The sequence below is a fragment of the Lepisma saccharinum genome, chromosome 1 (genome assembly GCF_977018435.1).
Source record: "Lepisma saccharinum chromosome 1, izLepSacc3.1, whole genome shotgun sequence".
NCBI classification, from domain to species: domain Eukaryota; kingdom Metazoa; phylum Arthropoda; class Insecta; order Zygentoma; family Lepismatidae; genus Lepisma; species Lepisma saccharinum.
Window position 1 is genome coordinate 155,441,935 of NC_139229.1, and position 72,089 is coordinate 155,514,023.

At 39.5% G+C, this 72,089-nt stretch overlaps 1 protein-coding gene across 4 annotated transcripts; it reads left to right on the forward strand.

Moving 5' to 3' along the window:
• Positions 1–7,304: 7,304 nt before the first annotated feature.
• On the forward strand, positions 7,305–48,087 carry LOC146002919 (putative monocarboxylate transporter 5). Of its 4 annotated transcripts, none has more exons than XM_083141068.1 (7): positions 7,305–7,325; positions 33,012–33,121; positions 36,031–36,157; positions 37,075–37,218; positions 40,830–41,720; positions 43,604–43,795; positions 45,056–48,087. In XM_083141068.1, the coding sequence occupies exons 2-7, from the start codon at positions 33,047–33,049 to the stop codon at positions 45,193–45,195; spliced, it is 1,569 nt and encodes a 522-aa protein (XP_082997194.1). In that variant the 5' UTR covers positions 7,305–7,325; positions 33,012–33,046; the 3' UTR covers positions 45,196–48,087. The 4 variants fall into 4 exon arrangements, with proteins under 4 accessions (XP_082997194.1, XP_082997183.1, XP_082997161.1 ...); XM_083141057.1 differs by lacking the exon at positions 7,305–7,325 and adding an exon at positions 28,891–29,208; XM_083141035.1 differs by lacking the exon at positions 7,305–7,325 and adding an exon at positions 28,892–29,212 and having other exon boundaries at positions 45,056–48,086.
• The last annotated feature ends 24,002 nt before the right edge of the window (positions 48,088–72,089 follow it).

The window sequence follows — 72,089 nt, forward strand, 5'->3', positions numbered from 1 at the left end:
GTGGAGTTACTTTTTTGGAAATCAGCAACTGAAATCGCAACTCAGTAACGATATTAACAGTTTCATTTCTACACTTTCTAATTATGGTTTTCTAAGAGAAATACTAATAAAATATTCAGACGATATTTAGTACGACTTATTTTAGATGGTCATCGTTAAAACAGAGAACATACAGTTAGAAATTCATACATGCAACGCATTCTACAAGTTAAATCTTGCCTTAAATAAAGTTACTGTAAAAATAACTTACTCATTAAAGTAACAGTAACTGAGTTACTTTTCAGAACGAGTAACTGTAACCGAGTTCTCCATTTTTTTGAAAGTAATTTCCCAATGGCTGATTTTGAAGTAAAAATTTATTTCGAAATTGTATTTTCACCTTTTTCTGACGGACGCTCTCGGTTGGAGACGAGTCGAGCCGTTTTCCGTGGTGGGTGGTTAGCGTAACGTGCTATGAACTTAGGTGTCTTGGATTGGATTCCTTCATATGACACGGATGTGTCTTTGTCCCACCATTCATTTCATCAGGTGTCCAAAAGCTGCAAAAAAAAACCCGAGAAAAAAACCCAACGCTAAATAACAGAAATCAAATCAAATCAATTAGTTCATCATTCATCAACATCGTGGCGATTAATCCAAGAAGTAGATGGGTTGAGTTTAGTTTAAGTCCACTTTATGCACAGAATGGCTAATCTGGACTGGACCTACAGGTTTATGTGGAATCCACACCACTGTGCAATGTGCCTCCACGGTATCGAAAATCCAAAAAGTAGAAAGGTGACGTTTTATTACTGAAGTAAGGACCAGAACGAGGTGAATTGTATAAAATCGAGGCGAGACCGAGACTTGGGAAATTAAACGGGACACCCACTGGGAGCGGGAGCATTGTTCGAAAAAATGCAGGGTGTCCTATAAGTCTGGACCCATAGGAGAAAAACAAAGAATTACGGAGTGTCCGCCATTGTATCGCATACACAGTAGAAGACGAAATCTCCCCTCCTGCAGAAATTTGCTGATACGCCTGCACAGTGCGTTCTTTATGAAGGAGAAAGCTCTGAATTTTGACCATTTGCACCACGGCTTTTAGTTGGCCCACGAAACCAAATTGAGCGGAGTGAGATCTGGGTTACTCGGAGACCATTTCATCTGTCGTGTACAGTTCAATTTGCAGGTAACTGTGTGTTAAGGTAATGTTGTGCTGTGAGCACGTAATTGCGGAGGGACCCCTTCCTGTTGAAAATTTCTAAGGGTGCAGACTTACGGGACACCCTGTACATGGAACGAAGTGCAAGTTCGCCCACTGAGGCCGAAGCGGGTCTGAATTATTCAGGAAGCGAAAAGTTCTCTTCGCACCAGCTCCAACTGGGGCGGGGTTGCGATAGGGAAAGGCGGAAGTGTTTAACCTCTGCACTCTCGTAACTTTCCGTGTGTATTCGGAAGGTCCCGCCATTAAGACTGTGTATTGGTGAAGAGTTTCAGGCAGGATGTGTGTCTCTCATGTCTACTCAATGAAAATCAGGAAATGGGTGCATTTTTATGCTTAACATGTATTATAGTGTAAGTATCAAATCAGTTGGCTTAGCGAAACCGAATTACGGCACAACTTTACCTTGATAATCCGCATTTTATACACATGCAAAACTGCTTGTGAGAGATTGGGCAAGATGAAAGCGTTAGGTACGAAGAGAGAACAAAATAATAAAAAAGAAGAAGCAAGGGACAGTAGTGATTTTAATTGGGTCTCCCTTATTGCACAACACTTGGGCAATCTTGCGTTCTGACGTCAAAGAATGAATACGTTGTTAGGTTAGACCTGTTAGGTTTGGTTCTATTAGCATAAATACACTGATTTTTTTTTATTTATACTAAGCGAACTAAACTTTGCTTCCCTAACGTAACAACTTAGGCATTTAACTAGTCTAAAATTAAAAGCATTCTCCCGTGACGCCAGAACGCAAGATTGCTCAATTGTTGTGCGATAAGGGAGACCCATTTTAATCGGAGTCCATTTCATTTGCCGGTGAGTCTGAAAGTAATTTATCTTCTTTCCAGATGGAGCAGAATTCACGTGACGTCTGAACGGAAAAATATGGTTGAAGAAACAACACCTTTGCCAATTTTATGCACGTTGCGAGAGGCAGTGTTGTTTTTGCAGCTCTTTCTCGTACTTCTTTCGCCCTTTCCCTTTCTGCTAAGAGGGGGGAGGGAAGGGAAAAGGGGGATGGAAACGAGCAGCAGGTTGTGCTTCTCCGAATTGCTGCAGTCTGGGACCTTTATTCGGGTCGTCAATACGTTTATTTTCAAAGTTCCACCACCTGCGTACGAATTAGACTTTTGTCTCGGTTACGGGAAATGAATGAATGCACAATGTTATTCACTAACACCACAGCATTACTGCATTTTATAGATACGTTTAAATGTTAATATTACGCAAATGTTACCATTGTGAATGAACTATTCATTTTATCACAGCTCCATTTTCCAACCATTCAAGATTGAATAACATAGAGAGTCGAAAAGAGTAACATCAGCGCCACGTGTGAGGGAAATTTGATTCAAAAGCCAACTGCTTTTTAACGTCAACAGCTGCTCACATCTTTGTTTGTAAAAGCAATTGTGCGTTATTGTTTTCATTTGTTTCGTAGTGAAATGTGCATTTCGTACTGCCAGTTGTATGTTCAGAATACGGTTATAATCAAGACCTTTATTTTTATTTATTTACCTGTTTATTATATAAATAAATTATTAAAGCTGGCAGAGTTTTCAACGTGATTTTTTAGCATATAGAGATGGCATGTGATGATGATTGGGACAAATCTGGACCTACGTAGGATGGAGAAAGCGTATTTAGACTTCTTAAGCGGTTTGCAAACAGCTTCCGTAGCGAACGTGTATGGTTTAAGTCCTCATTGGAACGCCAGTTCGGTATCTTTGCCACAGCTCGAGGGGAAGCCGACCAGCAGCGGCGGCGCCAGAATTAATCATCTAGGGGTGCTGAGGGGGATGCGGAGAGAAATTTAGGGGGTGCGATGCTGAAAATAAATAAAACACGAAACACGCATGCAACCTTTCAAAACTGGGGGCAAGGACAATTTACTTTCCCTTGGTAGATAAGGTTTAGCATAGTGAGGGGGCAAAAATAGCAAAAAGAGCAAAAACGGGGGTGACCACCCCTAATCGCCGCCACTGATTAATATAAATTACTGACTGAAATGAAATTATATGTGTGAAGAATATAACTTTATATTGACATCCATTTTCCAGGGAGGCTGTGTCCCCCTTGCCCTCCCCCTGCACGTCCATGATGATATGTATTAAGTCATACGTATATTCCAAGAAAGTGGTCATACAGTGCAAACATTCAGATACACGTTGTAGTCTTGTTGAACTATGTAGTGATAAAATTATCCTTGCCTTTAAAAACAAGGTTTGAACCTTTTCAATTTAACCAATGGAGGTACAAAATACGTAGTACATTAATATGTACTATGTTCGTCTGCCACTTCAGGACAAAACGCGAAGTGCACAGCAACTTCGTCCTCGTTAAAATCCCTTCTGCCGCGCTATCCCCAACAATTTGCCGAGCACGCCCTGGTGATACCTTTGAAAGCAGCTGAAGTTTTGCTTCAGTGCGAGGAAGAACAAGCAGGCGGAAAATAAACCGTTTATCAACAATGAAAAGAAAAAAAAACACCTCACATTAAGCTTTAGGCAATTATCGAAAACCTAACAGACCACTTGAAGAAACAAAAGAAGAAATATTCAAAACAACAATGCTGACGAAATTAAAAACGGCCACTGATCTTTATAGAGGCTGTCGCCAGTCCAGGAAAGTATGTATATCGGAGGCATCTCTTTCAGTGCTTGCCTGTGGCAATAATAACGGTCTTACTTCAGTACCTACCATTCGACGCTCAATATGACGACATGACATAATATGACACTCTAAGGGTTAATGTTTTCAGTGGAACGTAGGGGGTGCTGAAAGGGACGCGTATCTGGTTTCGAGCCAGCACCAGTTTTTCTGAGAAGCGCTGTTGTCACTTTTACCTGCAGTATTTAGACATCCAGCACAAACTGCAATGACGCTACTCTCCCAAGATCTCCACATTGTATAAAAAAAATTATAGCACAACACAGTAACACAACCTAGCAAAGATAACGGCAAAGTCACGTTATGAAATCACTAAAGAAACTGAGTTGGCAACATCTCATTTGCTCCACGTCGACTTGACAAGCACTGTCAGTTCCTAAAACGGACGCTATTCGTGGAAAAGGTTTGAGAGGGAGGATTTACTGGACTTCACATGGACTTGACATATGGTTGTCAGAGGAAAACTGATATTTCAAAACTTTCTTTGAAGTAAAGTGGTGTTCCAATGAGGACTGGAACTTTACCTTTTTGCGGACAATTTTCAATTCATATCTTTGGTATGCTTTGGCATCCAAACGTATAGAGAAATTTCGTGAGGCACAGAATCATGTTCAGTATATACCCAAGATATGTTATACATATGTATGTTAATACGTACCATGGAAGAAATATATTCTCCAACATGTTACAACACAGTTATATGGTAGGTTTCATACAGAAAAGAAAATTAATGGTTTCAGCACCTTTTGACACATTGCTGAAAAAAATAGCGTTTTCTACGATTCACGAAAGAACAGTTAATTACTCTTCCTCTTGCCATATTTTGCCGACCTTCGTGGCGGAGTGGTTAGAACATCGCGCTACAAGAGAAGTGGTCCCGGGTTCGAATCCCGGCCTGGGCATGGGTGTTCTTTGTGAGTGTCCCAGCATCAGTGTCATCATATCATCACTCATCCTTATCTTCGTGATTAGCCAAAAGTAGCAGTAGAAGAAAAATAAGCCCAATCAATCATTGATTGATTTATTGATTTGGTGTTTTAAGTCCACTTTATGCACAGTAAGGCTAATCGGGACAGGATATAAAGTTTAAAGTGAGGTCAGAACCACTTTGTGCCTCCTTCGGGTATCGAACCCGGACCCCTTGATTACAGGCGACCCCTTCGCCATTGGGGAGCCCCCCAATCAATCAATCTTGCCGTATTTTTTAGATGCGATCTATCCATTGTATGAGTGGCACATAAAATGAGACAATATAATTTTTTTCTCCGTTTTTCCTAGGCTCAACTTTCATTCAAAAGTGTTTTTTTACCCTTGAATCCTCCCTTTAAAACTCCATGGTGTGGTTACGTTCTCAACCTTCAAAGTCAACCACTAAAATATTGGTCACCCTGTGTAATTTAAAACCTGATATGAAGACTTTGTATCGTTATGAAAAAAATATTCACACGGGTAAGTGTTTGAGCTTGTGGGGGGGACTGGGTCGTTTGAGGGGAGGGGGTGAGGTGGAAAGTATAGAATGAGAACTGCTTCACAGAGAGTCCCTCACCATGTATTTAAAATCACACTTGATGTGCAGGGAAGCGTAGATCATTAATAACTTCTGCTCTGCCGTACAAAACATCAATCACTGCGATTGTCTTTTGTTCCTTTGGGAGACGTTCCTTGTTCCGTTGTCATCACGTGGACAGCCAGGGGCGGGGCGTCGCGCGAACGAAAAAGGGGTGGGATGTGTGATATTTCCCAGTTTCATCTCTAAAATTACATTCCAGTTTTCCCGAGGATTTCAGATAATGTATTTTCCACAATCCATTTTTTTCTCAAATCTTGCTTGATTGTTCATTCCGTTAATAAGAAATTGGCCTATATACAGAAGGGATAGATTTTTTACAGTAAAAATTGGAGCTCCACTCACTGCACTAATGGCAAAAGGCTCCATACGTGCTATTCGTACGCACTGTTTCGAATTACCAGAGAGTCGAGAAAGGAAAAGAGAGTAAACAAAATATACTAACGGAGTGAAGCTTATGCGAAATGAAATGTAATATGTAAACTGTAAACGCTTTTAATTTTTTCTTTATTTAAAATTCAATAATTTTTATAGGCAAATATAGAAAACATTTTGTGTAGAATAATACAGGGTGACACAGAAAAACGGGAACTTTTGAAAAGCATAGCTGGCAACACTGCGTAGTTGTCAGCACTGCATAACTGTATCTTGAGCAACAGACAACCTTGCCATTTAGTAATCATGGATCAGTGGAACGGTCAACATCGTGCTTTCGCCATAAAGTTTGCAAGTTGCGCAGAGGGAGTTCACACGTTTTTCAGTGTAGGGCGTCATGGTAGTGTTCCCTCGAAACACACGATAAAAAACGTGGATAAAAAACTTTGAAGAGAAGGAATCAGCTATGAAAAAGAAACCAACAGGACGACAGCGAAATGAAGAACAGAGCACAGTGACTGTCAATTCGGAGCGGTTGAGATGCTGAAAACTTTTGCTGCACCTGCATTTAACAGGTTCCCACAACTTCACGAAGCCTAGTTTCAACAGGATGGTGCGACAGCGAACACTGCAAGGCAGTCCATGACAACTGTGCGAGAATTGTTTGGTAATCGTGTTATCTCTCTATTTGGTGACATTCCCTGGCCACCAAGATCCCCGCGTTTGTCCGTATATGATTTCTTTTGTGGGGCCACCTTAAGAATCAGGTGTACACGTCTCGGCCAAGAACAAGGGTTGAATTGAAGCAACGAATTAAAGACGAAACACCTGACATGTTGCAGTGATCAATGAGGGACCTCAATGGCAGATTGCAAGAATGCAGAGCTAGCAAAGGGCTCCATCTCAAGGACGTAATTTTCAAAAAGTTATACTGTGGATTACTGTATCTTAAATGGCAAGTTGTAACAGTTCAATTTCTGTCAATATATGTTTTTTTATCTGATTTCTCTGGTGTCTCGTGGGTTTTCAAAAGTTCCCGTTTTTCTGTGTCACCCTGTATATTGGGTCTGTGCATAAGTTCGTAGCGTTTTGTTACGGATTGGCAACACTGCGTTGCCAAGAGTTCGATGTCCGTTATTCCATTGTTATTGCTTAGTTTGTAGTTTTGTGTTCGTGAAAACACAGTGTATTCTAATTCTGAGCAAATTTTGTATATTTTGGGGACGATACAAGATGGAGTGTCAAGTGGACAAAGTTGAACATTTCCGGCACATTCTGATCTTCGTGTTGAACCGAGTTTAACCGAGGATCAAGTGCAGCAGTAGGAAGTCTTTCCTAATGAAGCTGCTCTTGAAACGGCTACCTGATTTCTTCAACTCAAAAACAATTTGTGCTATGTACGGGGCTAATGACACTGAAAACACAGCAGTTCTACAGGCGAGCCATTGAACTCCTCTGCAAGGTTCGCAGATGGTCATTGACAATGGAGGCGACTACATTACTGACTGAGTGAGTGTTGTTGTGACTGTGTATTGTTAGTAGGGATGTGCCGAAGCCGATTACAGATGTATGAAAATCGGCCGAAATTGACATATCGGCATCGGTATCGGAATCGGCAAAAATCCGATATTTAAACCGGTACAGATTATACTAGAGTTTTTACCTTCTAATAAGTTTTATATTCTAGTTTTGTAAGATTTATTGAAAATTTGGTTATGATTCGTCATTATTGTAGAGTTTTTGTAATACAATTATTGCAAACTCTCATTCAGAGAATCAACCTAACTATAAATCGGAAATAAAACAGTACATTGCTGAACCAGAATCTGCTGTTGTATTGGAAATTCAAAAATGAATATTCAAACCTGAAGCAAGTGCTGTGAAAATACTTGAGGATACCTGCTGCATCAGTATTCAGTGATTGAGTGTTCAGTGTTGCTGAACAGATTTGCGATGAGATAAGAAGTAGGTTACTTCCTGAAGTGCTTCCAAATCTCGTATTTCTGAAGTTGAATCTGGCAGAACAGGAATTCATTTTGCATTTCAAAGAACTGCTTGTGTACTAATGTTAAATCTCTAGGTTCACATAACCTTTTGCAGATGAAAATGTACATTCGCATCTCTTGAGAATATATATGTATATACATATGATATGCAATAGAAATGTACATAGCAAATTTATTTTTGTCATGCAGAAAATAACATCCCATTTCTGTTTAATAATCTTATGTATCGGAATCGGTTAAATATCGGCATCGGTATCGGTTCCAAAAATTATCGGTGAGTACATCGGCATCGGTAAATGTTCAGCTTCGTCACATCCCTAATTGTTAGACTACAATAACAATGTTTCATCTTACCACCTGTGTACTTGTGTTAATTAATTATTGTATTCCTGTTAATGTATGTTCTAAAACGATACGAACTTATGCAACGACCCAATACAATTAAAAGAAAAATAGATTTAAACAAAAAGAACCGGATTTAAATTTTACAAAATCATCAAAAATGATTTTTTAAAATAAAAATCATGATTTTTATCTACCCTGATTACCAAACATCTCTTTTATTCATTATATTTCCCGAGATTTTCAAAACCTCATATCAACTGTTGATTCATACACGCAAGGCCCAATGGAGACATAATGTAGTTTGAGGGGTGTAAGGGGTGACCCTTTCTCAAGACACCCAAATGTCAACACCCTTCCACTTAGTACACACTGGACTGCATTTTGCAGACAAACGAGGCTCTGGCGTCTGGAATCTCAGCCAGTATAATCCTCTGCGAGATTCGTGTTGTGTCGTACCTATATGTTTGTGATCGTCCCTTCATCACCATTCATCATCATCCTTTTAATTAGCCAAAAGTGGCAGAAGAGCGAAGTAACATCAAACAGATGTAAGGAATTTTGACAGGCTCTTCTGCCTCTCCCCGCCCGGCCAGCTTTATCTTCCTTCATGTATGATAGATTTTCCCAGATATATATTTATTTATTTATTAAACAAATGATGCCACAGAACATTGTTCCATTTAGGTATACATACATTTTGTGCATTACATAAATTGTTTTACTAATTACTATACAGACGAATCCCTCACTCTTTTCTCCAATGAGCCAGAAAGGCTCTTTTGAATGATTGAAGTGACAGACTGCTCGGATAATTTGCTACCACTTCATTATAATTTTCCACATCGGAGATATTTTTGCATAGTTGGTTCTAGATTTTGGCACATGAAACAACAAGGGTTTCGGTCTGGTTCTCATTTGAGGTATACGATATTGTAATGCATGTACTAACCCCATAGAGTCTATTTTTTGTTATTTGCAGTTTTATATACCGTGCTCATCAAATTTAATTAAACCTTTTTTCAATTTTTTCGATATAAACTGCGATACAAACTCAACGTACGGAGTGAATTTAGTGTACACTTTGTCTTCTTTGTACTTTATGTACCTCAAGAATTTGGAATGAATCTATCTCTATTTCCCTCATATGTTTCTTGTCCAAAGGCTATCATATTACCGATGCATATTCTACGAGGGAGCGTACTATATAGGGCGACATACAAAGTTATTAATATTGATGTACTTTCCAGATCTTACCCACATCTTTTAATGAATCCTAATTTCTTATACGCTTGATTAACGATATGATGGATATGCTCTTTAAAACATAGTATAACGGTCAAATATTGAGTAACAGGTAATTGATCTTATTGCCCGTTATTAAGAATTAATTACAATTGGTAAAATTAAAATCCGTCGCGAATAAAGGTGTCTAGCGACTGCTTTAGCCAACGCTAGCTTGCTCAACCACAGTTTTTCGCCCGAATCCGGATTTACATGCATTCATATGGAGAATAGCAGGAAAAGAGCAACTTCTAAATCAACGGACCGAATTGGCTGAGATTTTAACCAGCGGAAGACCACATCATGAAAGTACAGATTCCAGAATTTCAGCCTAATCAGAACAGAACTACGGGAGTTATAAATTATTAAAAATCCATCGCTGGATACAATGGAAGACGATACCCTGTTGAGATAGCCCTCGCTGGACGTGCCCAACACAAGACAACTTGGACTAATCTCTGCACGAGGGGCTGCTAGCAGAGGTCAAGGACCGGCCAGAGCTTCGACCAGGATAGGAGGACAACGGTCAAAGCACCGAAAACAATAAATAGGCACATAAACACAGAGGCTAGAGCGTCACCACGTTCAAATCTTGCATAAAAGGGATTTTTGAGGATAGCGAGAACACAGTTTGCCTAGAATCGACACCGGAGTGTGAGCTACGCGCGACCTAGCTCCGAGTCGCGATCAGACCCGTGGTCTGGATTTGTCTTTTGACTCGAGTGAATGTTTAGAGCCATGGAGTAGAGCAGAGTAGACCCAGGGGGTCGTTTCCCCCTCGCCGTCAACGCATCCGTACACATACGTGTGGTTATGTGAGAATAACGCCAGACACGTCCATCTGTGTCAATCGTCCGAAACAACGTCCTAAGTTAGTAGAAGTTAATAATCATTGATAACAAAGTTAATACCGAAGTGCATAACAGTCAATACTAAAGTTAATAACATTTAATATCCATGTGTGTCCATGTGAAACCGCGAATGGCTCATTACGTATGTTCGTCTCATCGCCTAAGCCACGTATCTACGTACAAGTGACAGCGAAGGACTGACCTATTACTGCGCTAGTTGTCGTATGGAGTCGACAGTGTACGAGTACCGTCATGGACTTGTTAGCGAAGTGAACGAGTGAAGCCAGGATCCGATGATGCCATATGGAACTGCCGAGTGATCCACTTTCGCCAACCAGGATAACCGCGAAGTACAACGCCGGAGTGTGGACGCCTTCCAAAACTGTAGGACCACTTTCACCCTACCCAGATCAGAGGGAATGCAACAAAGGTAAGATCCAACCGTGTGCGTGTGTGAGAGAGATGACGCCAATCTACGCGAATGCACAGCACATCCACAATCGAGCTTCGACCTAATGAGAGGACATTAATGTCGAAAGAGAACAATGGGTTCAGCATCCCAAGATGTGTGACTTAACACGTGGAGATGGTTGAGAACTCGTAGACAGGAGTACTTCAGCTGGTAGAGATGAGATTGCCAGGTGCAGAAATCCACCGAAGACTTGCATCACAATATTGGGGAAGTGCTCACAACGACAGAGTGTGTTCGAATTATTGAAAAGTTCAACAAGTGTTAAGCACGAAGGAGCAGCAGAATGACCATTCACATCCAGTACTGACGACTACATTCAGCAAGTCCATGCCATGATTCTGATCCACTATCGATGAGGTGGCAAGTCATCTGCACATTGTCCTCTATATTGTGATGCAAGTCTTCGGTAGAGTTTGGTCCGTGATACACCTTCAGACCAAAAAAGAGAGATTACTGACCACTGTTCTTCTTTGGTATAAATGAAGGTTGGTGCGGCCATTTTTACCCTGTAAACACTACAAGAAAATAAAAAATAACTGTGAAGCTCAAAAATACGCTAAATCAATGACATTTTCACACTCTATTGACATGCCCGCACAGAAAGTAGAGTGGCCAACCTAAAGAAAATTACGGAAAGAGTGCATATAAACATTGACTTTCCCTCGTATGTAGCATGATATCACCAGGCTTCCATTCTTTGGCATTTTGGATTTGAGTTTGCCTAACATTGAGGAACATTCCTACAAAAAGCATTTTCTGTAGTATTTAATACCGGGTTGGAGCAAAGTTTTAGCTAATTCCATCCTACTCTAGGACAAGTATGCACGAATGTAATTTACAAACCTCAACATTCTGTTTCAATAAATATTAAAATTATCAGTGATGATATAGAAGTATCCTGGCATTACAGCTTTGCTCGGATATTTAGAATTGCTCTATTGATACATTAAATTTCTCATATGTTAAAGGTATTAAAAAGATGTAAATGTATTTAATAATGCACAAAAATATTAACATAAGAGTAAGTATTCGTCTTTTATATTAAATTCTTAGTTATTGCCATCTACCGAGAGAAATAGAACTATACCTCACTTTATGCAATACATGCGTTTAAAGGTGCAGAGTTGTTCAAGAAGCAATGTATTTCGCAGACAAGTGCGCGTGGTAGAATCAATTTCCAAATGACACTCTCTTCGACACTGCATCAGCTTATTTTCCCTGGCGCGAGGGGAGAGGGAAAAAATACGACGCCATTGAGCGAAACGAGAGTTGAGAAGGGAAGACTCGCTCCCAGGGATCGAGTGTGCGAGGTACCTTGCACGGCTATTAGCCAGCCTTACAGAAGAAATGCATCAGCCGCCCCGCAAGTATAAGACGGAGGAAGGGTTGTTTTATGGACTCTCAGGTCTGCTATGGCGCTGGTCTGCTCTGAAAGGGTGCTTATGGGGCGCAGAATAGTTCAGGGGAAAGGGGGCGGGGTTCTGTTGGTTTAGGGAACGAGTGGAAGTTGTGAGAACGATCGAACGCAAATATGAGCTGCGAGTGGCTATCAAATTCTAGTTACGGGAATAAAAGCCTGTTTTTATTCTTAATTATTTCTGCGGACAGATGGCGTACGTGTCGTTTCTGAATATGATTAAGGGGAGCTGTAGGCACAATGGTCTAGCTCTCATATGGGGTAGTTTGTTTATATTCTGTCTCCGTTATCTCTGGAGCAAGTGAACGGAAAGAAGTCTCTGTGCAAGTAATAACGCGACACGTGAAAACTTGATAGGGAATGGGATTGCGTGGAGGCGGGAAAACGACTGCTTGCTTCCCAGCAGCGTGTACTTCTTCGCTCTGCCCACTCGATTCCCCCCTTCTCTGCCGCTATGCGCGACCTTGATCCAGAGTTAGCCGGGACAGAGTATAGTATTATATCAGAAGCTTATTTTACACGATTCACGTTGAATTTTTGCATGCTCTTCGGTCATCCACTTTTTCATCATAAATTTAAAGGCACGTAAGTCACACCTTCTTGCTGCATTCAGTTGGCATCAAGCGCTATGAAAACTAAATATGAATAGCCATTATGAAAATAATACCCGTGATGTTGCTGGCATATTCTGTTACTTTAGACGAAAGATCATGGAATCCTATTCCAACTTTTTATCGCCGACCTCCGTGGCAGAGTGGTTATCACAGCGTTAGGGGTCCCGGGTTTTCATCCCGGCCTAGACATGAGTGTTCTTGTGAGTGCTTCTTCATCAATTTCATTACATCATCACTCATTCTCATCTTCGCGAGTAGCCTAAAGTGGCAAAGAGGCGAAGTAAAATAAACCAAATCAATCAATCTATCTTTATTCCAATTCTTAATCTCTTTTTACAGTCCATCTCCTTATATTCTTCTTCATGGCGCTTAACAGTGCAGATCAGCGATGATAAGTAACACATTGCTAACAAAATTAACAATCCGATAAGTAAACTGGTAAGCTTCAGGTGGCTTTTAGGGGTATTGTCGTTTTCCAAAGAGTGCTTTGTAAAAGAACTTTGACATTCGGAGTTGGATCCACAAATGAGCAATCACCGAATTGATTTACCGGGTTTTTCATAAATAATTGAGGAGTTACAAAAATTTATTGCAAGTAAAGTATTGAACTTACGTTAACGAAACCAGTCCAGAATGATCGAGGAACGCAAACAGTTTCTGCGTGTATGTTTTGTTAAGCTGAGAGTTCATTTCCCTGCCGCTAGGTGACACCTACATCACTCACAGTGTTTTGTGCAATATTTCTGTCTCCAAGATCACCGGACCTTACACTGTGTGACTTCTTTTTGTGGGGTTTCATCAAAGGCAGGATATTCGTTTCACTATTTGAGTTCCTCGTTCGTTCTGGACTGGTTTCATTAACGTACGTTCAATAGTTTACTTGCAATAAATTTTTGTAACCCCTCAAGTATTTATGAAACACCCGGTAGAATGTATTTGTGTCTGTCTCGATGAAATAGAGGTTATAGAGTGGCTGGATCGGTTTCCCAGTTGGAGCAAGTTGAATGCGAAGTTCTGTCTATTAGTTGAGCGGAACTGCTATTGGCGGAGAAGGAATCGCGTCATCTGAGCACGCAGTTGCAAGTTATAAATTACCCCTCTCATCAGACGAAATAGTTAGGCAAGACTTTGCATTCAATTTACCTCAATAAAAGACGATCGATTTCATCCCCTCTGCTTCTCTATACACACAGCCACATTGGTCTGTCTTTATTTTTATTTTTATACAGAGAGCCTACACGCGACACGCAACAGAGTCAAAGGAAGTTCGATCCGCGCGATTTCCGTTCCGTTCCTAATTCCATTGGCGAAGATTGGCTTTGCGACGCGACGCGATGCGATGCTGAATAATGCACAAGAGATCAGCAGACCCATATCTGTTATCTGGAAGTAGACACGGAGCGATATTGACAAGTAAGCAAGCAGCTTCTTCAAAACCAATTTCATCCGGAGAGGACTCTGGTGGCGGAGGGAGGAACTAGAGAGAGAAGGGTGAAATAGGGATAGTAATTGAATATTGCTGTGAGGCGGCCCCTATGGCTGGCGACCATGACATGTGATGGTCATAATCAAATTCATTTGCATGGAAATCGCTCGGACGGAAACAGCAAGAGGTAAATTGCATCCGATAGGTTGTGTTTTCTTCTGGAAAGAAGGAGAGGAAAAGAGAGGGATTTCGTGGAAGAGCCAGACTGGAAGAATGAACGGGACTCGGGTGTTCGTAGGCAGTGTTGCAAACTAACGAATAAAGTGGTCAAATAATTGGGTTAAAGATAGCCAGCGCAAATACATGTTGTTGTTTTTTAAATAAATAAAGTTGATTGCTGCTGACGGGAATTGGTATTATTAAAGAGAATGGAACCTGGGACACAAAACCATAGCCAACATCAACAAGGCAATTTCTGGTGGGAAAATTTTACGAAAGCAGTGAGCAAAAGCGTTATTACACATTCATAGGGGACAGTGGCGGCGATTAGAGGGGCGTGGGGAACAGGTGCCACCCCCACTTTTGTCGCCACACTATGACCACTTAATGATAAGCCTTGTCAACTAATAGAAAGTAAACTGTCCTTGCCGCCCCCCCCTCCCCCAGTTTTGGCACCCAATCGCCGCTACTGATAGGGGATATTTCCAGAGTCAAAGTTCATTGGTTTTCTAAGTTCTCACTGCATACTGCGAACTTAGAAAAAACAACAACTTTGATTCTGGACAAGATTGATTGACTGGTTTTACTTTATTTCGCTTTTCTGTCACTTTTAGGCTAATCGCAAGGATGAGGATGGGTGATGATATGATGGAATTGATGAAGGGACACTCACCAAGAACGCACACGCCAAGCCAGATTCTTGACAAGAACGTATTCAATTTTGTTTGTATCAGGAACGGGATAAATTTTAATCGGTGAAATTTATCGACGGTTAGCAACACTGCGGATAAGAGTTAGTCGTTCCTAAGTCCAGTACCTGAGACTTCTTGCCTTGGGAACTGCTTTACATAAAGAGCCTCCGCGGAGTCGTTGGCTATGATAATCATAAGAGTCGTAATTAAGACACGTGCGCCCTCAAAGGGAGGGAATCCGAGATCCTTAAGCTTCCTTACATCTTCCTCCAGCAAGATAACTCACGGTCGCATTACTCCTATCTTGTTTACGACCGCTCCTTTCCTTGTTGGGTAGACTTCCCGCGATACGTCCACTTTGCGTGCAAAAGACTAGCGACAAGGATGAGGCGTTTAGCATTTTAGTTTGTGAGTTACCCCTCGCTGCTTTCTCCCGGCTTTACACGATATCTTCATGGCGGCATCGTAAATTTCACTTGTCGGGGAGCAGATGGCGGGTTTATATCCCAATTGTTTAAAAGTCGCTATTAAAGCGGCGGTAATGCCTTACTTGATTAAATATGTTTATAAAATGATCTTTTCTTTTCGTTGCGTTCTCAGGAAGGACAAGAAAGTGAAATGCGAGACTTGATGCGTTATGCAACCTTACAAACATGCTAACTTTATGAGTAACACTTGGTTTTCAAGATTTCAGAAGGTGAGCGCGTTAAGTGGTTCGCGGGTTCGAGTCCCGGACTGGGCATGGATGTTAATCGTAAATACAATACAATCATCATTCATCCAGAAGGTCGTGATTAACCAAAAAGTGTCAGAAATGCGACGTAAATTAACAGAAATACAAATACTAGATTTCACAAGATGGCGGTAATCTCACATTTTGCAAATATGCCTATTAATATCAATAAAGGCCTGCTAAAAACGTCCTAAAAATATTCGAGTTATAGGAAAGTTTCAGTTTGATTAAATTCTCGTGCAAAATTATGCTCTTAACTTGCGATCTCATAGTTTAACGTTTAAGATGTTGCAGAAAGTGCAGTTTTCACATAAGTTACGATTTTTAAATCTTTCCACAATGTCGTAGCACGTGGAATGGTTTAGTTGAATGTTCCATGGTGGAATCATTTATGCTGGATCCCCACAGGCGTGCAGTATATTTCAGATCGAAAATAAGGGTTCCAAGGTGCAGCTGGGTATCTTCATTGGTGCACAACGAGCAGTAACACAAAACTGTGGTGTAGTGCATTAAAACGAGAAGTGCTCAGCGGCCATATTAGTGGGCGCCTCCAGAAACACTCAACATTGTAGCAGCGTTGAGTTGCACATGCATTATGTTTTTTTCTGGATGCAAAGTTGCGAATGCACTTTCGTTATTTTACGTAGCATTTCTGTCTCTCTTGGTAAACCTTACGAAACAGAGTTGGGAACTATCATGTTTACAGTTGATAATAATTGACATTCATTTTGTGATCCATGTTATTCACACTACACCTGAAACTTGGCAGGAATACTAAGAAAGTTAAGAATCTAATATATTGATATTAATTTTCAACTATTTCTACGAAAACTGTTATGTGATTTCCTGCTTTCTGAGCAAGTGGGGAGTCTGAATTTTTGAGCGTCCATATTTTTCTGCAGAAGTTCTTATAAGCTTCCCAGCGGTTTTTGATTTACGTTTCTTCTCACTTCTTTCAAACTATTGCAAAATTATGTTCTCTAGCCACAAGAAGCAAACAATCTTCTGCAGAATTGTTGTTATTGTACTCGAGAATTGGTTCCTAGATGCCGGAATCCGTGGCTGATTGGTGTCGACCTCCGTGGCGGAGTGGTTAGCAGAGCGCGCTACAACGCCAGGGGTTCCGGATTCGAGTCCCGGGTAAGGCATGGGTATTTGTGTTTGTCCAGATACTGAGAAACAGTAACAATCGAAAAGTGTAAAAGTGAGAAAAAGTGTGAATGGTGAAAAAAAAGAGTGGTTATCACAGCGCTCTACAATGCCAGGGGTCCTGTGTTTGAACCCTGGCCTGGGCATGGATGTTCTTTGTGAATGTCCCTTCATCAAGTTCATCATATCGTCACTCATCCTCATCGTCGCGATTAGCCAAAAGAGGCAGAAAGTTGCTAAATAACAAAAATCAAAATCATATCAAATCAAGTACCAGGTTATGTTTTCCCCCCCATTATCTGGTGTTCTATATTTTTTGATAAGGAAATATGTGGACCAAACTGATAGTTACAGCCCCATCTAGAAGCCCATGAGAACGACATTGCATGCGACAGAATAAACTTAATATCGGAATACTCCACCATAAAAACTTCAGAATTCATTGCTATGGCATTAATATTCTTTGATTTCTGGCTTTCCGTTTTATGTCTTTTAACGTTAACCTGTGTCTTGTATGCACAGAAGGTTGCACAGGGACAAGCTGACACCAATCAGCGCTTTCTACATTTGGCGGGATTGTAAATTTCTAAATAGTCCTTCCAACACTACTCACCTTCCCTACATTAATACAGCGACGATAGACCGTGAACGTAATTTTTACCTTTTTCTCTTTTAAACTCGCAGTCGCTTGCCGAAACTTCGAACAAAGAACATCCGATTTTATGGTTAAAAATTACTCTTTTATCGAGTCTGTAATGCGTGCGAAACAAGCCGCGAGTCTGTGTGTGTCTTTCTCGCTGAGACGGGACAAATGAATTCAACGATGACAAAAGAAGCCAAAAGCAGGGTTGCCAATTGCCTAAAATAAAACCGTCTCTATCAAATATTTTTACTTCTCAGAGTTTCCACCAGAATTATTAAAATCGAAGTGCTTGCCGACTAGGATTTTTTTTGTATTTGTACACTCCAAAAATGAATGTAGCCTTTCTGTCGGTTTATTTACATGCATTAACGTCCACATTTACGCAGAGAATTGGAATGAGCGTTTCATGTGAAATTGAAGCTAAAAACGTGAATTTTAAAGTACATATACTTACACACTTACTCCGTAAGTACACATGCTTACATATTTTTCCATTTATTACACATATATGCTTGACGGAATGTATGGCTCAGAACAAACAGCATTGATATTGTTCACTTCTCTGAAAAGTGTCGAAGGATAAGTTGGGGCCGTAGTGAAGAAAAAGCTTCCTTCGTTTTTTGGAGAAAATCCCAAGGCGGATTTTTTTTTTTTATAAAATATTTATTGGTTGTGGACAAAATCCATGCACCAGTTAACAGTTTATCAATTGGTATTATATACATGTATGCACATAATATTTACTCACAATTATTCCTTTCATAATAAATAGTTACTAAATTTCATTACACTTTTACAGAATTATATTCGACTAATTAAGATATTTTGTAAGAATACAGATTACCGAGGAAGAAGCTGAAGTCAGTAAACAAGGCAGTGTCAGTGGCGCTTGATGTCCACTCCTGTACAATTCCTGTAAAAATGGTTCTCTGTAAGTTTCATAAAGTTTGCATTGAAATATAATGTGGTTCGGAGTTGCAGTATATTCATTGCACAAACAAACTGCTGAAGTCACTAAATTCTTCTTGTAAAGGTGAGCTGTGGCGATAGTGTGATTTAACCTGCAGCGCATTATAGTTGTGAGGGAACTCCGGGAGAGTTGAATCTGTTTAAACCAAAATTCCTTTGGAATTCTTTCTTGTATAGAATAGTACGCCTTACCGCATTGAGTACCAGTATTTGTCCACAAGCTTTGCCAGTCAGTAAATAGTATTTTTTTTGTGTGCGATTCCAAAACTACGGACGGAAACTTTATTGAAAGCGGCCGTTGGATTGTTTGATTCGCTGCATATTTTGCCAAAGTATCTGCTATATTATTCCCTTCTATTAAAGAATGTCCAGGTGTCCAAATAAAGTTGATATCATATCCCAATCTCGTTAATTTCTGTGTGAGCATTCTTATGTTAACAATGTACCATTCCGTATGACATGACTATGATGCAAACTGTAAAGAATTTAGCACAGAGGCTGAATCGGTTGCAATTATAACTGAATTAAACTTCTTCTCTTGTACATAAAACAATGCCTGTCGTATTGCGAAAGCTTCTGCAGTGTAAATGGACAGATACGATGGCAAAGGAAAAATTTTGAAGGTGGAATTCAATTTTAGCTATTAACACGGTGCTAAGAGGGAACAATGTATCTGACGTCTTGAAAACTGAGCGCACCAAAAGATTTGTGCAACTTCGAATATGCACCATTACTTGGTGGGAAGCAGAGGCGCAACCACGAATTTTTGTCTGGGAGGGAGGGGGGGGGGGGCAAGTACCAGGATAAACTTAATAATAATAATAATAATGTTACTTTAGATGCAAATTTTTGCAAACTGAAAACAATATTGATTTAATAGGACCATTCTCTTTTACAATTTTAAAATTTAGCTCCTTCGGCTCCCAGGACCAACTTCCCCCCCCCCCAAGTTACAGCTCTGTGTGTAAACGATACTGTAAGAAAGGCAGATATTGCGAGCGAGGCGAGGAAGAACATTTTACGAAATGTATTTTTATTTGTAAAAAAAAATAATAGAGGGGGCAATTATCCCTCTGTGCCCCCATTCAGGTGCCCTTGGCCATCTGCAAGGAAAAAATGCAAGAAATATGTGAAAACTAATTCAATTTTGAGTATCCTTTTGTCCTGCCATTCTTCTAGTCTTCCTTTTTTGCTTCAAAGTTTGCCCCCCTCCCCCCTAGAATTGATTTCTGTCCTAGGTTAGGGGGCAATGCCCCCATGTCCCCTTCTGTGGTTGCGCCACTGGTGGGAAGTGGAAAGATCATTTAGTGAACACAAAGCCCTGTTACTCGATAACAGAAGTTACATATTTGAAAATTTGAAATAAATTTGTTGTTCGTTACTGTGTATTGGAAAAGCATCAGGAATATGTAAAATTTTATGTTAACTATTGGATTTTTGTTGGTTTGCCTGACTTGAGCAATTAGTTAAGAAAAAAAAGAAACACTCAAAATGCTGACCAAGGCAGAATTTCTTGTGAAATAAACACACCATAAACGTGACTTTTCAACCTTATATCAAGGTAATCAGACCAAATTAAAAGAAAAATCCCTTGCAGGATATTGGACAAGGCTTAATAGTGTTATAAAAAATTGGTAACGCCATGTTTTTGATGATACATATTTGTTACTTTTTGAATAGTTTCAGTACATATTTTTTGAGTTTACATATATACATACATATATTTTACTCTACATAATTATCCGGCGCTAGCGACGACTAAACAATATGAAAATACTTGTTGGTCAGGGTGTATTGTGTAGCAATCATAAATGTTATAACTTGACAAGTTTAAAAACAAGACGCTGCAAATAGCTGTTTCGCAGCTCACCCCACATTTCCCTACTCCATTCTCCGCAGCGACGTTGGTTCGCAGTGTTACAACTCGGAGGGAGCGGAATGGTCTGAGGATTTTCAATGAAATTTGTATTCGCTTTTTCCTGGGCTGTATTCTGCATGTCGGCGTACAGAACTTCAGCTCACCTTTCGCCACCGACTCTTTTCCTTCTTTTAAAACTTGAACTCCCCGATGGCGCAGTGGTAGCGTCGTCGCCTTGTAACCAAGGGATCCCGGGTTCGATTCCCGGTGGAGGTACATGGTGGTTCGGATCCCACTTTATTTAAACTGTACGTCCAGTCCCGATTAGCCTTACTGTGCATAAAATGGACTTACAACAACAAATCAATCGAATACAATTCTTTTAAAACTTGAGAAACCATCCATTTAGATACTCCCGTTGCGGCGCTTGTGGACTCGACATTATACTTAAGTTTATGTAACTCCTTCTGATTTCGCAAATATGTTGCAACATTGTAAAGAATTTATCTGGCCTGTCCTCTAAGGGGCTTTCCAGAGCAGATTGTGGATTTCGTTGGACCTGGCATGATTGATTTTTGCATTTCAAAAATATGCAGCCAAGAGTAAAGAGCAAGAACATTTCAGTGCTTTAAAAAAGAACACAGGCAAGCGTCATATCAGATTGCCTTCTCATAGTGATTGTTGTACGATAAACAAAATAACCCCCACCCCACACGGCTTTAAAAAAAATCAGGCCACTGCTCGATGTCGCATTCAGAAAATGAAGTCATTCGCCCAGTAGTTTCTCTTCGTTATAAACGTTAACGCGCGTGCGTAATACTACAGTTTACGATCCGGGCATCGCATTTTCAAAGACCGGATTAAATCAAATGAACCACTGATAAACTGATATGAGCCGGCACCGACAATCTACACAGTAAAAATTGTTTGTCATATTTGTTTTAGCTTAATTTTGCTGAGTTTGCACCACTCGTAGTCTCAAGGCCAGACCAGTACGTAGAAGAGTAGTGGGATGAATGAGGTAATAGGAAGTGCTCTGCAGCGATCTGCGCATATCGGGACTTAACTTGTCAGGCTATGGTTCACGATCTTCAAATTATCCAATAAAACTAGATTTTTATCAGTAGATATTTTAGTAACGATTTCCTTGAATTGTGTACATTGGGTACTATGCGTTGCTATTTCATAAAATTTAGAATTTATTACATGCAAGGACATTTTTTGGCTGTTTTTATGTTTTTCTACTACTTCTCATATATTAATCGCGATAATGGCGATTTGATTACATTAACGAACAAGAAGTCTCCATCCCTAATGCTTTAATCAGGATTCAGACGTAGTGTAGCGCCTCGTAGCACTAATCATTTCTCCTCATTCTTTGTCAGCTAAGTCGAGGCAAATGTTTATTTCGTAATTGTATTTTGCTGATGAAATGTGAATGCAGACTGCTATGAAGCAATAAGTTTTCGGTTTTAAAGGGTGGCAACCCTAGATGAGGAGGAGGGGTGTAGGCAAGGTGGTAGGAGGTAAGAGCGAAGTACAAAAAAAAGTGCGGCGTGGAAAGTAGCGCGGTCTAATCTGACGTTTATCACATCACTCGTCACTGGATGTCGTTGTGTGCGCTGTGTGTGAACGTTGCGGTTTCGGCTCCTCGTAATGAACGGAAATTACATTGGTACTCTCCCGCACAAGTTGCCAGTAACACCCTCTCGTGTTGATCGCATTAACTACAACACAGGAAGTCCGTTTCAATCTCATTACACACTCGATGACGTCACTTAAGAGATTTTCCCTCCACCACTTTTCTGCCGCATTCTGGTTTGTCGTCTACATTTACCTCCCCCTTCCCTCTTCCACGCCATTCCCATGCAAAAGTGTGATACGAGTGAGTGCTCAGAACCGTTCTCTAGCATTGATGAATGTGAAATCTTCCAGGGTAAAAACGTAAGATCTTGCGTTTTCCATTTGCTCATGCCACGCAGAAGTTACAGAGTATTGTGGATAAAACTCGGGTCTGATGGCGGTCGGTGCAACATTCTCTATTTCTAACACCCCGTAAGATGTCAGGTTAATCGATTTAAAGAATTATAATTACTTAATATGATTGGTAAGGTTTGTTTCTGTATAGAATTTAAAAATTATGGTAGTTTTTTTTACACTGTGCTAACTCGACGAAAGAGGAAATAATATTAGTTTGCATGGCGAATTAGTAATCGCTCGGTGTAAGAACCCCATAAACAAACGAGCAGCAACAACAACTATAGCAACTTGCAGATATATGCACCAAACCCGACCTGCCTAACTTACTCACCTGTGCATCAAATAACAGAAATAACCATGTGAATCGGTTAGATAGGTTAGGTTTAGTGCTGTTAGCGTCTTTTATACAGCAATTATAGTAAATATGTAAATATTTCAAGCAGAATCCGAACTGACAACAAGCGTACAGTTGGCGCAGATGTAACGAAGTGGTGGGTATTTCCTTGCAGACGACAAAAACTTGGCCGCGAACATGGCTGCGGTGCGAATCCTGACGTCACATGATACCCACCTATTGTGATATTATAGCAGCCACTGCTGACAGTACGTCCCAATAAGCCTATCTGTGCATAAGCGGACTTAAATAAAAAAACGACAGTTTATCTCCAAGTTGCTAAAGCTGCCGAAAGCAGCTCGCCATTAACAAGGGAGTGATTATCAAGAATTCGGTAGGAGGTTCTAGTCAAAGTCTCATGCGAATATATTATATATACACCCAACGGCGAAAGAAACAGTAGACGAATTGTCCACCATCATTTTCATTCGGTCTGTATTACACAATGTGATTGCAATGAATTGAAATAATGACGTCAATAAGCAGAGAACAATGCCTGCTTGGAACAAACATAGTTTCATTCCTTAAATCAACACAGGATGTAGAAAAAAAAGTAATGAAAATAGTGGTGGCCAGTTTGCCTAACATTATCTTTGCCGTTGACTTACTAGATGCATAGGTAGCGGGTTTGAGATATTAGTTTATTCTTTTGAAGATATTTCATATTGGTCTCTTTCGTTTCTCTTCCCAGAAGACGGAACCGGTCTTCCATACGCAGCCAGCTGAACACAAATCGAGTGTAGCCAGAGGTCGAGTCTGATGAAGAAAATGACAGATAGATAACACAAACTGTATTGGTACTCTTAATTCTTTATACACATACACACAGAAAGAAACAGACAGAGGGAGCGTGGCTAGTGAAGGGAAGACTGTTCGGTGATGACAACAGTGTTTTATCCAACGTTTTTAGATTTTTGCGAAAAGCTGGTCTCTCCCACCGTCTGTGAGGAAGCTTTTATTTTTCCCTGACCTTTAATGTGTTGTTTTTGTCTTGTGTATGGTTTTTTTTTTTTTACAACTTCGCACTTTTAATTTTTCCCAAGGACCTTTTTATACCCTTTGTTTTAATCTCTTAAGTCAGAATTTTAGGTAAGGGAATATTTTCCCGAATATATTGAAGGGTACAAAATTGCCTTGTGTGCCGACGCACCCAAAAATTTTAATTCATTCATTGATACACTTAATTCTTTACACACACACACACAAACAAACAAACAGAGGAGGCGTGGCTAGTGAAGGGGAGGTTGTGTCGCGAAATACCGGCACTAACCTGATTGTAGATGCAAGTGACTAATCCACAAACAAGAATGAAAAGAAGTATTTGAAATCTCTTCTCTTCGACGCATTGCAAGATTTGAAAACTTCCTTCCGGAGAAGAAGGAGGGAGGAGAAGAGGAAGGGAACAATCCTTTTGCGGACGAGATCAGAGAACAAAACTAGAAAGTCCTCGCGGTTTTCGAAAAACAGTTGACGTTCGAAGATGCGCAATGACTTCAGCCTCGTGGGTCCGCGCCACCTGTCGTCTGTGACTCTGCAGCCCTTCATCTCACAAACCGCACGCCCTTTCCCACCCCTCGCCCGCATGAACTCCCCCTCGGTATTATGCAGACAGATTTCCGCATTAAAAACGAATCTTCCCTTATTGATTGGCTACAAATCTTTCTTCCTACTTCTTGACGGAAGGTCTGCGGATCGTTAGCAGCTCCATCTATGTGAAGTTTCTCTTCAGTCTTTTGCCTTTGCTGACTTCTCCGGAACCCACATTCATTTGGCAACCTCCTTCCTTTTTACCAATATCCACAGATTTACTGTTAGAACCAGTTCAAATTGAAGATTAAGTATTGTATATATTACTGCTGTTAAAACAAAATGTTTCAAAATGAATTAACCTTCCTACACGAATTCTGCCTTTGCACATATGCAATTCTTGCGAAATACGACCAATACGAGTTTAATATTATTTGGCACGTTGTCACGTTGACGTATCGAGTTAACACAACTTAAGTAATAGAGAATAGTTTCGTATGCGTTCTCAGTTCAATAAGTAACGTCCGTGTTTCCGTATCTACGTATTTACTGTAGTGCATACATTAGATTGAGCTATTTTTTCTGTTATTTTTATTGAACGCGTTTACAGATGGCAACAATTATCTCACCCACCACAGATGCTAGAACCAGACTGGACGAGACGGTTTGTTGTCTGGCGTAGTACACTTGATGTGTCTTCCAGCTACGCATTTCACACATCAGATGGCAATAAAAATGCCAATAGCAGAAAAAATTAGTCTGCTTACAATTTCAATTTGTTATAGTCGTAATTATGCTTACTTGAATAGTTTAAGAAGGTCTGATTTAGGACAATAGTTTTCTGTGTTGTGAACAAGTGAAAGTAGACAGATCTAGTTGTAGCACAAGATGTAGCTTACGTATAGCAAGAGTTTGTTCGAATGTGTAGAGATGATGTGAATCAGTAGCTAATATTGTGATAGAAACTAGGGAGTAATAGAGGAAGTAATAGGAAACTCAAGGGATGAATGCGCTGAAAGGCTATTTTCAAGTTGCCGTGTCCATTATTTCATGGATTCAAGTCAACCAAGGGTAAGAAAATACACTTTTCCCGTCTAATACTAAATATCTATGCACGCACCCAACGTTTAGCTCATCTTAGTGTAATAACGGGCCTCCCCGATGGCATAGTGGTATCGTCGTCGCCTTGTAATAAAGGGGTCCCGGGTCCGATACTCGGTGGAGGCACATAGTGGTTCGAATCCGACTTTAAACTGTAGGGCCAGTCCTGATTAGCCTATTGTGCATAAAGTGAACTTGAAACAACAAATCAATCAATCAATCAATGTAAAAACGTAGAATTATCATTTCCAATCCTTCTGTTCAAAAACCGAAATCATTCTCAACTCGCAGAATGTTGTCCGAGTACATTTCTCCAAGACTTCAGTGTTTGTCTTGTTAACGTCATCATTCTTTTCTCCCGTATTCCTTCTTTTTATTCCTTTCTAACCTCATTTCTTCCTCTCTTATCTGTTAGTCCCATTCCTTCCTCTTTCGTCTGTAATCTCTTCACTCAGGCCTGTCACTGTTGACAAGTCCTGGCTCATTCTTTGCTGATTCTACCCTCTCGATATTTCCCACCAATTCCCTCTTCAATTTACGTCAGATGACAGTTGGGGAGTTTCGCCGCCAGAGGGCTGGTGTTCCAAACGCCAAGGTTTGCCTTTAATAAGGGTTCAGATGGAAAATAAGCTTATTCATGTAGCTTTTCAAGAGGTTGTGTTATTGCTGACAGATAACATTTCCCATTACTGACGGGTAGCAGATCTTTAACCAATGCGTGCATTGTTTTTTCTATCTCTTTGATTGTCAACGCATTGTATATTTTTTCTCGTTGATAAGGTTATGTCTCGGTTAGCCTAGAGAGCTTGAAAAGCGATGTAAAATAAACCAAAGTTGACTAGAATAAAGATTATGTAAGCCACCTCTATGACAACCCATTGAGTATGATTGAATCACGTCACTGAAAGTTCCAAGTTTGATACCTGGCCTGGATATTCATTTTTAGTGCCCATTCTTCAATTTCATATAATCTTCATTCATCCTATTAATCACGATTGGCCTAAAGAGGCTAAACGACTATTATATAAGGTAAAGCCACCCATGGGCCCACACATTCACAATCTTGGCTATTAGTGCAGGTCATATGGTCAGCACCAGGCTCCGATTGTCTTTGTCCATGAGGGTTGCGTCTTGGTACCCATTTTTTAGACACTGAGTGAACCCCGAGCCAATTTATGAAAGGACAATGTTGGAAAAATTTCCCACCGGAAATCACACCCTGGGAATTGAACCAGGGTCCCCCACGTGGCAGTCACACGTCCTACCAACTGGACCATCGCGGCTGTTATGTGTGTGTGTGTGTGTGTTGGGGGTGTTGCCATACAAGTCCGACAACTTTTCAGAGCGCCAGAGCATCAAGACAAACAAGTTTCCTTAATAATGTTTTGCTCGTTGTCTCGTGTAGACGTTCCGATCCATCAAAAACCGACATTTTCTATCTCGTATGTCTGCAGCCATACCTCAAATATCCATGGTTGCCAGTGACATTTATTTTTATGTCGACAAACGACAAAATTGTTGGTACTTTAAAGACACACCGTGTAACCAATCAAGATAATGGCTGATCTATGGAGTGAATGGACTTGTAGACATAACGTATGAAACTTTTATTTAGTGCAAAAGCATATAATCGGAAGTGCAACGTTATGCATGCATGATTTAAGGGGGGAGGAGAGGAACTTGAATTCAGGGTCTTCACCTTGCCTGTGTATCTGCTGGTAAGACGCTGTCTCCGTATTGTATTATTGTTTTTGACTCTTTTAGTATGCTACCTGGCAGAAAAATAGGTGACAGTAGCAATGACGAATCTCTGCCGAATGGCTACGTACATACAGAAAATACCCCTTTTCGCGGGCTCATAGCTTCGAAACCAGCTCTCAAACGATAAAATGTTGCCAGGAACAGTTTTTCTTTATGTCCTCTACACGCTGCGAAAGTTTGTCCGGGATTGTAGTGAGGCACCTTGTATGTGGGTGTATATACTTTCTAGACACCCTGCACGAAACCGAGACTGAGTTTTTGATATGGAGACGAGACCGAGAACTATCCAGGCTTCTCCCCTCGTGTCTGGCCTCGGTACCATCTCTACCCTAATTGCCTGAATGAAGGGTGGAAAGACTTGCCTACCTCAAGCAGTGTCTTCTTGAGAAGAGTCCAGCTATAGGAAGAGAAAATCCACAGTTTAACAAGTATGACGTCAATAGAATTTCCCAGAATAAATTATGGCCAGTAACCTACAATAAAACGTCTTAGTACTTCACAAAATAGTTATTTACAGTTACTGATTAGTGTAATTCGAAGCTGAGGCTCTTGTGGAAAATTATTGGTTCGGTGCAGAATTCACGTTTCTTTGGTTACTGCACTTCAATTGCAGTCGAAGCGGGGATTTTCCGTCCTGGAAATAATGATGGGAAAAATGACCTGGGGGTTGCAATTATTTTGTTGTCAAACCGGAAGTGCATCTGGGCCCCCTAATTGGAAAACGATATTTAAAGGCTTGTTGCTAGATTGACAATGGCGGTTCTTCTGTAACCCCCCCCCCCCTCCCCAGGCTCTACCACGCGGATACTTGGCACAAAGAAAACGAATTAAACTTCTGCTGACACCTAGGGAAACTTTCCAGATTTCACCGATAACTGAGGCACACACATTACGGCACGATTATTTAAAAAGAAGGGAACGGTGTCGCCCACTGAAAAATAGTTTGAATACAACCTGAATAAGAATAAGGAGCACGTTAATTGCACTGATCCATTTGCTTATGATGCAGTGGACCAGGCGCGCGGGTCACGGGGATCCGCCCTTCTGTACGCCCCTGGGCACATGCAAGGTCTCACTATTTTTTTCTTGACCATACACTCAACAAATGTAGTGACCAATAACACCACCAAACTTTTTATTTGAAATACGTTTGGAAATTATTCAAATACTGGCAACACTGCTGACCTACGTGGTGGCTCATTACCAAGCCACAGATTTCAGGATGCGGCATGGATTGTGCGTGTTCCATTATCAATCAGTTCATCGTCGCGATGAACGTAACGGGGAAAAGCGACGTAAAATAACTGAAAGAGAAAGAAAGAGTACTGGCAACAGTGATCGGATAATTTTGGAAATCGACCCTTTTTAGGTGCACTTTCAGCTGACCTGTTTCCAACTCCGTTCTGCGAATCTAACTGAAACTGAAATGTTGGTGAGAACGAAATGGCCTGTTGCCCTTGAGGGCACAAAAAGATTAGCACTGTTTACAGGTTTGCTAATTATCCGTTGTTCAGAGCCCCGAACCGCAAATCTTCGAACTAAACAGTTCTGGTGAATCGAAAGGTTGTCGACTTGGAGATTCAGGCTTACCCAGTCCATTCCATGCTGAGCACTAGATTTTTTTACAAAGCTCTTCCCCTCTGTTACATCACACACTTCCCCTCCCCTGCGTGGATCAGCTGTTCCTGGATTCATTTGGCAGCTTGCTTGCCCTTGAACACACGTGATAAGAGTCGAGTCTAAGTTGAGTAATATATGAAGTTGTCTATGCTATTTGCACAGGACAGACGTGAAAACACATCGCTGGGCTAATGTTTGAGTAGTGGTACGCATACTGATATGCATAGTGTGATAAGGTGAGCGTATTGTTTAAATGCTGTTCGACATTGGTTGGATATTTTGTTGTGAAGTGTTCTAATGACGTGATACCGCATAGTTCGTGACCCGTGCATTGGTAGGTGAGTGTGCTTCGTTTATAATTATAGTTTCTTGTAATGTTTTGTGTAAGCCGATGGCTAAATTTAGCATTTTGGCACGATACACCGTGTTAGCAGCACCTGCTCTGACACCGCTGGTTCTTTGCTAGGTATTTGGCTAAGGGAAATTTCCGTTATGGTTACGTCATGATTTGAAATGTTTCCTGTTTCACCAGTCCGGCTGGTTGGAACACAAATTTACCATTCCTTTTATGGATAAGCAAAACACAAATCTTGGGTTACTTATAAATGAAAACTTTCACCGATTATGTATTATGAGGAATGTATGTAGACTAAATAGTTTAAAGTTTGCAGAAACTAATCTGTATATTTTAAAGGTGCTGAAAGCAATATATTATGGAGCACTATGACGTTAAAAGTAGATTGTAAGTCTATTTTCGTAAGTCACTGCTGTCTGAAGCCTATTAACATTGCATACCCATGCAGGAGATAAAGGAAAGCGTTGAAATATTAAGACAGTCAATCCTACTTAAAATATATTATAAGTACAGTGGGATCCATGAGTCTTACCGTGCAAATTGTCCATGACCATTTTCATTAATATTTCTCTTTACGTCCCATGTGATTAAAATCGATGGATTTTTTATGTATGCTGGTGCAGAAGATGTCAACAGCTTATTTTGAGTTTTCTTTTAATTCTTAAAGCTCTTATTGGGTCAATTAAAGTTCACGAACATGGTGATGGACAATTTGCACGTTAATACTCATGGATCCCACTGGAAAAAGACTGTTCAGCATGTGCTTATAGACGTGGGTATACCTAGACGTGCATAGAATTCGATTAATGTACTAAACGCACGTGCCATGTTATCGGAATTACACATTCGGAACTTGGGCCAGGAAAAACGCGTGGCGATATTTCATGACAGCTTCATGCCGCTCTTGACCTGATTCACAATTTCACCATCGCGTTTGTCAAACTACCAGGAAGTGCAGAAAATTCAATGTACAGGAATTATTTTAATCAAAACGTTCAACTGTATATCATAGCTTTATATCAATATGCTGAAATATTATAAACATCTATAAAATTTAAGCCTGTTCAAATATATTGTCATAGTTTGGTCAGGTTAATTTGCTCCATATATTTTATACAGCGGCGGCGATTGGTTTCAAAAACTGGAGCGGGGGAGGTGCCAAAACAAGTGGGGCAAGGGCGGTTTACTTTCCCTTGTACACAAGGTTTAGCATAGTGCGGGGGCAAAAGTGGCAAAAAGTATTGGGGGTGGTGGGGCAACTGCCTAATCGCCGCCACTTAGATGCGATAGCGGACGGCCTAGGTGGGTTCAACTTCCATGTTATATATCTGAATCCACTTCTGCATTGACCTAGCCGCATTGATAATACCTCTAATTATCGCATATAAAATGCATATTTCTGGCAAAATATGGTGTAATTACTTGATTATGGTTTTCTTGATTTAGCATATTTTTTTAATGCAAGATATGTTCCCAAAGTATACATAAATTCATATAATGAAAACTACTTAACTTAAGGTTCTTCGTTAGTGTATATGTATGCAAACTTGTCCATTTGTATGTGATTAAGTATTTTTTAACAAATTTTCTGTCACACAGCATATTTTCGTTTTCCAAGGTAGGTTACAAGTAGGGACCTTAACTTTTCACATTCGTGATAATACCGACAAACGTATCTTGTTACCAGAAAGTGATTACAAGTGAATGGCGTAGTGGAAACGTTGTAGCCTTGTAATCAAGGGATCCCGGTTTCGATACCCGGTGGAGGCACATAGTGGTTCGGATCCCACTTTAAACTGTAGGTGAATTCCCGATTAGCCTTTATGTGTATATTTATCTGACTTAAAATGAAAATCAATCAATGGGCCCAAGTTCCTTTTGTTTTATTGCGATTCCATCATGCTACGAATGCAATTTTTACATGGTTCGTTTTCGATTAACTTCTGTTAACACATACTGCTGAGTTTTAGCGATTACTTAAGATTTTGTTCGATATATGCTTTCGTAGTTCGGTTAGGTAGGCCAGGTTTGGTTCTCTTAGCATTAAAATGAAGTCCCTAAATGCATTCTACTAAGGTTCCGATTTACTTTACATTAATCCCCACTAGTCTACGATACTTACAGTCGCTTGCCAACGGAAAATACATTGTCCATGGGAAACGCACATGCTTGCATAAGATAATTTTCAAGTTTTTTTTCTTCAACACAACTAACTTTTTTCGAAATCCAAACAGTGCTCATTACTTTAAGAAAGTTCAAATTTCGTGTGACAATGATTGCCAAAATTCTACGATAATTAGTCTTCCTGCTAGGAGAATTTGAAAAAAAATCCTAAAAAATCGGAACTGTTAGCAATCAATGAATGAAGCTCCTATTCTTTAAGTATCTTCCATGGTGCTGGGTGAACACCGACATTCTGGAACTTGCAAGGGATCGAACTGGGTAGTCTACAACGAAGTCGATACCATAATCATTCGACTAAGTGGGAGGAGTAAAAATTCTGATCACAAGCTTACATCGTGTTTCCACCTACTTCCCCTTTTGCTCGGATTCGTCCACTGGAGTTGGCTTAGTCTTCCGTGGTGAAACAGTAATTCCAAACAAGTTTTGTGGGAAACTTTTTTGTGATTGGTGAAGGGCACCCCAAAACTACTTTTCCATGTTTACCTTATTATGATTTTGTAACAATATATTGTAAAATGGATAGACGGCAATTATTGAGACTGAAAAAACATTTTACATTTTCAGGTCAAGAATAGGATTGACAATGTAATTATGCAAGAAATTTTAAATCAGTTTTTGGGCATTAATTCGAGTAAGGTGGCCTACACTAAAAAAACTTTTCTCTAAAATTAATTTAAGATTATGAGATATCGAACAAAACGCCACTCCACCTCCGTGGCGGACTGGTTAGCACAGCGCGCTACAACACCAAGGGGTCCTGGGTTCGAATCCCGACCTGGGCATGAGTGTTCTTTGCGAGTGCCTCTTCATCAATTTCATCTACTCATTTTACACTTTTTAGTGATAGTTTATAAAAAGTGAAGTAAAGTGTTCCCCTGTGCTTAGCACCACACTTTCTTGATCACGGCCGAATGTGGGGGTGATGTGATCAGTTTAGTGATAGTTTATGCAGTTTATTATCCGTTTCGAAGTTAAAGACCCAACCGATATATTCCACATTGAGAACTAACTTAATATTATGAAGAAAACCAAGTTTGTTTAACTTGCCAAAGCTACATGAAAGTTTCACTAGACTGGCAACACCGATTATACATATGTTCCCATGCATATTTAGATAGTGCTTGGTGACATGAGAAAGGGAAGCATGACGTCAAAGAATAAGTGCTAATGGAAAGTCTTTACATGTTCAAACACCTGATTAGCTCGACCGCTTAAGCCCCGGAGCAAATATTTATGATGTTTATATGAAGCACTGTTGCACCTTTGACACTGATAAAAGCTCGATCATTAATAGTTTCTTCTTTCCTGAAAATCTGTGTGTGTTAAAGATTTCTTCCGCGAAAGCAACGTTGCAATTCTTGCTACACCAATTTTCCTGCTACTTTCTGTTGGTGGTCTTTGTGGTAATGCGTATTTGAGCTAAACAAAAATTTCATTTGTTTGTTGAGCGAGTGCCCAGTCTCCCCTTCCCAGTTCTCTCCTCTGACGTCATCAGTACTTCACATCCATATCATTACTGAGCGTATTCCTGAATTCTAATTGTTTAACATTCAGATGATAAGGTTTACACTTAAGAACATAATGTATTATTCTTTCAGAATTTCGCTGCCTTAGCCATGACCTGAGCTCCAACATGGATGAAGATGGTTGGGAACCCCCAGATGGTGGCTGGGGGTGGATGGTGGTCGTCGGAGTCGCCATAATTAATGTAAGTAATTACATAAAATAAAACATCAGAACTAAAAAAAGAAATGTCATGTGTTTTAAAAAAATCCATCTTGACATGCTGTTTTTACAGATTCGCATACGTGTACTTGATCGAACCACCTTCAAGTATGTGTTAGGCTTAGATTTAACGTACATTCACAACACTACTGGGTTGTAGCAAACCTATTGACTCCCAATGGGTTCGTTACAACCCAAAAGTGCCCGTGACTGTACAATCAGACACATGCAAGAGACCGACAAGATTGAGCGACGCCGAAAATGCATTGGCAATGTAACCACGATTCTTAAATCATATTGTAACTTTCTGTGGTATTTTAGAGACAATATATATATCACGACTTTGAGCTACAGCTATTGGTGTTAACACAGTAATATCAGGATAAAATAAAGGTTACATGTAGTTTGTGCTCATGCGACGTTAATTAGAGCCACCTAGCGGATTGTTCACAACCACTCGCTTACGTAGTGTTTTTATGGAAATCAGATATTTTATTAATAATTACCGGTACCTAATATATTAGATTGATCACGTTCATTAGTGTAGGAAAGTGCTATTATACAATACATTTTCAACTCGATATAGAATCTAATCTTATCAGTTCCTTTTAAATTAATAACAATGTTAATATTAAAGTAGTTATAATTAGTTCTATTGGCTGACCTGACATCTGGTGGAGTCCAAATGAAAGATTCTTTGTACACTTTTTTGCTTAGAGTTTTCAATCTGTTGTAAAACATGTTAATATCTTTCAGAGGAAACGTTCAAAGTTGACTGTGGTGATGTTATTGATGTTTGTAACCATACTAACTAAAACAATTTGTTGAAGTATACATTAACTTTTGTTATAAGTGCGGGAAAGATTAAAGTGTGATCAGTTTATTATGTTGCCACTTTGTGCAGGACAAAATCTGGAAGAGACTTAGTGTTTTCTTTTAGCAAGAGTTCAACTACTGTTATGTTGATGCTCGGGTGACAAAACCTGTCTGTAAAGAAATCTATCATAACAAGAAAGGAACGTACACTGTCAAATTCTATTTTTAACGTTACCGGTTTGCTACACGTGTATGAATTATACTTGTGTGTAGGATAGTGATGGTCATAAACTTTCCTTTTGCTTCATTTTACTTTCTTCGTAACTATTAACCTGACATTGACGAATTGGTTAACATAACGCGCTACGAAACCAGGGATGCGAGTTCGAATTCCATACAAGTCAAAATGAAAACCTTAAAAGTCCAATAAATATTGTAGGACAGACTGTGTATAGCTCAAATTTACATGAGGTATCAACTGTTATTTACAAAACGACCTCAAGGCTGCAACACTACAAAACGACCTCAAGGTTGCAACACTAATCAAGTGAGCTTCAAAACAACATTGTTATTTTAAAGATGGCGCGTCCTATACACGCTTGCACCAGTAAAGAGGAGTGGTTTCTTTCACTCTGTCAGCTTAAAACTTACAGAAATTTTCAGCAATGGAGGCGAAAGTTCGACAATGGCCTCAGTTCGCAGGCAGATGGGTGGAACCGTGGACCCCACAGACTTATTCTTCTTAAGGTATACAGACACTTACTCAAAGTTGAAAATATATGTAGATGAGCAATAGGTCTGTGCTAAAATGCAGCAAACTTGTGAAATCCTATGTACAGAAATCTACTAGATAAGAAGCAAAAGCAAATTAAGGTTTGCATTTGACTCTCCCTTGTATTTTATACCAGGTGGAATTGAAGTTGCCCAATTCAGAGTCCTCTGGAGCCCATCCGAAGGATCGGATTGCGCTGATACTTGATATAGAGGTTATGGAAACAATGGGGATGCGCGAATGCTGATAGAAAAAAGTTCAAATTTTCACCACCAGGTGCAAATATGGCGCTTAGAATTGAATTTCGACTACTCAGAGCCCTCTGGAGCCCGTTCGAAGCAAGGGGTTGCGTTGAAACTTGGTATAGAGACTGGAGATCGTGGGGAAGCGAATACTCACAAGAAGTAGTTCAAATTTTACCAGCAGGTTGACATTTGGCACTGAAATCTGTGGAACAGTGAATGGTTCTTGAAACCCACTGATAATGTTGTCTTACGGTTCCAAAGCTTCATTCATATTGAACACTGCTGAACCGACATAAACTCAAATTACTTGTTACTTCAGCCACCTGGTGCTGAAAATTTGAACTATTTTTTTCCGTCGGCATTTGCTTCCCCATGGTCTCCAAAGTCTCTCTACCAAGTTCCACTGAAACCCGTTGCTTTGAACAGGCTCCAGAGGCCTCTTGAGTAGAAGAATTTTAATTCGCAGCGCCACATTTCAACCTGGTGGTGAAAATTTGAAGAATTGTTTTCGTAAGCGTTCGCTTCCCCGTGGTCTCTGTAGCCTGTATACGAAGTTTCACCGCAATCGGATACTTCGAACAGTCTCCAGACAGCTCTGAATAGGGTAACTTGAATTAATCCTCATCGTAGCGAAACGACGTAAAATGACCAAAATAGAAATAGACACAAGATTGGAATTGATAATTTTTGCATTAAGTGAACAAGTGGTAATTGTTTTCTGCGTAGGTTAAGTTGTTGCTGTGCGTGATGCATTTTCCATACATACCACGTTCTTGCCTCCCAAATTTCCTGGTTCAACACCGGCTTGCGCCAGTCCCACTTCATCAGTAATCATCACCATTCATCGTTCTTATCAAGATAAGCCTAAAGAGGCAGAAATGTGACGCAAGGGAAGAAAAAAATATAGTATACCAGGCTCTTATTGTCGAATCCCAGTCAAATCCCCCCCTTTTTTGCTCGAAATGTCAATAGCTTAGTCCTTTAAAACTTTAAGTGAATGGCAATAAAAGATGTTATGATAATATTTAAACGATACAAGAGTGCGCTTTTTTCTTTCAGATGTCCACTCTTTCCTTGGTTGGTTCCTTCGGGCTTCTGTTCAAAGACACCTTGGAGAAACTGCAATTGGAGACGACAGGGGCAGCATTCATTCTCAACATCATGACGGCCGTTATGAACTTTTCAGGTAGGTCACGTGCTTGGTATTATAGGGTTCTGTATGGGACAAGAACACACATTCATTTGTGTCTTTAAATCCATGATTATCTATTGGTCCACAATGACCACCATTCATGACATTACGCGTGTCAAATATCTAACAGCTATTTGAATATTTCCCACGTAGCAGAGAACTTGAATAACATTATTCTCCAAGGATATGAAGTGTTAATGCGGTATCTGGAATAGGGATCTCGGATCAGTGGGTTCATAGGTGTTGTAAGCAAGGATATGACTCCTTTGCAACTGTCATTTTTCTATTGCACAATCTTTGAAAGGGAACTTCAGCCAGTTGCGACACTCCTCCCACACACACACAAGTAAAGAGTGAGCAAGAAAGAGGAAAAAATATTGCGCATGCGAAATTGGAAACAGTATAATTATTCTCTTGTGTATTTTAAACTCTATTCGGTCTGCACCAGATCACATCAGATTTCCTGTGTAATGATGCGAACGCTGGTATCGTTGATGGAAACGGGATAATACTAGAATTAGACATGTAGGTTTAAATTTCTATATTGTATTTTGATAAAAAATGAACTAAACTTTTTACAAATATCTGAAATATTGCAAAATTTTATTTTACTAACTTGAAATGCATTGTTAAATATGTTTCGTAAGTACTAAGTCTTGCTCTTCCCCTCTCTCCCCTTCTTTCCTCTTCTATACCTCTCTCCTTTTCTCTCCACTCTTCATCTTCTTCCTCTCTCCTTTTCTCTCCCTCCTTTTTTCTTTTCTCTCTCCTCTTTCAATCTTTCTCGCATCAACATTTTTTGCTTGACTCAAATCAAACTTTTGAACTTGTGTTCTGTGATAAGATTCTTTCTCTGTGTGTTACTAATGGAACTAAAATTTTCCCCACTCAAATGTATGTTTGTGTTTTAGGCCTGTTCACTGGTCCAGTAATCAAGAAGTTTTCGTTTCGAAAGGTGGCCATTGCTGGAGGAGTCCTAAGCGCTCTCGGGATGATGCTGACAAGCCAAGCTGACAGCCTTGCATTCATCATCGCCTCATACAGCCTTCTCGCAGGTGAGGTATCATTATTTATTTCCAGTTAATACCACTGCAGTGGAGTGACTCTAAACAGGGGAATGTGTCAGCAGAGAATTTTTACTTTTACCATATTTTGACTTATCCGATATTTAATTTTTAATCTTTCGAAAATCTCTAACACCTATCAATACCTGCGACCAGGGAACACATCCGCTTCCCTCTAAAATAAATATTGCTAAGAGCCTTTCCGAATAGTGAATGATAGCACTTTCGTTTATGGTACGAATAGTCTCTGGTTTGATCCTCGGTGGAAGCCACTTTCGGAGATGATCCAGCATCAAAAGACAATGAAGCAGTAGCGGGACTATATGTCGGACTTCTTGCACCACGCAATTTACCTTTAATGTCAGAACTACCAAATCAATATTTACGAATCCTAAACGTCAATCTACTTGCTCCGCAGATAATATAGGTACCGGGTGTCCCAGAAGTCTTTCCCTGATTACAAACTTTATTCATATCCGCTATATGCAATGTAGAGATGTGAAAGTGGTGCCAAAATGTTGGAAAACTAACCAAGTTTATTTGTTGCAGGTTTCAGTAATGTGGCTGTAGTGTAGCAGTGTCAGTGCCAAGGAATCCGGAATTAATGATCTTGATATCGGGTGGCGTCTTTCCATACAATGTTTCTTGGACTTGACAGGATTTGGGAATGAAGATGTATTCCATTTTTTAAATACCAACTTATTGATGGCAGATATTCTAGACGAAAGAATTCTGTACATTTGAAAGTTCCTCTGCACTGTTATTGGTGACCGGGTCTCGTGTTACCGGAGGACATGCTGCGCTTTTTCCTGATTTGTGAACATTTCCGGTTTTCTGAGCACTGACACTGCTACACTACAGCCACGTTACTCAAACCTGCAACAAAAGAACTTGGTTAGTTTTTCAACATTTTGGCACCACTTTCACATCTCTACCTTGCATATAGCGGATATGAATAAAGTTTGTAATCAGGGAAAGACTTTTGGGACACCCGGTATATTGGTTGACTTATTCCTCAATATCATGCTCGTTGGAATGTACTTACGTATTGGGAATTCACCACTCCTGTTATCTTAAGCATGCAACAATCGAAATTACATCAGCCTCTTGATAATTTCTTCACCTCTGATCTCCAGTACTACATTCCTTAATCTACGTGTATATGACAAATTGTTTTTCAGTGATAGTAAGAGCAATGCTGTTTCATCGCCAGATGAAAGTTATCACTTCCATTCATTCACTATTCGCAGTTCATTGCAATATTGATGACAACTTTTATTATCTTCTTCTTCCTCTTTCAGTTCTGGGTAACCAAAGCCAGTTCTGCAACTATAAAAATTGATTATTTCATCGCTTCATCACTACTGATCAATGCCTTTACTGGGTCTTAGATTCATAGATCCTTTAGAGTCGTGGTATATTTTTACTAACATGTTAGGAAATGCTCAAGGCCAGATTAAATGTCACCGTCCCTAGGCCATGTAACAGTGTCATCCCTCCCACAATTTTGTGAAAATGTTATGAACTCTTAATTTACTAGTGCTACATTATTTATTAGTTAGAGAAGTAATGCAGCCCCCATTCTTTAACTCAACATACAGTTGCTAAATCTAAATGCGCTTTACCTGCATCAAATACTTTTGCAACAACCTTATGTCAGAAGTAATGCATTTCCTTTTTTTCTATTTTTCCAGTTGCTATTTTCATACTGACTTTCACTCAGCGATTCCTGATAACCACTTACCCACTTCATATAATACTTTATTTTAAAATTGACACTTTTTTTTTTTGGATATTAATGTCATAAAAATATCGAACCCTTGTTAAAATTTTCATACAGGTACAGGATATTGATATTTTTGCTATTATTATTGGCGTTATCTATTTAATCGGTTAATCGAACCGATTAATCGATCAATTTAAAAAATCAAGTACTCGATTCGATGTGACGCAAAACGGAAGGAACATAATTCCTCTATGGAATTCCGTGTAGGGCAAAATCTGTATATCATTTGGTGATGTAGGCCCTTAAGCTATGATTTACAAGTCATTAGCTCCTTGCATAACTCCACTGTCCAAAGGGAACTCAATATTCAGTATGGTTTCATTGTGTCGCTTCTCACCTCTGAAGAAGGGTTGCCTTTTGCACTTTACTAGAGCGTATTACCTACAAAACATAAAATGATTGTAGTTGGTTTTGCATCAAGTTATTAACCCTGTTTATTTCGATTAATTGATACATCCGTTTAATCGATTAAAAATTTTTATTCGATCGACAACGCTAATTATTATTTGCATTTCTCCTACAATTTGTAGTAGGAATTATTAGTTCGAAAGTACGTGGCGTTTCACTTTGTATGCCTAATCTTTCTCGTGATTCACAGCCAGCTTAAGGATCATTCCACTTTGATGTTTGGTACATATTATTGGTTAATCAAGATAAAATAAACAAACGGATGCGTCCGAATCGCATTACGATGGGGTAATTTTATCTCCCCCCCCCCCATTTCCCCCAAATTCACACCTCCAAGACCTGGGCCTGGACATACACATGGACGCGCACTTGTTACGCTTGGTTAACGAAAACTAGAATACTTCTCGCAAGGAGCACGTGAGAAGTATCCTTGTTTGATTTACCCGTATTTAACGCGTGCGAGGGAGAATGCCGCAACGTTTTAGTCGAAATTAAGGTACCTTTGATCCTCTGTACCCCATAGAGAAAGTGAAATATCTTGCATAGTTTATAAAGATTGTGAAGTAAAGTACGTCTGTTACCTTAGCATGTTACTTTACTGTGAAGCAGAACAGCACGAAGGCTTCGCGCAAGTGAATATAGCACCCAAAATGACTTTCCACAACAGCAGCTGTAATTTTATGTAGTTAGGTTAGGTTTGGTACTGATAGTTATTTTCGGCGTGTCCTTTCGATTTTTAAGTGTTCATAAAAACAGTTTTTACTAACAAAAAGCGGCGAAAGTACTCCGAAATTGCAGGTTTTAACTTACGTGGGCCATTCTTTGGGATCAATTATCTCCGTCATTTATACTTTCCTAACGCTGGAACCACTTTTACATTACGTAAAACATTGAAATCTGTCGATTAAAAAAAAATCGACGTAATTCTCGAGGGGGTACAGTGGGTCAACAGCCCCGAAATTAACACATAAACTCTTATTGGATCCCTGAACCGAAGATTTGAGGAAGTCGTTCGGTAGTAGTAATGAAGCGTCGTCTACAATAAAATACAGGAGGCAAGTATAAAATAAAATTGGTTGTAGTTACATGGACGATTAGTGAGATTTTCACTTTTTTTTCTAGTTTTGGGTTGAAATAGAAATCTTTACAATTTGTAGAACTGTCTTCACCAGTGTTTAATTTGGTTTATTTTTTATGTTTGTAATCGGCTCCATTATCAATTGAGGTTTTAACAAGAGTAATGTTGTCAAAAGTGGGTTTGCCTGTTCATGCCAGATAAATTGAACATGTAAGTGAAACTGATTATCGAGTCCTCCCACCCAAAATGAAACATGAAAGGGTGCCTATCGTCGCACAGGAAAGGAGGGGAATAATAATGTTTGTGATAATAATGACAATCTTTTTCCAGGTTTGGGTAATGGACTGCTGACGCCATCATCCTTTGTGGCCCTCAACACGTACTTTGCGTCCAAAAGAGGCAGAGCTGTGGGATTGGCCCTGGCAGGAACAGGCCTTGGTCAGATGTTGATGCCACACACCGTGAAGATACTCCTCGACTACTATGCGTTTCCAGGCACCGTGCTGATCCTCGGGAGCGTCGCTCTGCATTCTATAGTCGGCTCTATGTTGTTCCAGCCTGTGGAGTGGCACATGAGACGGGTGGAGGACAAGGAAAAGGACAAGATAAGTAAGTCTGACAAGAAAAGTGTTGAGGATGACGTTGACAATCCAGGAGAGAAGGAAGCGGAAGTCAGACTGCTTATGGAGCAAGAAACTGAGTTGAAGAACGGGGATGTGAATTCCAAGAGGGACTGCTTGATCAAAAAGCACACACAGGAACTCCCGGGGAAGAAACGTAGCAGGACGGAGACCAGCTTTTCCAGTTCAGACTTCGGCAGCAGCCTCAAGTTATACGGTGATGTCATATCCTGTTCCGTGAACTCCAGAGAACCCGAAGATACCCAGAAAGATATTCCTTGCGAGGAGAGCAGCAAGAACAGCTTTTGGGTTCGGATCGCTCGGTTTCTGGACTTGGATCTCTTCCGCGATGCAATCTTCATCAACATCGTCGTCTGCCTGGCTCTCACCTACACGGCGGGCGTCAACTTCTCCATGATCTTCCCGTTTTTCCTCATGGACAAAGGATTCACACGGTCAGAGACTGCCACCTGCATGTCCGTCCTCTCAGCGGCTGATATTGTGTCCAGAGTTGTTATTCCCCCAATCACAGACAAGATCCAGGTGAAGAAGAGGTACACCTTCCTTCTAGGAACAACGGCATTGGCCGTAACTCGATCAGGTGAGCATTTTGTCTCTTTTTACACCCAATAAGAGCAGTGATGCCAATTCACAATTGGCAGCAAATATATCAGTAACTATTCTCTCTTCCTTTGCAACGTATATATTTTTAAGTAGTGATATTGCACTGTTGCTAATGCAAAAGTTATCCTCTGCTTCGTTGGTATTTTAAATCGATTCTTATTAAACCTTGCATTGCATATACGAGAATTAAAGGGCAATTTTCCTACTATTTTCTTTGCAAATGACTATGCCATAGTGCTGAACGTAGGAGTGCGCACACTTCCTGATTAGGGAAGAAAGGACAAAAAAAGTATCGATGAATGTTTAGTCTGGGAGAGAGAAACTATATTCCACCTCACCTTTTTGTAAATTATGTATTGATGCGTACAAACCGGTGGCGTATCTAGAGTTTTTCCGGACCTCCTCGCAAAATCCCATTCATTTGTACATTTCTTGTAATTTTAGGCGTAATTATATACATGTCATACATTTGATGCAGAAATGGAACTTATATTTCCTACCAAATAAAGGAGAAAGGAATCGAAAGAAAATTTACGGTTCTTGTTAAACTAAAACTGTTCACCACACACACACGCTTGCGAAATGAATGCCCATTTATTTACAAATATTGGATAGCATGTGAAACACTATTGGTCAAAAAATCAAGTATAAAGAAGGAATTCTGGTAAGATGATGTATAATTTACAGTGTATGTACTGCCAAAAAATTACCAACCCCAGGTAGGAGAAGAGACGATTTCGCCTTCAATTTGCTTAAAAAAATATGTTTATTTTCAGTATTTCGCCGCTCAGAGTATTCAGTACTTACTTGCTAGTATCAAACCTTCATCAATCTATACTAAATCCATATTTTTGAGCATAGATCATAATTGTTTGTCCTTGCAGATAAGACACTTCTTTATATCCCGTATCCTTTATAGCCCCTATTGCTATTATATCAGACCAAGCTTAGGAGTTGTATCTCACAGTTGTCACACTGGAGCAAACATTTCAGCTTCCTTTAAGGTATCACCAAGTCATGCTCGGGAAATTATTTAATGCGAGTTGTAACGTGAAGGGTAGTTTTCTTGTTCATACGTTCTGTGTATTTGTTCCAAGTAACATGTCTAGTAAACGTACCATTTCAGGCTTTTTCAAAACCCGCTAGGAAGAGGCCCAATGTTCACGAAGAAATTTTACAGTTCGTTTTCGGGGATAGTGTAGGGGAAGGGTTTTTAACGAAGACGAAGTTGCTGTGCACTTCGCGTTTTGTCTTGAAGTGGCAGACTGAAGGTACAATGTACTATATATTTTGTACTTCCATGGGTTACATTGAAAAGGTTGAAGCATTGTGTTTTTAAAGACAAAGATAATTTCATTTTCTATTTCACTACATAGTTCAATAAGACTGCAACATGTATCTGAATGTTTTCACCGTACGACCACTTTCTTGGAGTATAAGACTTAATACATATCATCATAGACGTCCAGGGGGAGGGCAAGGGGGGCACAGCCTCCCTGAAAATGAATGTCAATCTAAAGTTATTATACTATTTCACACATATAATTTCATTTCAGTCAGTAATTTATGGTAATCAGTGGCGGCGGTTAGGGGTGCAGTTGTCCCCCGCTTTTTGCTATTTTTGCCCCTGCACTATGCTAACTCTTATCTACCAATGGAAAGTAAACTGTCCTTGAACTGTCCGCCTTCGTTTTGAAAGGTTGCATGCGTGTTTCATGTTTTCCTTATTTTCAGCATCGGACCCCATAAATTTCTTTTCGCACCCCCTCAGCACCCCTAGATGATTAATCCTGGCGCCGCCGCTGCAATTGACAGTCTACAACTTTGGTACAGTATTTATATGTATGCTTTCATTTGCAGCTCTGGTTGAACTGACTGACCACAATGTAATCCTAGCAGTGTCCGCGCTTTGCGGCTTTGTACGTGGCGCCACGATCGTCAACTTCAACCTGTCCATTTCGGAGCACTGCAGCAATGAGAAGCTGCCTGCTGCATTAGGGATCAATATGGTGCTCAAGGGGATCTTCATCATCAGTATTGGGCCACTTCTGGGTGAGTACATTTGTTCTGTTTTATAAAATTCACTGCATATATTATTTAACAAACTCCCCCTCTCCCGAAACTGATCTTCTTTGCTGGATTATTTTGATAGTGTGTTCGCTTTTGCATGCTACGGTAAGGCTATTTTTGCACGGGTGACAAATTGCACCTAGTGAGTACACGGACGATAAATTCACGTCAATGGATATCTGTGTGTGGAAAAAAATAACGTCATAGATTTCTGCATTGACGAAGAATTATGCTTTAGTTTTCTGAATAACCAGAAAATTAATTCACAAGTTTGTGTAAAGACAAACAATTACGTTCTATGTCTCTGTAACGATAAAACGTTCCTTACAGGCTATTGTACAGGCAAAAGGAAAAAAAAAGAAGAGTTTCAGCGTGGACAAATATTGCGTCGTAAGTTTCTGCATGGGCAATAATTGCATTCTCGGTGTCTGCATGTGAAAAGTCTGCATTCTCTCTGCTTAGATGGCCAAGAAATTTCGTTATAGGTTTCTGCATTGACAAGAAATTTCATGCCAGTTTCTTCATGAACAAGAAATTTTGCCCTAGGTTTCTGCATGGACAAGAAATTTCGCCATATAAGTTTCTGCATGGCCTAAAGTTTCTGCATGGGCAAGAAATTTCGCCCTATACGTATCTGCATGGACAAGAAATTTCGCCCTATAGGTTTCTGCATAAACAAGAAATTTCGCCTTAGGTTTCTGGTTGGACAAGAGGGCCTCCCCGATGGCGTACTGGTATCGTCGTCGCCTTGTAATCAAGGGGTCCCGGGATTGATACCCGGTGGAGGCACATAGTGGTTCGGATCCCAGTTTAAACTGTAGGTCCAGTCCCGATTAGCCTTACTGTGCATAAAGTGGACTTAAAACACCAACTCAACTCAACGCATGGACAAGAAATTTCGCCTTATGTTTCTGCATGAACAAGACATTTTGCTCTAGGTTTCTACATGGACAAGAAATTTCACCCTAGGTTTCTGCATGGACAAGAAATTTCGTTCCAGGTTACTGCATTAGCAGTTACATTACGGCATGAGTTTTGCATGGGAGCCATAGCATCTTAAAATAGAAGCTACTAGCATATTAAAGGAAACAAAAAGTACATTCTTAATGCATTAAGAAATTTCATTATAAAGATAAGATTTTAAAGTTATAGTCTATGACAAGTCTATGTGCATATTTTCACATCTTGAATTTCTCGTTATTATACATTTTGTAAATGACTCGTTATTTTTCTCCATTGTAGGGTTTATTCGGGATTACACGGGCAGTTATCCTCTTTGTGTCCATGTTCAGTCTCTGCTGCTCATCATCTCAGCCTTGTCCTGGACCATCGAGTTCCTTATTACTTGTCGTCGGAAGAAGTCAGATTCAGACACCAGATGAACCTGTGTGCATGTTAGGTACGTGTCTTAAACAATAGGAAGAATCGACGTTTTATGAGGGCAAGTGTATTGTTTTGCTCCAAAAGTGCGACACTCATCGTTTATCGTGTGCAGATTTCAAGTTTGGTTGATGGCCGATCGAACATTGATGTAGGGATTCGTCACTCAGGGATACATTAGGTTTGAAACTGTCCATGAAACAACTGATCAAGAAGGCACATGCCTATTGTGGGCTACTTCAGTTAATGAGTCTGGTGTGTGGAGCTTTAGGAAACATAGAAATAAGTCTGTTATATGATGTGACTTTTGTAGTTATGATCTTCCTTGTTTGACATGATCATCTGAGTTTATGTAGAAAGTTTCGTCCAGTATTAAAGAGGTACGTTTAGAATTCACCTGTATCTGATCATGCACACCTATGTTCTATGAGTACCAGAACCAATTGATTAAGTTGAGTTCTCTAGTTGCGGACAATTCTGGAACTTGTTACATCCAGTTTTGTTGTAGAATTGGATACGCCCTTTACGTTTTGACATTATATAAATATATTAATATATGTTGTTTTTAGGCGAGTCAAGTTATGAAATAAGAGAATAATATGCAAATATTCCCATTGGTTCTTTTAGCAACACTATCATTGTTTCGAGCAGCAATGAAAAAAAAATGGGGAATATGGAATCCACTATTACTGGAACTAGGATTTTATACTGATTTAACACCAACACTACTTAATATTTAGTTTGAAACCTATTACATATCAATTCTGTGGATATAAATTTAAACAAGTGAACTTTCTATTTAGATATATTTCTAATGATTATTTTGGTATTCTTGTTCCACAAATTTCAAAGATTAAAGCAGAACAAAGATATGAAACTGTTGACTTTGAATAAGTCACATTATTTAAGATGATGTTGTTTTAATTATTAGAAAGATGCTGTGTTAAGTTTCGGATGGTACCAAGTGATGCTGAATGACAACACCAGTCAATACTTGATCCACATAACATGTGAAAAGCAGCATTACAGCCATAATACAGAGGTGTACAAATCTCATCAAAACTTTTACTATGTAACAACAGTCTATCGGGTTTAAATAGTGGCTGTGTATTTTTGTGAAGAATTTGTACATATCTGATTGCTAGATCATTTAGCAGTGTTGTAGTTGACTTGGAAATGAAGTCAGTCTCGGATCTTTATAACATTTTTGTTATAGTATTTTATAATTTCCTTTTGCCAGCTTATGCTCATAACCCTGCATACACACACATTATATCCTATGTAAATAGGAAATGTCTCCTTATTCATTCATTGAATGTAGAGTTCGAATCTTCTATATTTCCATATTCAGCAGCTGAGTATGAACATGTCATATTTTTTAACGCTCTTTGCTCAGATAGGCATGCTACTTGAAGTCACATCTAGCCCCAAAACCTTCAAACATTTTTCTATACAACCCGTTGCAGGTAAAACATACGTGACTATCTGGTTCACATTGAATACATATTATAAATAGTTATACTTGGTGCAGAATTTTAAGTGCCTTAAAACCTAGGAAGTTTCTGCAATATTTCATAAATATTTTCTTTGTATTTGCTACTGATACTTAAAATGACTCGTGGTGCTACTTGAAAACATTGGTTATGTTTTTACATGAGGATGGAATGACGATTTATTTTGATAAGAATAGAAGGTGCGACGTAGGAAGTTAATATATTCATTTGGTAGTTCTTTACACACTATATGGTCTCTCAAGTAGTGATGAGGGATTTGTGAAGATATTTCTCAGGAGTAGATGAACAATTTTTTTTGTGATAGCTTCAGTATTATCTAAATGTATTAATGCAAGACTGTTCCATGATTATTTGGATTTCTATAAAACAAGTTGTATTAATGTGTACAACGATAATGAACAATTTATTTTATTTTATTTGTTGTAAGTGTGTTGTTAAGCATTAGTTCATTAAAAGAAGGGAGATGTTTCAGTTTTATATTATTTTTTTCCCTTTTGAAAGGGAGGGATTGTTTATAACAATGGCCAGTGCTTATAATTATTTATAATTGAAGGAAGAATGACTTTCATTTTGGTTTAGCGAAAATACAATCTCTTAAAATTTTCTTTAATGATTGAGATTGTTCAGTAAATTACAACACATCGAATTTCATAAATTGCACATAAATATTGAATGTATCAGTATTAAGTAAAATACTTAAACATGTAAGTACATTTTATACATTTATACTAAATATTTATTAAGTTACAATCTGATGCTAAAAGAATAACATTTCTCTATTAACCTGAAATAAATAGAAATGCGATCTAATCGTTGAAATTATCGAGAATCAAGTAAATACACTAACTCATAGAAGAAAGTTCGGCAAATTTAGGCATGCTAATTACATTTTAGTTATAATACTTATTGGCCGTTATTCCATGATACAAAAATAGTGTCAGACTAGTAGAGCTAGCAGAACTATCATGTTAAATTAAATTCATGGTTCCTTTGAAGCTCTGCATTTTGGTTGGAAGGTGCAGGGTACTTTGAAGTTATTAAATCCCGTGTTTATATCTTCCAACATAAATACCAGTTTGTACAGAATGGTGAATAACAAATAATTGGACATTTATGTGACAGTAAAGTGCCTACAGCCAAGGAAATAGTACACAATTGTTATGAATAAAATGCTTGGCTAAAGGATTGTAATTACGTAATTTACTTTCAGAATGTAACTGACAACGTTCTGAAACCAATCAAGTACTTTATTGTGGAACAGTATGTTAAGTTACTATTGTTGAAATATTTGTCAATTGTTGTATTCAGTATTTATGCAAAAGTGACAATAAATAATGTATTTCTTGAAATTTTATGTTTATATTAGCATTTTAGTAACAAAATCGAATGTATAATTCTTCAGTGGGGTAATATATACTCAAGCAGAGAAACCATGTTTTAATTTTGAATTCAGTAATTTGGAAAGGGCTGAATAAATTTTCTGTCTGTCTTCTCTCAAAGTTCTGAGGTTAGGAAAATTGTTTTTGTGTTAACGCATTGTGCACTCACAGAAGCTGGAAGGTAATTAGATTTGTTTTTGAAACTGAATGCGAAGAAAAGTAGAAATTGCTGGAGGAAAATTATGGAGGAAAGAAGGGGGTGGAGGACGCCATTTTGATTTTTAAGCTGATGAGATGCGACAGCCTAGTCGAGGTTGACCAAAGTATTTCTTAGTATCAAAAGGAAGCATGTAATTTTTGACACTTTAAATTAGTATATTGGTCCAGTTTTATATCAGGTCAACCCGCCGAATTGAGGAAGATCCCTCGCGCATTCACGGACATACAGACTAAGCAGCGGTACTGCAGCTTTATATGAGCGGCGGAAAGGAGTGAGTGAGCTAGGCACGATGCTTCGTCGGTCGCGTTCGTGCAGTAGGAAACCTCTCGTCTCATTTCTGACATTGCAATAATGACAGAAGAAGCAGTAGTTGGTTCCGTGGAAAGGAGGGAGCCTTCTTCACCGCAGTGTATTTACCGACCTTGAGGTACAGTGTGCAGGCGGAAAGCTCTCCCCGCACGGAGCGATCGCTGGCCTACACAAGTGCAGGCGCGTTTCTCGAGCCTGATTTATAGTTTGTTCAGGTGCGACTTCACCAATGAAATATGTGAGTAAGATAACCACGTGTATCGTTTTTCAGTGTTATTTGTCTGTAAAGTACCAAGGAACTGATTTATGTAAGCGGATATACGCTCCACGGTACTAAAATCTCATAATCAGGGCTTGGAGTTTAAAGTAAATAAATATATTTCTGCGTTTATATATGAACTCGCAACCGACTTATTCTGATCATGTTATAGAACCTAGACAGATTTCTATTTCACATTTGTATGAAAATGCGATTTCTTAATAATTGCTTGTAAGTGCATAACAGACAAATTTTGTCTAGAGAATTCAATGAAAAATTTTATGATTTTTGTAGAAATTTTCTTAAAATTTACGAGAAATGAATCCGATTAATACAATTTCACTATGCTGATAGCATACTTTGAGAACTCTAGTAATGTTCAGGTATCCAGAATGTCTGATATTCTAATTCAGCATTCACCATAAAGTGAACCAATCACTTTTAAGAAACTCTAAATCTTAATAAACTTCTAAAGTTTACAACAGTTTAAAATGTGGCCAAATATTTTTAGCAATTTTTAATATTATTTTAGAACATCAAAATGAACATATTCCACATTTTTAGCCAGCCTCATAGGGGCAAACCTGGGAGATAAAGGCGGCCGGAGCACGGAGCTGAACTCATCACCTCCAAAATGGCTGAGACCGAGAATGTGTAGGTCCCTACCCCCACATCCGCTAAATATGCCTTCATGGCACGGTGCTGAATGCACGGAGAACTTTACCTCCTTTACCTTACATTTCGAGCACCAAAAGTCCAGGCTCAAGTCACAATTAAAGCTAAAGAATGATTTGCGTTGTAACTGTTGCAGTTAAGACATTTGACGTGTGTCGTATCAGGAGCGTAACTTGGGACTTAACTTTGGGGAGAGGCAGAAGATTAACCTCAGGTTCCAGAAAGTTAAGAAAATATACCCCTAGCACGTAAATTTTAATAAAGCTTGAGAATTTGGGGGAAGCAGCCCTCTTTCCCCCACCAAGTTACGCCTAAGTGTAATATAAATTCCATTAGGTTTACCAGCCACACCCTGTAAATTCCCGAAAGTTATTCTGATGCGAACCATTTGGAAGATGTTTGGGTCATGTTCTAACATGTCTCCGCTGAATGCTCCGAGCGGTTTCTTCCATCTGTTGCAACGATTCGGAACGACTTGACTGCGAACGTGACAACACAAAAGGAGGTGAAAGAGAAGGGGGAGGCAGAACGTTGCTGCCCCATTTCTTTTCCAGTGCACGTAGAACTTCCACATGTCGCGGTATAAGGCTTATTTCAATCAGGTTATAGAGGCGGCTGATGCTGTTCATGCCCAAAAACTGTTAGGAGCTTAACATGGTAGTACGAACCATCCCTTGATAACACCACTTAATGTTTATCTATGTAGATTGATCATGTCTCTATAAAACATGAAAATTGAAGAATTAATATGTTATTTTTCAGAAGATAAATTGTTTGATGATAAATTACAAACTTCCACACATTAGATAATGGTAGATATAGACTATATTTGCTCAGAATTCCACTTATAGATTCTATATAAGTAAGTATGAATACAATATAAAACTGTCGACAGGAAGAAAGGTGGTGACCGACCTCCATGACGGACTGGGTAGGGATGGCCAAACGGATCCGGGTCCGAAAGTTTCGGATCTGGATCCGGATCCAAAAATTCCGGATCCGAGAGTTTGTTATCTCAATCCCATTATGATATTACCACACCTTTAAAGGTATTATGATCTTCGATTACAAACATGGACGAGGAGTGCCGTGAAAGACAGTATAGATTAAGTGCCTATGCAAATTATCCTAGTGGTGGGGATATTATATGAGAATTCTCTTATCTGGGGGAAAGCACCACCCACCTTTCCTCCACTTAAGTATTGCTGCTGCCCTCCCCCCACCACTTCTGAAAAAAATCCTGCGGGCAGCCTTGATTAAGCAATTAATGTTCAATTATAAGCATGCATAGTATATTGATAAAAAAGATGATCTGCATGTGAGGTTTATATGGATGGAAACTAATTACAGCCTACTAAATAGTATTCTGGAGTAGGGATGGCCAAACGGATCCGGATCCGAAAAATCCGGATCCGGATCCAAAAATTCCGGATCAGAACATCCGGATCCGAGAGTTTGGTATCTCAATCCCATTATAATATTACCACACCTTAAAAGGTATTATGATCTTCGATTACAAAGACATGTTTCATTAGTTAGTCCTTCAAGATTTTTTTTCAAGTGTTGTTCCTAAAATACTTTGCTACGCATCGGCTAACACACTCGTGCACAAAAATAATCTTACTTGTTTAACATAAAATGTCAGAGGTGATTTTGTAAATGCCATTGAAATGAATATGTATTCATTCGAATGTATTGGAAATGGAAAGACACATAAATGTGACGTTCCATTCCAGGATGAAACTTTTAACACATTTAAGAATATTGAAATGTTATACAAAAATTATACAATTGTTCTACAGTTACAGTTTTAAAAATTAAAATAAAACATTATAATATATGAAGTGTTATATAATTACAAAGTGTAAGACTAACAAGGGAGGTTATCTAAGTGTCCCCCCTCCGATTTCCATGAAACTTGGCAGGTGTATAGAGGGGCCCAAAGGAAGAAATACGTGTTTTTTTGTTTCAGCTAAAGAACTGTTTTAGGGGGCAAAACCCGCCTCAAATGTCAAGATGAGGACAAATTGACGTGGGGATCTGACCTCTGTGTCCCCCCCCCCCCGATTTCCATCATATTTGGCAGGTGTATAGAGGGGCCCTATGCTCCCTGTTTCTTCCTATGCTATATTAACGTGATTTCGGGGCAGATCCCCACTTCAATTTCTCTTCATCTTGACATTTGAGGGGGGGGGGGGTTGCCCCCTAAAACAGTTTTTTAGCTGAAACACAAAAACACGTACTTCTTCCTTTGGGCCCCTCCATACACCTGCTAAATTTCATGGAAGTCGGAGTGGCACACAGGGTCAGATCCCCGCGTCAATTTGTCTTCATCTTGACATTTGAGGCGGGCTTTGCCCCCAAAACAGTTTTTTTTAGCTGAAACACAAAAACACTTATTTCTTCCTTTGGGCCCCTCTATACACCTGCCAAGTTTCATGGAAATCGGAGGGGGAGACTTAGACCTCCCTTTGAAGTGTATTAATTACAAATCACGCACACCACACCACACCACACCACACCACACCACACCACACCACACCACACCACACACACACACACACACACACACACACACGCACTCACACGCACACGCACGCACACACCCACGCGCGCGCGCTCACCGCACGCGCACACACATTATAAGGAAAAAGAAAGTATTTTCAACACAATGAAAGCTCCAAGCAACTACGGGGTAGGGATACGCACGCATATATATAGTGTGTGTGTGCGCGCGCGCATCCCTACCCCGCAGTTGCTTGGTGCTTTCATTGTGTTGAAAATACTTTTTTCCTTAGAATGTGTGTGTATATATATATATATATATATATATATATATATACAGGGTGTCATTTTAGTGGCGCCCACGGACCACAGATTCGTGTAGAGGACATCAAAACAAACAACTTTTCTCAGTAACATTTTTCACGTTGGTGCGTCAATTCGACGCTACAGCCGTTCAAAAAAGACCACTTTGCCGCCTGGATGCTGGCAACCCAACACAACATTTGATCGTATCTGTGACGTCATTTCCTGCGACGAAACAGCGCACGGTAGGGTTGCAAGGAACACACAAATTTTGTAAAAAATGACAATCTACCAACCACATTATTAGCTGTAAAACGAAGCGAGAACGCGTCCAGTAGACCGAACATCATAGCCTACCAGCCAGAAGATCAGCAGTCATCTCAGGGGAAGGGGGAAGTGAACCAACGATATGAGAAATGGTAAAAACGTATTCAAAATGAAGTGTCAAAATCGGATCTTTTCTAAGCCTGCATGTCAAATATCAACAACAATAACTTTTATTGTACTTACAACTTACATGTGGCTGTTTAAGCCCAGCTACATGTCAATTATATTTGCAAATCTCGTTGGAAGGTTGATATCTACAGGTTTGTGTCCAGATGCCTTGTGGTACTTTGTGCTGATAACGGAAGTATCTGAGGTTCACGTTGTTACATGACGACTAAAACACGTACAACCACAGTAACAATCTAATGAAGAATAAGTAGCGAATATACTGCCCTGTTCAGAGTTGCAAACTATTACATGTGTATCCGGTGCGTAGATAAACACAGTCGTCGGAGAGTTTTACTAATATTTATATCCCTGTATTTTCAACCATTTTTGTCACTTGCCTCATAATGCCCTGAATATACATTATATTATGTGTTGCTTACCTTTGGAATTTTGAGTTCTTTCATTTCTATTTTGTCATCTGTTCAGTGTGTCACAGACAACTAGTATCAGAAGGACGAAGTGGATAGACTAAATTGTAGATGCCAACTTGGTAACTAGATTTGCAAATATTTGACATGCAAGCTGATACAAAATTCGATATGACCACTTCCACTTGAATTCTATTTTCTTTCTACCATTTTTCGTATCGTTTGTTTACTTCCTGTTAGGTTACAGAACGTGTTTTCTCGTTTTGTTTTACGGTACATAATGTGGCTGATTGTAGCTATGTCATTTTTCACAGAATATGTGTGTTCCTGGCAACCCTGTAACGCATCGCTTCACGACGGGATATGACGTCACAAATGCAATCAAATGTTGTGTGTGATTGCCAGGATTCAGGCGGCAAAACGGTCTTTTTTGAACGACTGTAGCGCCGAAACGACGCTCCAACGAGAAAAATGTTACTAAAAAAAGTTGTTTGTTTTGATGTCCTCTATACGTTTCCGTGGTCCGTGGGCGCCATTAAAATGACACCCTGTATATATATATATATATATATATATATATGTGTGTGTGTGTGTGTGTGTGTATGTGTATATATATATATGTATGTATATTAGCAGGTGACAATATGTTATAAACACATTCTTACTTTCCAAAGAAGCGCTCATGTGGGATGGCAAAACGGATCCGGATTCGTTTGGAAAGTTCTGGATCCGGATCCGGATTTCGGATCCGCTAGGATCCGGATCTGGCCATCCCTAGGACTGGGTAGCACAGCGCATTAAAACTCCAGGGTTCGAATCCCGGCATGGACATGGGTGCTCTTTATGAGTGATCATTTTGTCGAAATTACTAGGTGAGAATACGTATAAAATCATTATACACCAAAAATATCTGGCGTGATCAGGATCTAGAGAACTCTTCATACACGTTCAGCGAACAGCACACGTATAAAATAAAATATCAAGCTTGATATTTTGTTAATGGATGATATTCAACTTGACGTCATCACGCACGCAGTGCACTTTGGGAAGAATCCGCATGAAGTCGGGCAAACAGATTAGTGCGTGTTCAGGAAAGCGCATGAGAAGCTTTCTTACAGCGAGAAAATTTGAGATGTTGTAAATTTACATATTTCTCATATGATCATGATAATAATGCCTTGAATTACTTCGGTAAAGACCACACGCACAATGATTCCCCGGCATCTTTTCAACGCTGAATCTCATCTGTTTGTCGGCAGTATTGCGTGGGCATGATTACGCGCAATGAATTGTGGGGGAAGTTGTTCCCTGAATATCATCCATTGGCACTATTTGCATAATTTGTAATATGTATAACTAGAGTATACTGAAGTTACATTTATCAGTTTTATGGTTTCTAACAACGAACTATTTTGGTTTCGTAAACTATAAGATTTTAAACGTTAATAAAAATTCTGTAAATTTTTGAAGGTACGCATATTTAACAATCCTTGAGCAACGGATAAGTTATGAATTTACATACATCAAGGTGGTTGCTGTGACTGGTATTATACTAGATCTTAAATTTGACATTTCCTTAGATCTTGAAAATGTAACTGATCTTCGTAGATATGGATGTTTAGAATTGAAAAACACATTACACAACTTGGTATTCACATAAGCTGAAAAATGAATTTATTTTAATTACAGTCGCGAGTATACACTGTTGTCAAGAAAGTTTCATGTGAAAAGTAGAATGTGATAAGATATCTAATATATTTCGTGAAATCAAGATTCATGATTCGTTAAACACTAGTTCATTTTTGTATTTCCCCCAGTCAATGCTGGTGTTTTATGCGTAGATTGTTTCTCTAAACCTGTGCTGTTGGAAGTGTTGCTTTGCAAAAATCCAGTATTCATGTGTATTCGTTTGTAGCACAAATTCTCACAAGTGCTGAATAAATCGGATAGTAAATAATGACGACATGAAATGTAAAAATCGCCAGATACTTGAAAAGGCGATAAAATATAATATATATTAATAAAAGAAGTCCTATCCTAAGCATGATGCTGCAGTAGACAGATATTCGAATCATTGACCAAAACGATCAAGAAACTAGAAAAGCTGGTCGGTGTGCAATGGGAAGATTGTCGAAAGACGAAACATTTTTTATGTTCACCATGAAAAACAATCGTTCGCGCAGCGAATCGGCACCCGAAAGCACAGATTATAGCTGAGTTTCGTCCTCTTCCTCGCTGAGTGAAAGTGCTTCCACTGGAGGCTATCTCACCAGAAGACAGTTGTTAAACGATGCCAATAAAGCTTGATTACACGAGACAAACTGGTATTGAATTATGCTCTCATGCACCCCCATGTTCTTGGAATGCCTTTTTACCACAAATCGTTGCCAAGCTCTCTCGGATCGAAATTTAATTTCAGATTCGAATCTTTGAATCAATACGCTGAGCATCTTCCGATGCTTCGAAGCAGCTTGAATAATGAGGGTGAGGCTTTCAAAGGGTATGATCTTACCCATCGTGCCCCTTTCCTGAGAATATTATTTTCGTCTATATCAGGTTTTTGGAAACATAAATTGGTTTCTTTCCATGTTGAGGAAGAAATAGAGTTCAGGTTCTTCACAGTGGAGTCTCCAGAGAACGTTTGAGAGGCTCAAAGTAAGTCGATTTTTTTTCAGGGTGGTTTCTGCTTAGATTGTCATACCTTACAAGATTTTTCCTTCATCTCTTTCTTTCCATGTTTCTTTTTCAGTCTCTTTCCCTGGGTTTTGATACCCTTTTCTTTCGTTCTTCATCTGTTTTTCTATCAGTTTTGTTGCTTCTCTGTCTTTCCTCTTTCTTTTTCTTTCTGTGCTACTCTACTCTTTTTTCTCTTTCTTCCTCCTTATTTTTCTATATTTCCTTTCTCTATTTCTCTTATCTCCATCTCCCTGTCTTATCCCCCCCCTCTCTCTCTCTCTCTCCTTATCAGCCATAAGCGCCGCCAGAAATTTTTGTAGGGTGGTCAGGCCGCTGATAGAAATTTGACTAGTAGAAATAGTAACAATAATTAATTATTATTATTATCACAATTGTAATAACTATTGTAAACAAATAAAAGCCAACAATTTTTATTCCAAATTATCATCATAATCATCATCATATCAGTGGGGAGACTATGCCACTCGATCCACCAGATGAGTGAATATCCAGCTCTACTCTCTTGTATTATTATTATTATTATTATTTACATTTCATTGTAGTTAGTGTACTGAATTGTGGACTTATTTTATTTAATTTTTAACATTTTCACGCCTTATTGAAGACATTTTATTCAAAAGTTTTGCTATGCGGGCTGTCGCATGATACTATATTTTTTGGTATTTTGGAAATTATGGAACCATTTATTATATGGATTAAATAGCAGAATATGAACAAATAACAAGATTCTTGTATTTTACAATAAATTTATGGATCTAATGCAGTTTCTGCTTTGGCCATTCTATTCGAATACTGTAAGCTGAAATGAACAATGACAATTTCCAGGGGTTTTCGGTTCGACGGACCCGTTCGACCCCATCATCCCCTACAGCCGACGCCCATGTTATCAGCGTGTGCATCTGATTCTTTCTGCACCTACAAATGATTCTGACAATTTCTCTTGTAACTATTTTGGATGATCATGAAGACGGGCTGAGACAATTTCACGATCTAGACTAGAAAGTTCCTGCTTCTCTATCGACTTTAGCTGTCACCCTGTCATATTTGTATCATATACCGTGGATCTCTACAGTGTGTGATTGGTAATTTTGAAGATTCCTTCATTCATCAATACATTATTGTCCATTTACTGAGTACCTAAGTTTTTTTTTTACTCCAGTTGGTAGTGGGTACAATATTCTTCATAAGCTCCTAGGAATTATGGTCATAGTCGTAATTAGAACAATATTGTAGGGGTGAAGAAGTAACATATTTATGCTATTCACATAGGAATATTTATGCTATTCACCAGTGGCGGCGATTGGGTTCCAAAACTGGGGGACGAAGACAGTATACTTTTCCTCGTAGCTAAGGTTTAGCATAGTGCGGGGACAAAAGTGGCAAAAATTGGGGGCAACTGGCCCCCCCTAATCGCCACCACTGCTATTCACTTAATGTTGCTTTTTTTTAAGAGCTTTCCGTGGTGAAGGCATTTGGCCTTATTGCCACACCCGAAATCCTGGTTACAGTTCAAGTTATTTCTTGATGTTTTAGCAGCGATTTTTGGCTACAGCGTCATCTGCCATAATTAATCAACATCAGCCATAAGATGTCTCTATCGCAACCCCTAACCTAGACCAAAACTCTTTTTATTTTTCGCACGAATGAGTTTAGCGTAATCAGTTGTCTTCAATGCAAGCCAGGAACCTATCACAACACATTTCGTTTGGTCTCCGCGCATCGGCGCCAGTCTGGCTGCACAAAACAAACGACGAAGCGTATTCTCAGATTGTCATTTGTTTTATTTCCCCTTCACGATTTTCTTTTACAGTTTTGCCCACGAATTAAAGTCTGGTTGATAAACCAGAGCGTATATGTGTGCGCGGGTAGATGGGCTGACTCAGTTTTGTCTCGCAAGGCGAATGGAAGCGTTTTGGGGCAGAAATTATCGTGAGATAGAAAGAAGGACAAGGAACATGCCCGAAAAATAGAACAAGCAGAGTGCTAACAGTGTTGCCAGATCTTGTGAAAACTTTATCCATTTTGCATTTAGTCCAAGAGCTTTTATTTACTCCAGTAATGTTAAATGTAAAAACATTTTTTTTAAAAAAATATGCCTATTTCTTTAGGTGAGATTAGAAATATGGGTGTGTCATAAAAACGTAGTGGTGTGTTGTCAAGATATGACGTCATCAAGATGGCTGCCTTGTTCTATTTCACCTACAACAGAGGGGAAATGATTTATTCCTTTAAAATGTTCACAATAAAATATGGTTTATCCATGGGAATTATAGTTAAACTTTAAAAATCAAGTTAAGCGCTAAATATCCCTGTTTGCTGTACAAATTACTTACTTATGAAGCAAGAATTTCCAATATTTGTGCAGTCGCTTTACGTCATTGGGAATTTCCCTTGCTCTTCCCCTTAAATAAGCTACACTGAACTTTCCTGATCTACTCAGATGTGAAAGTGAGCTCTCGTATGCACCTGTGGACTGCAGAGCGAGCAGCTATACTGAAGCGTTATAAGAGGGGCGGAAAGGAGGCTTCGTCGATCGCGTTCATCTCTCATCGCACCGTACGGGAGCCCTCGCTGGCCCCCACATGTCGTAGCGAGTTACTAAAGCCTGGGTTTAGAACTTTTCAAGTATATTTTATAACTCTTAGACTATTTGACCAATCTACTTCGGGTAACTTTTATTTTTCAGCTAAAACATCAGGGCATGCAACCGTGTAGAAATCAAAACCCCAAAGCCAATAATAGGGATTGGGTGGGCCGCGGCCCCCAACTTTCAATGAAAAAAATCATAAAAATGGGGAGTTTTTTTTTCACATATTCGATAATGTAATGCACCCAGGAACATGCAATGACTTTCATTCGGTTGAGAAAGGACCATTTTTTGAAAATAAGGCTAAAGTTTGCCTCCCCTTCCCAAAATAGCCGGGGAAGAGGGGGCAAACTCCCTATTTTTTTGATTTTTTCATTGAAAGTAGGGAGCCGCGGCTCACCCAACCCCTCTTATTGCCATTGGCGTTTTGATTTCTACACAGTTGCATGCCCTGATGTTCTAGCTGCAAAACAAAAGTTTCCCGAAGTAGATTGGTCAAATAGTCTACGAGTTATAACATTTTTTGTCAAAGAAGTGTACGAATTTGAAATTCGCTCCAGCTTCTATACGTAACTTTGGAGTCGGAGGGGGGAGGGGACTCCGGGGGGTGGGTTTTCTTCCACATGACATTTCAAAGATTTATCTGAACATCTGTTAGCGTTTACAACCTCACATACAAGTATGAAGGTCCTAAAAGCACATGAATTTTTTAATTTGCACGATGGTCCCGTACGGGACCATCGGCGGACTAGGCCTACATTTTCGATGGTCCCGTAGGGGACCATTGGCCGACTAAAGGAAGACCGGAGAAGATGATGAAGCATAGGACGCAACATACAGGTTACTCCATTCATTCTTGGTATAGCGAGTTCGAAGCATGACGTCATGATAAAAAGGTTATGATGCATTATGAAGAATTAAGCCAAACTTGTTTAAAGAACGTATTTTCTTTCTGAATAAAGATGACTGTGACATCACTAAATACTTCGAAGTAAAAACATTGATCAAGAAGCTTAATCCTCAAGGGTATTACATGTTCAATGAGTTACGGGGAGGGTTGATTGGAATGGGGTGTCCGGAAACCCCGACACTCACTAGTTAACCTACGCTCAGGGTGGTATTTGTAGGGGGGAGGGGGGATTTTCCCCCTCTGGGTACTTGTGTCCCCCCCCCTGCTTGATAAATTTTATCCATGGGGAGGGGAATGTTATATGGCGTAAAATCATTATCTCATGCTGTCTCTAGACAGTCATTAGAATTTCCTCCTGACTGGAAATTTCATAAATACCACGCTGTGGCTGTAAAAGATTTGTTGTATTTCCACTGTTGTATCAATAGTAGTGGCAGTGCAGAGATGATTGTTTCGTGGCATAATCTACAAACTGAATATTTATCAAGACATATTGCTTTTCTTCTGACACTTCTTTTATCACCCTCGTTCATCAGTTTCCTCATTGGAAGTCTAGAAATGGCGCACATGCAAGAAAATGGCGTCACCTCGGCTACGCGTCTAACACAAACTGTAAGAATGTGATCCTGTTTATTCTTTTACGAAAAGAATCCCCTCATCGTAATAAAAAACCATCCCAGCATGCAATGTATTCCGGATAACACACTCCCCGGGGATTTTCGTTGTCGCATGCATCCTTACTTGATCCTCTTTTGTTTTTCCGAGGCACGACCGCAGCGCCTCTCCACGAGAAACGGGGACAAAGAGAAAATTCTCGATGGTTAACAGGTTCTATGCAGAGAATATGCGCTTCCAGTGATCCGTCTCTTGCAGAAGGAACATGCTATCTGGAAATGATATTGGAGATTTGTTTCTCCATCTTCCTTGTGTACTCAAGGATATACCATTTCCTTTCGCTATTTTTGATGTGCGTGACCCACAGATTTGGTTCTTATGACCTTGAAACCCAGATTTCGTATCTGTCAGATGAAACCATGGAGCTTCATTGATTATTCAAGATATATGAACACGGATCATGGTTCTATATTGACGTGAGGTATGATGATGCATTAGATGCACTTTTGTCTCAGTTCTGTCAAAATGCTCGCCAGTAGTAGAAAAACAGAACAGTGAGTACCAGGTCCTGGACCTCTCCTGACGTTGCAGTTGTTAAGTTAATCACCAAGTTGATTATTCAGTTGCATCAAGTTTATTAAATATATCTTTTGTGTGTTTCATCCGCATATATTTCGTATGGAGAATGAAACCTATTACTTCTCAACTACCCAGAGAAATATTTGGTTATTTTTCGTAACGGCCAGTTCTTCTTCAAGCTTTTGTCTCTCTCTTCATGTGCTTTGTACAGTCAGGTCTATATATATTCCTTGAATACCTTAAAAAGTAATACTTCCATAAGCGTCCATGCAAAATTCTAGTTTGATTTAGATTCCAGGCTGATGATCTTCTTCTTGTTAAGCTCCTTGAGCGTACCTCTAGTTCATATATCTAATATTCTGTTCATCAGGTATGTCCCCTGAAGAACTGCAAAAATTTAAGCGCCATAGTTCAAACCCTTTCGCATTTATCCCGCGTGTGGTTATATGGGTTTACATTTCGGAAGGCACCCCCAATATTAACTTCTCTTCCATGATGTATATACCCTGTACTGCATTTTGGAGACAAACGATGATGATCCCCGTTTGGCTTGCGTTGTGTCATTTTCATATATGTGTGTCCTTTCATCAATTTATTCCCATCACCGATCATTCTCATCTTCGCGATTGGCCAAAATCGGCAGAAAAGCGAAGTAAAATAATTCAAAATCGAGTTATTTCGTGCCTTTCGCAGTTAAACCGTTTGGTGTTCAATCCTTTAGCAGTTACAAAAAAAGTCGGGCAGAATTAACTTGAGACAAATGGCTGCCGGCGCCGCTGCAGGAGTACCAACCTACAGCGAACGCTTGACTCTCACGCGAATCACGGGCAATCAGCTGACAACGGGAGAGGGGAGATTTGAAAAATTGTACATTATGAAACGGAAATATCACTGTATTAAGAGGACATGCTAAGAAAATTATAAGCATTATAAGTATTCTATCTTACACAATAAATGGATAAACAGTTTATTCTTTACATGTAATCCGTAATTTGAAAACACTCCCACTTCGCTTGCTTCACCAGTCACTGCACGCGAGTCCTTTCAACAGTTGGTAACATTTCGCGCGCCAGAACATTAGCGTTTCCGTTGGCCCGTTACAGCGGGAAGTCCCCCGCTCTAGCCAATTCGAGCGCAGTTGCATCACTCACAGAGCGGCCATTTCTATCAAGTTAATTCTGCCGGACTGTACTTCGCATGGCTTTTTATTCTTTCGGATTTATTCTTAATGACGTCAGAATATCCTTTCGGAGTTGTTCTGGTGGCGTTAAATTCTTTAGGAGTTATTCTGCGTGGCGCTAAATTCTTTCGCAGTTATTTCGCTTAGCGTTTGATCTTTCGGAGTTATTTCGTTCAGCATTCGATTCTTTTGGAGTTATTTTGCATAACGTTCGATTCTTTCGGACTTTTTAAATTCATTGCCTTGACTCATTTTCGCTCAACAAGTCGGTAGGTGCCGGGGCTTGCCTTCCTGTAGATGAGGCCTGCTCGAAAAGGTTCTTAAAGTCAAATTGTTTCCAGTTTTTTCGCTTAATGTCCGATCCTTTTACAGTTATTCCTCTAACTCTTAATCTCTCATCGAGGCTTGTTTTATAATAATGAAATTATATCTCAAGCAATTTGCAAACGATAATCTAATGCATAATAATATGAAGTTTCCCCTGCACATTTTACTTTTCGAAAATAATATGTAGGAACACTTAAAATTCGACCTCTATTTTATTCAATACTCTCTACTCCACTCTCTCTCTATATTTTACTTCCAAACCGGAAGCATCGTAGGTGTCACACTGCTGACGTCGACAAATGCAGGAACTTCCGGCAAATCGCCCTCATAAGTTGGCATGCCTGTTCTCTTCAACAGAGTGAACATTTTTTTCGGTGACGGCTTTACACTTAACCAGAAAATTTAGAGTGGACGAGATAAACGCCCAGCGTCTCCAAAAGAAATAAAAAAGCTGGGCGCATTGCGGCCATGTTATCCGCGGAAGGACTTTCAACTCCATGTTTGCGGGAAAGCAACAGGAAATGTGCGGAATTGCCGAAGTCTGTAGCGGCGTACATTGCACTCTCTTTGGCCAGTTCCCCCCACTCCATGGAACAGTGGCGCCGCCCTAGAGACTGATACAGACAATGGGCGCCAGACGGACCTCGAAAAACACACCCTCCGCCCCGTTTCTCGTCTTAACAGTTCGTTCTGAATAGCCGAGACGTCTTCGAAGCTATTGTGGTCCTGTACGCACCCGATCTTATGCAATGACAATGTTGCCAGATGCTATAAAGTTTCACCAAAGATCTCTGCGCCAGACAAAGGACACCGCCAGAAAGTTTTGTAAAGACGGCCAGGCTATTGCTAAAAATTCGAATAGTGTAAATAATAATCAATTAACAGTTATATTATTATTAGTAGATCTATTATATCCTATACTCGTTACACTAGATGATTCAATATCCAACAAAACTTTTTTCATTTTGTACACTTAATGTATTGATTGATTTATTTTTCTACACTTTTCTGTCAGTTTGGGCTAATTGCTAAGATGAAGATGAGTGATGATATGATTAAATTGATGCATGGACACTCACAAAGAACACCCATATCCAGCCCAGGATTCGATCCCGAAATCCCTGGCTTTGCAGCGCGGTGTGCTAACCATTCCGCCAAGGTATTAATTAATGACAGTAAGTGTGAAATGCACAGTTATGTTCTTTTAGTATTAATCGCTACACGAATCGTTGAAGACTTTTAAATTTAGTGGAAACTTTTAAGTCCACTTTATGCAGAGATAACCTAACCGGGACTGTACCTAGTTTAAAATGGTATCCGGAAGAGTGTTGTTAAAGGTCCAGGAATTTTAAATAATTTCAATTCCGGTCCAGGAGAGAAAATCCAGAAGCGTAAATAGGTTCTGGACTGTAAAGAACCTTTTTATGTGTGAAGTATTTCAAATCTATCCAGGAACCTTTTTTCCGAATCAGTTTAAGTAGGGTCCAAGTTCAGTATTGAAATGAAACAATACGCAATTTGGACCGAATTTAAATTGTGCGAGAAAAAAGGTTCAGGTCCTGCAGCGGAATCCATAAGAATTTATGGGTTCCTGGACGTTTAACATCCCTGATCCGAACCACTATGTGCTTCTCGCGAGTATCGAACCCTGCACTCCTTGATTACGAGGCAGTGACGTTACCACGACGCCATCGGGGAAATCCAATTTTTTTCAAGTTTACGTTATGTGACGCCTGACACTAAAATATCATTCTCAGAATTTTTTAAATTTCATGGAACCATTTATATATTACTTTGTAGTTTCTCGAATTAATTTTACTTTGTTACTTTTAGTTTTTATTTAGTTATTTTTTTAGATCCCGTGAATATTTTGTGACCCGCACCCACATGTAGTCGAATTTGACATGTTTGTCTCAGTAGTTTTCGATCCAGTTCAAATCTGCAAGAGAGGGCATCCATTAGATATCAAGTTTTAGATATATATTTGTGGATATCAACAGGACATCTTTTAAATGTCTAAAGAAGATATCTAAAACTTGTCCAATTTTGAGATATCCAACACGTCTATAGTTTATCTAAAAATATACTTTTAAAACACCATTAATGGAATATTTAGTCCACTTGAGGACAACATGGACCTGAGAATGACTCTTTCATGTCCAAGTGATAAAAAAATGTCCTGATAAGGCCCACCTCTAAACCAAAATATATATATTTTTTTAAACTCTCACCAAATCGGATCAAATATGATGACGATCCGCGGATTTACAAACACCCATGATATCCAATGGATACCTCCTGAACGGATAAATAGATATTCAAAGGGATATGTTGAAAATTCGCGATATAAATTATGATCTCAAAATCAGTACTTGGTCAGCTAATCATTGGGCTACTAATTAATCCTTCGAAAACCCAAACTATTATTATAGGTTCACAAAAAATGCTATCCGCGTTTGAAATTTCGTACCTCCCGCCCATAATGGTCTTAGGGAAAGCTATTAAATTAAGTAAAAAAGCCAAAAATCGGGGCTTAATATTTAATCAGCATCTTTCATGGTCAGATCACATAAATTTAACGAGTAAAAGAGTTTACGCTGCGTTACACGCTCTTGTTCGGCTTAAACATTTGTTACCCATTAGCATTAAAATCAAACTGATACAAGCACTTGTTTTTCCACACTTCGATTACTGCGATTCTGTTCATTCCGACCTACCAGATGATCTCGCTCAACGTCTTCAACGAGCACAAAACACCTGCGTCCGCTTAATTTTCGATCTGAAATAAAGGGACCACTTATCCGTTTTCTTTACAAAACTAAATTGGCTCAAATTAATTGATCGCCGAAAGGTACACAACCTCACCCTTCTCTATAGGGCAATCAGTTCAAAGGAACCGGCTTATCTCTCGAGCAGATTCTCAGTGCTTTCCGAATTGCACAGCCTTGACACCAGATTGCGTGGGAGAACTCAACTAGTCATCCCCCTTCATAACTCAAATTTTTATTCAAAATCTTTCAATGTTTCCACTTCTCGTCATTGGAACTCACTGCCCCTCGAAATCCGGAACTCATCTTCAGCATATGTCTTTAAAACAGAATTAAAACATTGTTTATTGGGCACAAATAGGTAGTGCAAGCTTATACATTAGTGACAAATTTAGTACAGTTAAGTGCAGAAAAACACTGAAAACCCTTATTCACCTTAATATTTCAAATCTCTAACTCCTGTCATGATCATGAATATGTGAGTGAGTTTGTGGGTGTGTTTTGTTGTATGCTCGTGAGTATAGGTTAAACTTTTATTCCCGTATGTTTTTTTGTTAACTATTTTTTGTAATTTTTGTTTGTAATTTTATATTTTTGTTTATTTGTTTTCAATATTCACCTTTTTATGTAATGGTTTAAATGTTGTTTTCTAATTTTCGTATGTTACAATTTCGCTGTAAACTTGGTTAAGTGGTAGAAAAGGCTACAAAGCCTTAATTTCGCCATGATAAACAAGACGCAATAAATAAATATCCCAGAAAAGCCTACTGGATACTTCTGGACATCTCTTGGACATTCAGTACTGCTGGCACGAATATCTAATAGCCTTTTATTGATGTCTTTCGGGATATAGGTAAACACAATAAATTAATTGACTGTTCAAAACTAACTTAGATACGTAGGCAGAGCCTCTATTAACCTCTGTGCACAAAGTTGACTCTTTTAAAAACATTGTTGGTCACCTCATTCGGAAAGAAAAATCCCTTAGGACACCTATTTCGCAAAAACCAACGGTCACACAGTCAATTTTCCACCAATATTTTGGGATGATTTATGCAACATCTCCTGGCAACATTGCGAAAGAAGATTTTTTGGCTGACTCTGTCATCCTGCGAAGCAACAGTGTAAGAGATAAGACATGTATAATCGCGTTGCTTGTCATTGATTCGGTGGAGGCAGGAAGATGAAATTTTTGCAGACTGGATTTATAGATATTGCTCTGATAAGGGAGAAGTTATGACCGGAATAAAGAAAAAATAACCATGATATATACGATTCCAAGGAACCTTATGGCAAGGTCGAAAAAGTCCCAAAATGGGCTATTCTGAGAATATGGCTTAGCTCCTCATCGGTAGAGAAAACAAAATTAAATTTCTTTTCTTTTCTTTCTCATGCATTTTATCTTCTGTTGCGCTCTTCTAACTTCCATTCTCACTCCATTCTGTCCTGTTCTTCTCTCCCATTAAAATATATGTTATTTTTGTACAGTTTCTTTGTAATTTTATCAATCAGTTTATCCAACAACTTACCCAGGATTTTATTTTCGTGGTTCTGGATCCTGACTACTTTCCTCCATTGATGTGCTTTTTAGAAATGTTGAGCCAAAGGGGATTATATACACCCACTAACCCCTTGGAAATACCACTGAATTCACTGCACCCTTTCTTCGATCTCCATTTGCTGTGGAGTTCCTGAATAGTTGTTTTTCTTTGATTTGTTCTTCACTTTTCCTTCAGCCAAGTTTTATTTTTGTTTCTTTTTTTTAAATTTCATGGCGTTACTTTTTACAGATGTATTATTATTATTATTATTACCCCTGAAGGCGAATATTAACCCATTGTTTTGTTTACTGCGATCTCTTTTGTAGTTTTAATCTCCTTTTATTGGATATTTTTTTTATTTGGTTTAGCTTACTTTTATTTAGTGTCAGTTATATTTATGTGCCTTGGTGCTGCTGCTCTATCTACTTATTATGTTACCCGAAATATCATTATGATTCGCTATGGACCTGCACAACTTCCTCTAACCGACCTCCGTGGCAAAGTGGTTGGCAGAGCACGCTACGACGCCTAGGGGTCCGGGATCGAAACCCGAGTGTCCCTTCATTAATTTCATCACTCATCTGCAGTAATGTGCCGTAAACTATAAGTTTACGTCTGCATGCGTTGTCTACACGTAATCTACGCGTAGATTACATTGGGTTGTAGTTTACATATACTACGTAGACAATCTAAAGTGCATTAAAATTAATTTTCAAGGGTTTCATGAAAGGAAAGTGACATTTTCAACTATATTGGTTCCTAACAAAATTAAAATAATCCCATTTACAACAAAATTTCTCTTCTCTATGGAAGAAGTTAAATAGTATGCAACAAACGACAACAGATGGCAGTCGTGAGGCAAAAGTGGTATTTTCCCCATAAAACACTAGAATATTTCTTATATTAGGTTTCTTCCTAGATGAGAAATTGTTCGAATTTGGTAGAAAGACTATGAAAAATTCTCCTCACACATCAGCAACTGATACGCAGTATAATTTTCTATTTATTCCACGGCGCACATTGCTAAGTTATCACCTTTAGCCATGTTGATTACATAGACTACGTAATCTAAGTGTATAAAATAGTCTACGTGTAGAATGTAGACTATCGTTGTTTACGCGTAGACGCACATCACTGCTCATCTGCCAGGAGTGGCAGAAAAGCGACGAAAGATAACAAAAAAACAAATCATATCAAATTTCCTTTCCTGTAAGAACGAAACTAGACGAGATAAATAATTCCACCCTCACTAACAGAGCAAGTTCAGTTGTGTTGATTTCATCTCTCTCAGTCTCATCGTCGAGATTAACATTGAGGATACCAATACAAGAAAAACATGAGGGGATAATAAGTAACATTACAGTGAAGCAACAAAAGTAACACGCGAACGAAGTAATTGTAGAATCAATTCTTGCTTGTCCATCATATCGTCCTGTCATTGGATGAAGGTTAAGGGCACTAAAGGAAAGTTCCGTGGCCAATATTATGGCCTGGAAGCACGACCCGGGCGTAGGAGGTGCGCGTATTAAATTATTGCCTCGACAAGGCTGGACTTGTAACTCATTAGACCCTCAGATCAACCGCCACACCAGGAGCAAAGCCTTCTGGGATTTGCATAATGGATCGCCTGGACCGGGGTAGAAATATCGCCGAGCTTAAGCTTCGATATTATTGATAGCTTCCATCGGGTCTTACAATGTCGGAGATTATTCCGCAAATTTATTTATGAAGTTTTAATTTGTCTTTCCCGGTTAGTGGAGGACCGCGGAGAGTCTAATGTGCTTGTAAGTTAGCTCGGGGATACCTACTAGATCCCAGCGGGAGGAAAGGATATTTTGACGCAGTGTTAGCACAGGGCTTGGCAAATATTTGTGTGCGCTAAATTTCATTTTGGTTACGATGAATTTCGGTTAGAATAACCCGATGGAATTCTGTAAATTTTCTCTCGTCTATTTTAATGCTTCATCAATTATCCTAAAGCTGTGAAAAATAAGTAAAAATCAAAATACAATATCGGATTCAAATCCCATCCCGTGCGCATGGGTGTCCTTTGTGAGTGTCCCTTCCTCAATTTCATGATATCATCTCTAATCCTCGTCGTCACGATTAGGCAAAAGTGGAAGAAGCAAGGTTAAGGCTGTGACCGAAACGTCCAATAAGCAGGCTTCAAGTGCGGCCTTGTCGGGAGGTGACGTCACCTAGTTCGAAAGCTCCAATTATGGCCGAGTGCACCAACGGAGATCAAAATTTAAACTCGGATCGGGAAAGGATCACTGGAAAATTCCATTGCACGAAGACGGTTCAAGACTTGATCGGGATCTAGGAACATTAAAACGAGTTTATCTTCTGATCGGCAATTCGCCACCGTTTTGGTGGCTGATCCTGGTTCACGATACTGACGCTTCGACTGCAGGCAATTGTTTTTGAAAGAAAAAAGAGTGGAAATTGATATGAAGTGCGTGCAAACGCTAGAGATTTTGGGCGTACAATGCTGATATAATTCGAGAACTGTGTAAAAACTGCCAAAATAATAATAATAATTTTAATTTGTGGTTCTGAGGTGTATTTCTACCCCAGAACACAAAACATATATAAATGGCATATACGAGGGTCACTACTTTTGAGCCTTGGCAACACTGATTGAAGTTAGGCGCGATTTGACGTTTGCACGGAATCGTCTGGCATTATTGACCTTAACGTACTTCAAATGTTTTGTCAATAGCTTCATTTGTGTTGTTTATGTTGCCTTGGAGATTGCGCGACAACAATAAAATGGAATTAACTGGTGAACATTTTCGTGCGATGATTTTTTACGATTTTCGACGTGGATTATCAAGACAAGAGTGCATCGATCAACTTACTTCCACATTTGGCGATGAAGCCCCATCCTTTGCCACTGTGAAACGCTGGTATAACGAATTTAATCGTGGCCGCCATTCGCTCACCGGCGAGATTCGCGAAGGTCGTCCAAAATCAGTTGTTGCTCAAGAAAACATTGATGCTGTGCAAAACCTAATACTGCAAGATCGTCATGTGACATACTGTGAGATTGAGGCAACCATAGGCATTAGTTCCACCAGCATATATAAAATATTACATGATCATTTAGCTGTGAGAAAGGTATGTTCTCGTTGGATCCCACACAATTTGACAAAAACTCAAAAAGACGCTCGCGTCAATTGGTGCAAACAAATGCTCAATAAATACAATCGTGGTGCTTCAAAAGACGTATATAAGATTGTAACAGGTGACGAATCATGGATATATGCATATGAGCCGGAACGTAAACAGCAGTCGACTGTATGGGTGTTTCAAGATGAACCCAATCCAACAAAAGTTGTTCGCGCTCGAAGCACATCGAAACAAATGGTCGCCTGTTTTTTCGGGAAAACTGGTCATGTGGCAACTGTGCCTTTAGAGGAACGTAGAACGGTGAACTCTGAATGGTACACAACAATTTGTTTGCCAGAGGTCTTCGGTCAAATACGGAAAACAAACAAACGTCGTCGGATCATTCTTCATCAAGACAATGCCAGCTGTCACACATCTCGTCTAACAACCGACTTTATGAACATTCAAAAAATCGAATTGATAGGTCATCCGCCGCACAGTCCTGATTTGGCACCCAATGACTTCTTCTTGTTCCCGAATGTCAAGAACAAATTGCGTGGACAACGATTTTCGTCGGCGGAAGACGCCGTTGATGCGTTCAAAAACCATATTATGGAGGTGTCTCAAGAAGATTGGAAAAACTGCTTTGACAAATGGTTCGAACGAATGCAAAAGTGTATTGACCATAAAGGAGAATTCTTCGAAAAACAATAAAGCAGTTTTCAATGCCAAATTCCTGTTTTTTCAATGTTAGGCTCAAAATATAAATAGTGACCCTCGTATTACGTGCAAGTGCATTTGCAAGGTAAATTAGAACCGAACAATATTGTTTCCTCCTTCCCTTATTTTAATTATTTTATTACCGGGGTGTAAGTAAGAAAAGGTACTAGCGAGAGGTTTAGTAACAAGGCTCAGACCATTCTATGTTCGGAGAGACGCCTCCGTCCTCCAGGTACATACCTGCGCTGTCTTCTTCGATGTTCACACACCAAAACCAAATCCAAAACTGATCCTGAAATTCCCTTCCGATCTTCTCAGATCGGCTCGTTTGCTTCGCTATACAAATTCCAATACCTGTCGATTCATATCCGTCTGTCAGGCTGGTACCTTTCCACGGACGAGGCAAGTAATGGAATTTGTAAGGTCTGCATTCCAAACCGACGAGAACATCCTGTCTCCGTAATGTTTCGTTTCAAGTACACCTTCTAATTTTTACCTACAAGCCAACAATATTACGATATGTTACATGGTGTTAGAAATATTTTTGTATAAATTTACGAAAATACATGTTACTGGCTATTTACACGACACAACAATATAAATATATAAGAACTAGCTGATTACCCGGCGTTGCCCGGGTGTTTAATGAATTCTAACTGTAGCGTAAAATGTAACTAATTTTCTTTACAGGTATTTAAAGTATAAGTACTGTATACAAATTATAAAATAATATATTTTACAAATTTACAATAATATAAATTTAACAACAATTTATGAACAACACTTTTAGTTTCACCTCGAAGAGCAAGAATAAATAAATTGAACGGCATTGGGAGTGTCACTATTTATCTTGGCGACCCCGAAAACTATGGATTCCTCACTAACATCAGTCGTTTTATATGTCACCCCTTGTCACCTCCACTCCTAGGGGTGCCAGAGATGTCTTGGAGTTGAACGGCATTGGGAGTGTCACACTTCATCTTAGCGACCCCGAAAACTATGGATTCCACACTAATATTGGTCGTTTTCCATGTCACACCATTCCCACCCCCACGGGTGCCAGAGGTGTTTTGGAGTTGAACGGCATGGGGAGTGTCACTATTCATCCTAGCGACCCAGAAAACTATGGATTCCACACTAATATCGGTCATTGTACATGTCAGCCCCTTCCCACCCCCACGCCAAGGGGTGCCAGAGGTGTCTTGGAGTTGAATGGCATTGCGAGTGTCACTATTCATCCTAGTGACCCAGAAAACTTTGGATTCCACACTAATATCGGTCGATTGTTATTATTTCTACGTCACCCCCCTTCCCACGCCACCACTAGAGATGCCAGGGGTGACTTGGAGTTGAACGGCATTGGGAGTGTCACACTTCATCTTAGCAACCCCGAAAACTATGGATTCCACACTAATATCGGTCTTTTTACATGTCACCCCTTCCCACCACACCCCTAAGGGTGCCAGAGGTGTCTTGAAGTTGAACGACATTGGGAGTGTCACTATTCATCTTAGCGACCCCGATAACTATTGAGTCCACACAAATATCGGCCCTTTTCGATTATTTTTACATGCCACCCCCTTCCCACTCCCACCCCTAGGGGTACCAGGGGTGTCTTGGAGTTGAACAGCATCGGGAGTGTCACTATTCGTCTTATCGACCCCGAAAACTATGGATTCCACACTAATATCGGTCGTTTTTTGATTATTTTTACATGTCACCCCTTCCCACCCCCCCCTAGGGGTGCCAGGGGTGTCTTAGAGTTGAACGGCATTGGAAGTGTAGCTATTCATCTTATCGGCCACGAAAACTATGGATTCTACACTAATATCGG

Coding starts and splice junctions, on each gene's coding strand:
- LOC146002919 (XM_083141068.1), top strand. CDS start 33,047: ATGGATGAAGATGGTTGGGAACCCCCAGATGGTGGCTGGGGGTGGATG. Junction 36,158..37,074: donor GGCCGTTATGAACTTTTCAG/GTAGGTCACGTG, acceptor TTTGTGTTTTAG/GCCTGTTCACTGGTCCAGTA. Junction 37,219..40,829: donor CTCATACAGCCTTCTCGCAG/GTGAGGTATCAT, acceptor ATCTTTTTCCAG/GTTTGGGTAATGGACTGCTG.